The sequence below is a fragment of the Pseudophryne corroboree genome, unplaced genomic scaffold (assembly GCF_028390025.1).
Source record: "Pseudophryne corroboree isolate aPseCor3 unplaced genomic scaffold, aPseCor3.hap2 scaffold_965, whole genome shotgun sequence".
NCBI lineage: Eukaryota > Metazoa > Chordata > Amphibia > Anura > Myobatrachidae > Pseudophryne > Pseudophryne corroboree.
In genome coordinates, this window is record NW_026970545.1 from 128574 (window position 1) to 200662 (window position 72089).

Below are 72089 nucleotides of genomic sequence, written 5' to 3' on the forward strand. Positions count from 1 at the left end.
CAATTTTTGGTTAGTCAGATTCAGGAACTTACCCAGATGGTTCAGGATCTGTCCCTCCGGGTAAGCTCACAGGAAGATCTGTTACGGACTTCCCCGAGGGTCATCCCTGAACCAAAAATGCATCTGCCTGACCGTTTTTCTGGGGATAGAAAACAGTTTTTTAATTTTAAAGAGTCTTGTAAACTGTATTTTCGTTTAAGACCAGTTTCCTCAGGTACGGAGGCTCAGCGGGTTGGAATTATAATTTCTCTGCTTCAGGGGGATCCTCAGACCTGGGCTTTTGGTTTAAAGACAGACGATCCGGCCTTATCGTCTGTAGACGCCTTTTTGAAATCTTTAGGGCTATTGTATGACGACCCTGATAGAGAGGCGTCCGCAGAAAGTCAGTTGCGTGCTCTAAGACAGGGTAGGAATCCTGCAGAGAATTATTGTACAGAGTTTCGCCGTTGGTCGAACGACTGTGGCTGGAATGATCCTGCCCTGCGCAGTCAGTTTCGCCTCGGCTTATCTGAATCTATAAAAGACAGCCTCCTTCAGTATCCCGCTCCTGAGAACCTTGATAAACTCATGGAGCTTTCTATTAAAATAGATCGTAGGCTCAGAGAGCGGAGGACTGAGAAAGGGGCATCTGTAGTTTCTTTTCCCTGTGTTTCTTCCGTTCCGGTAGACATGGAGGAGCCTATGCAGATTGGTCTCTCCAAATTGTCTCCGGAAGAAAGAACCAGGAGGCAAAATTCTGGTCTATGTTTGTACTGCGGAGGTAAGGGACATTTTGCCCGTAGTTGCCCAAACAAGTCGGGAAACTTCCTGACCAAGTGAATAGTGAGGGGGTTCACTTTGGTCTACAGCTCATCTCCTCAAATAATTCACTATTGGTTCCTGCTAAAGTTTCTTATGACAGCCTCTGTTCCTCGGTCTCTGCTTTTGTGGACAGTGGAGCTGCAGGAAACTTTATGGACTTAACATGGGCCAAGGCCTTAGGTATTCCTCAGTTAACCTTAAGTAGGTGTATCACCATGCATGGTTTAGATGGGAGTCCCTTATCCAATGGGGTTATTTCTCTATGTACACCTCCTGTTTTGCTCTCGGTGGGAGCTCTACATTCTGAAAAGATTGAGTTTTTTCTTACCCATTGTCCAGCAGTTCCTGTGGTTCTGGGTCACCCTTGGCTGGCCTTTCATAATCCCATCATAGATTGGCAGTCTGGGGAGATCCTACAATGGAGTACCATCTGTGATAAAGAATGTATTACACTTCCTATCCGAGTAGCTGCTGCCAGGTCCGCACATATTCCTGGAGAATACCAAGATTTTTTGGATGTGTTTTCCAAGGGCAATGCGGATATTTTGCCTCCCCATAGGCCTTATGATTGTACCATTGAGTTAATTCCTGGTGCCACGTTGCCTAAAGGAAGGTTATATGCTTTGTCTGGTCCTGAAACTGTGGCCATGAATGAGTATGTGAAAGAAAGTCTTGAGAAAGGGTTTATCAGGCCATCTAAATCCCCTTTAAGTGCAGGTTTTTTCTTCGTAGAGAAGAAGGATGGTTCCCTCAGACCCTGCATTGACTTTCGAGCCCTGAATAAAATCTCAGTAAAGAATACTTACCCTCTGCCTCTGATCTCTGTCCTCTTTGATCAGCTACGTTCGGCTGTTATTTTTTCTAAGATTGACCTGAGAGGAGCATATAATCTCATTAGAATCAGATCAGGGGATGAGTGGAAAACGGCATTCAGTACTCAATCAGGTCACTATGAGTATCTGGTCATGCCATTCGGCCTATCTAACGCTCCGGCAGTCTTTCAGGATCTCATTAATGATGTGCTCCGTGAGTTTCTGGGAAGATTCGTTGTGGTCTATTTAGACGACATTTTGATTTATTCTGACTCTATAGAACAACATGTTACCCAGGTGCGTCAGGTACTTAAGAAATTACGTGAAAATCACTTGTATGCCAAACCGGAGAAGTGTGAATTTCACGTCACGGAGGTATCCTTTTTAGGGTACATTATTTCCCCTCGGGGATTCCGAATGGAACCTAAGAAGCTCCAAGTCATCCTGAGTTGGGCGCAACCCACCAACTTAAAAGCAATTCAGCGCTTTTTAGGGTTTGCAAACTACTATAGAAGGTTTATTCACTCTTTCTCTGACATAGTTGCTCCCATTGTGGCACTCACTAAGAAGGGAGCAGATCCTACCAATTGGTCATGTGAAGCTAAAGTATCTTTTCAGGCCTTGAAACAAGCCTTTGTCTCAGCCCCTGTCCTTAGACATCCCAACCCAGAATTGCCTTTCATCGTTGAGGTAGATGCCTCGGAGGTTGGTGTAGGGGCTATCCTTTCTCAGAAGGATCCAGATTCCCTTGAGTTACATCCTTGTGCCTTTATGTCCAGGAAATTCTCATCTGCTGAATCCAACTACGATGTTGGTAATCGGGAGTTGCTGGCTATTAAATGGGCTTTTGAGGAGTGGAGACATTGGCTTGAAGGAGCGACCCATACCATTTCTGTTTTGACGGATCACAAAAATCTTCAATACATTGAATCAGCTAAGCGACTGAATGCCCGACAGGCTCGTTGGGCTTTATTTTTCACTCGTTTCAAATTCATTATCACCTTCAGACCTGGTTCCAAGAATACCAAGGCAGATGCCCTCTCACGCAGTTTTCTTCCCGTTCAAGACAACAGTCCGGTTACTCTCATACTTCCGCCTTCAGTCATTCAGGCAGGTCTCACACAGGATGTTTTTTCTCAATTGAAGCTGCTTCAACATCAAGCTCCGGGAAATACTCCTGCTGGCCGTCTTTTTGTTCCTGAGTTTTTGAGAGCAACTGTTTTGGAGGAATTTCATGATAGCAAAGTTGCAGGGCATCTGGGAGTCGCTAAAACTTTTGAATTGGTATCCCGCTCAGTGTGGTGGCCTGGTCTTTCTAAAGACATTAAAGAGTTTGTTGTTTCGTGTCAGGTCTGTGCACAGCATAAAGTTCCCCGTTCTTTGCCTATTGGTCAACTTATGCCATTGAATGTTCCCCTTAGACCATGGTCGCATATCTCCATGGATTTTGTGGTGGATCTCCCTCTGTCAGCTGGATGCACAGTCATATGGGTGGTAGTGGACCGTTTTAGTAAGATGGCTCATTTTATTGGTCTTCCCCGATTGCCATCTGCCCAGGGATTGGCAGTCTTGTTCCTCCGTCATGTTTTCAGACTCCATGGGTTACCCACTGATATTGTTTCTGACAGGGGTCCACAATTCATTGCACAGTTTTGGAAGTCTTTTTGTGCTTCGTTAAAAATGAAATTATCATTAACCTCCGGTTATCATCCACAATCAAATGGACAGACTGAGCGAGTGAACCAATCCTTAAAACAATATTTGCGTTTGTACTCGGCCAAACTCCAAAATGACTGGTCTGAGTTTCTTCCATTGGCAGAGTTTGCTTATAATAATGCCTGTCATTCCTCCACCAATGTGTCTCCATTTTTTGCAGTTTTTGGTTTCCACCCCAGAGCTAATTCATTTTTCCAACATTCCTCTGTCTCCTCTCTGGCCCTGACCTCTCATCTTAAACTTATTTGGAAAAAAGTGCACATAGCTCTCAGAAAAGCAGCTTTCAGGGAAAAAGATTTTTCGGACAGGTTCCGGCGGCCGTGCACTTTTAGAGTAGGAGACAGGGTGTGGCTGTCGACTCGCAATATCAAACTTCGACAAACCTCAGCCAGATTGGGTCCTAGATTTATTGGACCATTTCTCATTATCAAAAAAGTCAATCCAGTTGCTTTCCGGTTACAGCTACCAAAAACGTTACGGATCGGAAATACCTTCCATTGCTCTTTGCTCAAACCATATGTTTCATCTAGCAGATTTCCTCGTAAAAAACCTCAGGGGAGATCACCAGTTAATGTACAGGGTCAGCAGGAGTTCGTGGTTGAGAAGGTTCTCGATTCCAAGTTGTCCCGGGGTCGGCTTTATTTTTTGGTGCATTGGAGAGGTTATGGTCCTGAGGAAAGGTCGTGGGTCCTAGATGAGGACCTTCATGCCCCAAGGCTCAAAAGGGCATTTTTTCAAGAATTTCCTCAGAAACCCGGATTTAGGGGTTCCTTGACCCCTCCTCAAGGGGGGGGTACTGTTAGGCGCCGAGGGTCCGCTCGTCAGTGCGGCCGGCGCCTAGCAACGGGGACGCCACTGTCGGATCGTGTTCCCCGTTGCTGGGTCTAAGTTTATATCATCACTGGTTTCCTGGCTGTGTAGCATGCAGCTGCACGGCATGTTGTAATTATCACTCATCTGTTTCCCTGGCCATGCAGCTTGTCAGCTGCATGGCATTTAATCCAATCAGCCTCCAAACAGCTGATTGGAAGACTCTCTGTTAAAAGCACTCCCAGGACTCTTCACAGACGCCGGTGATAGCTTCCTGTTTGCCTGATTCTGCTGCAGAGAGAGTTCCCAGTCCCGGTCTGTTCGTTTGTTCCTGTTCTCAGTGATCCTGTACTCGGAAGTTACCATCTGTTCCTGGAGTCTGATCGAGCACCTTTAACATCTGGTGGCGTTCGTGAGTCGCGGCGCAGCCGTGTGTTGCGGCTTGTCCGCTACTATTTATTATTGTGTTTATTTTGAGTTCTGGAGCTTTGCGGAGGATTCCGCTTCCACAAGATCCACTCTGGTGTCCAGCGGTGCCGGATAGGAGTGTCGGATCCGTGGATCTTTGGTTGTCCTTTTCCCTGGCGGCTAGTCCGCACATACCTTTTGATTTAGTTTAGTTAGCTTGTAACCCCTGGCTTGGTTGCTTAGTCAGAGGGCCCCTTGTTATCACCCTGTCTCGGACTTCCCCTTGTCTCCCATTAAGACCTGCGGGGGCATCGGGGTTGGGCAGACATAATCCGCCCTTCGAACGCGGCTGCCATGGGCTCAAGCAACCATAGTCTCGCAGGGGATTTCTGATAACACGGGCGAGACAACGGAGTTAGGGCGCCAGGGGTTACTAGGCTCTCCAGCTCCCACAACCTGTATTTCATTCCTGTACTCAGATCTCTGCCATAAGATCTTCTCCAGTCTGGAGTACAGGAATCGTAACACGGATAAAGAGACCACCTTTACCCACTCTACTACAGGGGACATCAGGCAGACCAGATCACTGACTACTATGCCCTGTGGTTGGGACTACGCCACTCCTGTAACACCATTGTGACTCTCTTTTTCTTATAACCAGCCTGGACTCTGCTTTTTTCTCTCCTGTTTCTTATCTACACATTTCTCTTTCCTCCTGTCTCCCTCCTTCTCTTATCTCTGACTTTCCTCTCCCGATTGTCTACCGGAGATGCTGTAGCCGGCACCATTATTTTACCTTGCCTCACAGTGATCAGATCTGTGTTACAGTAGAAAATTGAGATTTAGCAAGGTTCAATTCTCTGCTAGGATATAGTAACATTTAGGGATTATCTACTAATAGAACGCTCAGGAATATTCTGTTACTTTCCTTCTCGCACTGATACAATTGTTTGTATTGTGCAATTGATGTTTATTTTCACAGGAATATATCTTGGCCTCTGCTGCCACCTGATGCCTGCTCACAGTGGTACAGTATAACTCTACTGGTGTAATCCCTCTGCTGTAGAATACACGATGCAGAGCTCCTTACCCTGATTAACCTCTGTTATTGCTACCGTAGTCATTGTCGCTAATAATTGTACCATAAGATTTAGCGCAGAGGCCTGAAAATCATTACTACTTTAGCACATTGTGGACTTCTGCTGTGCCTTAGTTTGTTTAGTATGTAAATTGATGTGTTAATTATTATTATTTTTTTCGCTGAGTAGCTCTGACATATCTTCCAACTTGAGCTCTTACGTGAGGTGTTTTATTATCATATACCGTTGTGTGTTCACACCAAGGCCTGATAACCTTTCTGTTTAACGGTCTGACGACCGGGTGATGGACAAATTTGTCCATAAAACTCCAGCGGTTAGATCTTCGCAATCCTCAGTGAATACAAGAATGAGTAAAAATAAAAACAATACAGGGAAAATTAACCCCCCCTCTCCCCCGGGTGTGGGCAATCCCCAGGCACGGCCTCAAGAAACAGAGGCTCTGCCTGACCAGCCCTCTCTACTTCATATGGCACAGGAGATCTCGCGACTTCTCATGCCTCAAATTGACAAGAAACTTGAAAATATACCGTTAATTGACAAAAGATTGGAGCAGATACAGACACTACTAGATTCCACACTTACAAAGATTGATCAGAACACCTCACTGATAAACTCCTTAGAGCAAAGGGTTAGTGACGGGGAGGATCAGATGCATACACTCCAACGATCCACTGCCACCCAAGATTCATCTATTGCTGCTCTGCAGGCAAAAATAGATGATCTTGAGAACAGAGATAGGAGATCGAAATTGCGCTTCTGTCAGGAATCGGCGCTCTGCTACGTCTCACCTACCAGCGCGCTGGTGTGCAGGCCTCCGGAGGTCATGGCCCCAGTTACGGCTGCAGGTGTGTATGGACCGCAAGCGTCATCTTCCGCATTGCTGAGTACCCCTGAGTCCGGTCCTGTGTGCATTCTGCTGCGTGCCGGCGTCCTGCCTGTGAGGTTGTTGCCATGACTCCTGCACTCAGCTGATCCAGGTGTGCAATCCAGCACTGTGTCTCCACCCAGAGTTCAGTGACCAATCACTGCAGAGCCATGGGTATAACTCCCAGTCCGTGGCTCACTCACATTGCCTCAGACAACGAGTCACATACGGTGTGCCTTGTTCTCCGGACTCCTGCGTTCCTGTTCCCAGCGATTCCCCGTGGTTACCTCCTGTCGTCTCATCTCACTTCAGCTCTCCTGTTTTCTTCAGACTTCATCCACAGCCAGTTACCAGCTCATCAAGCAGTAAGAGACTCTCCTCAGGTGTTTCATTCATTACTACCTGTGCACTGCTAATTGCATACCATCTGTGTTTCTCTGCAAGTATATCATCTCATTGCATAGAGACTGTCTCCTGCTTGGGCCTAGTGAGGCCATAAGGACTTTGTTATACAGAGACTGTGTGTTTTTCAAGTCTTACCGGAGTTCTGTTTATTTCATTCACATTCAGCATCAAGTCACTATATATTTCTGTTGCAAGAGACTTTTCCGGTGTTTTGGATTCAATTACCAATCACTGTTACTTTATTGCCTGGTTTCAGTTTGTCATTCACTGCTATACCATCTACTCTGTGATACCTGTGTAATAAACATCTGCGCTTATGCGCCGGACTTTCATATTGCCTCCCCGCTTTATACATCGCACCAACACTGACCCACTAGCGCCCCCGTCGGGGACAGACAAACCCAGAGACCTGACAGTTTGTCTGAGGCCAATGGACCCGGACGGTGGTCAGAGTGTGGGGTCAGGGACACTCCAAGGCTTAGTGTCACGACTAGATGGTCAAGAGGCTGCGCAGCAGCAGATTATACAATTTCTGCAAGAAATGTCTTCTCGTTTAGATACTCTGCAACAGACATTTCCAACTTCAGTTTCTTCAGTGTCCTCATCAGTTTCTGCTCCTGTTCCTAGTTCCACAGTTTCTAGTTCTCCAGTTGCTCCTGTTCCAATGTCTCGCATCCATCTACCTACTCCAAGTAAATTTGATGGTAATGCTAAGATGTGTCGTGGATTTTTGAATCAATGCGAGGTTCATTTTGAATTGCAACCACAGAACTTTCCAACACCTAGAACAAAGGTTGCTTATATTGTTTCTCTTTTAGCCGGCTCTGCCCTGAACTGGGTCTCTCTGCTGTGGGAGCGAGCAGATGCTTTATTGAACAACTATACAGAGTTTGTTGCCACATTCCGACGCATCTTTGACGAACCTGGGCGTACGACCTCTGCCTCTTCAGACCTCCTTCAGATCCGCCAGGGAACACGTACTGTGGGTCAGTACGTTATCCAGTTCCAGACATTGGCATCAGAGGTAAAGTGGAACAACCAGGCATTGGTTGCCGCGTTCTGGCATGGTCTCTTTGACCGCATAAAGGATGAGTTGACTACCCGAGACTTACCAGAGCAACTGGAAGCTCTAATTTCCCTATGCGTCAAGTTGGATCTACGTTTACGCGAGCGAGCCTGTGAACGCTCTCGAGGTGATCTTCGCAAGCACCGAGCTATGCCTCCTGTACAGTCTCTACCTATTATTGCTGATGAACCCATGCAGGTAAACAAGTTTCGTTTAACACCTGAGGAGCGGTCCAGAAGATTAAAGGAAAGACTGTGTCTCTATTGTGCTGCTGCTGGTCATCTGATTGGTTCCTGTCCTGCTCGGTCGGGAAACGCCAGGTCCTAACTTGTAGTGGAGGAGTCAAGTTAGGGACCTTGAATAAAGCTCCTTCTTTTCAAGACCTTACATTACCTGTCACTTTGGAAATACCAGATGGACTCCAGTCTCTGTCCGCCTTAGTGGATTGTGGTGCTGCTGGGAATTTTATCACACAAGCTGCAGTGGATAGACTTCATCTCCCAGTGTCTAAACTGTGTCGTCCAGTATATCTCACTGCCGTGGACGGAAGCCGTATTCCTGAAGGTTCCATCATTCAGCAAACCAAGCCAGTGGTGCTGGGGGTAGGCTTCCTGCATTCCGAGCTTATTGAGTTCCTGGTTATACCTAAAGCTGGCTATGAGATTGTACTGGGTATGCCTTGGCTTCAATTACACAATCCGCAATTTGACTGGTCTACATTACAGTTAACAGCATGGAGTTCCTCTTGTCATCAGTCATGTCTGGCTCAAGTACTTCCAATCAAGTCTTCAAGTGTAAAGTCTCAGTCTGGCCTTCCGGAGGCCTATCAGGAATTCACTGACGTCTTCAGTGAGAAAGCAGCGGATGTCTTGCCTCCCCATCGAGAGTGGGATTGTCCCATTGATTTGGTTCCAGGAAGCAAGCCGCCTAGAGGGCGTACATACCCTCTTTCAGTTCCAGAGACCCAAGCAATTAGTGTATACATTAAAGAAAATTTACAGAAAGGGTTCATCCGTCCATCCTCTTCTCCAGCTGGTGCTGGATTCTTCTTCGTCAAGAAGAAAGATGGAGGACTTCGTCCCTGTATCGATTATCGGGGTTTAAATGACATCACGATTAAAAATAGCTACCCGTTACCTCTCATCACAGAGTTGTTCGACAGAGTTAGAGGTGCGTCCATCTTCACGAAACTGGATCTTCGCGGGGCTTATAATCTTATCAGGATTCGAAGTGGTGATGAGTGGAAAACCGCCTTCAATACTCGTGACGGCCACTATGAATATCTAGTGATGCCCTTCGGCTTGAGTAACGCCCCGGCCGTGTTTCAGAACTTTGTCAACGAAGTATTCAGAGATCTTCTGTATAAATGTGTGGTAGTATACCTCGATGACATCTTGATATTCTCTCGTGATTTGGTCTCTCATCGCCAACAAGTAAAAGAGGTTCTTCGACGTCTTCGACAGAATCATCTGTATGGCAAGCTGTCCAAATGCACATTTGAAGCTTCTTCAATATCTTTCTTGGGATACATTATTTCCGGAACAGATCTTCAAATGGACCCAGCTAAACTGGAAGCTATAGAGAGCTGGGCTCTTCCAACAACACTCAAGTCAGTTCAACGTTTCATAGGCTTTGCTAATTACTACAGAAAGTTTATTAAAGGCTTCTCTACGTTAATTGCTCCAATCACCTGCCTTACCCGGAAAGGGGGGAATCCTTCCCAATGGTCTGACGCTGCACTGTCTGCTTTTCATAAAATAAAACAAGCTTTTATTTCAGCTCCTGTGTTACAACAGCCGGATGTTAATAAGGCCTTCATCCTGGAAGTAGATGCCTCAACGGTTGGCATGGGCGCAGTCCTGTCCCAGGTGGGCGTTGATGGTAAGACTCACCCTTGTGGGGTTTTCTCCCGTAGGTTCTCACCCGCTGAAATTAACTATACCATCGGTGACCAGGAGCTGTTGGCAATCAAATTGGCCCTTGAAGAATGGAGGTATCTGCTGGAGGGTACGAGATTCCCTATTACCATCTACACGGATCACAAGAACCTTCTTTACCTGAAAGCTGCGCAGTGCCTGAATCCTCGGCAAGCAAGGTGGGCCCTATTCTTTTCCCGTTTTGACTTTAAGTTAATGTTTAGGCCTGGCTCACAAAACGTTAAAGCAGATGCTTTGTCTCGCTCTATGAACTCAAATGAGGAATCTTCAGAACAGGCTGCTCGACCAGTATTAAATCCTGTGGTTTTCGCAGCTACAGGGGTGTCGCAAGTTCCACCTCCAGGCAAGATGTTTGTCTCTCCAGAGCTTCATTCAAATCTCCTGTCCTGGGCTCATACGTCCAAATTTAATGATCACCCTGGGGTTCTCAAGACTTTCAAGTTCCTGTCCCAAAGGTATTGGTGGCCACGAATGAAAATAGATATTCAAGAATTTATAGCTTCATGTCCCAAATGTGCTCAGCATAAAGTTTCTCGTCAGGCTCCCGCAGGCCAATTGGTACCCAATTCCATACCCAGGCGCCCTTGGTCTCACTTATCGATGGATTTTATTTCAGATCTCCCTCCATCCAAAGGGTATGACACTATCTGGGTAGTAGTCGATAGGTTTTCAAAAATGGCGCACTTCATTCCACTCATGGGGTTACCCTCTGCTCCAAAATTGGCACAGTTGTTTTGTCACGAAATATTTAGGTTACATGGACTTCCAACAGAAATTATATCTGACCGAGGTGTACAGTTTGTGGCCAAGTTCTGGAGGGCTCTGTGTTCTGCGCTACAAGTAAAACTGAAATTCTCTACAGCCTATCACCCTCAAACAAATGGGCAGACAGAGAGGGTAAATCAAGAGCTTGAGACCTATTTGAGACTGTATATCTCTTCTTCACAGGATGACTGGGTAGAATTATTGCCCTGGGCAGAGTTTGCTCATAATTTTCGTTATCATACTTCTACAGATACAACTCCTTTTTTCGTAGTTTATGGACAGCATCCTAGAGTACCTGATTTCCAAGAGTTACCCGTCGTAGATGTGCCTGCGGCTGCTTCTGCTCTTCAGCGGTTCGCTCAAATTTGGAAGAAGATTCATTTATCTCTTAAAAAAGTTTCTCAACGGTATAAAATGTTTGCTGATAGAAAGAGACGAGCAGTTCCTAGTTTAAAACCGGGCGACAAAGTCTGGTTATCTGCCCGAAATCTCCGTCTCAGAGTTCCATCAATGAAATTTGCTCCACGGTTTATTGGGCCATTCCCGGTGGAAAGTGTTATTAATCCAGTGGCTTATAAATTAAAACTGCCTGCTTTTTTGAAAGTTCCCAACTCATTCCATATTTCTCTCCTCAGACCACTAATTCTCAATCGTTTCCAGAGAACGCTTCCAGCAGCTCCAAAGGTACAAACTCATCGGGGCGTGGAATACGAGGTGGAAAAGATCTTAGACTCCCGACATCGTTATGGTCATTTACAATACCTGATTGACTGGTCTGGATATGGTCCTGAAGAGAGGAGTTGGGTAAACGCCACGGATGTCCATGCTCCACGGTTGGTTCAAGCCTTCCACAGACTCTTCCCTGCCAAGCCTCGTGGGTGTTCGGTGCCCACCCATAAAGGAGGGGGTACTGTCAGGAATCGGCGCTCTGCTACGTCTCACCTACCAGCGCGCTGGTGTGCAGGCCTCCGGAGGTCATGGCCCCAGTTACGGCTGCAGGTGTGTATGGACCGCAAGCGTCATCTTCCGCATTGCTGAGTACCCCTGAGTCCGGTCCTGTGTGCATTCTGCTGCGTGCCGGCGTCCTGCCTGTGAGGTTGTTGCCATGACTCCTGCACTCAGCTGATCCAGGTGTGCAATCCAGCACTGTGTCTCCACCCAGAGTTCAGTGACCAATCACTGCAGAGCCATGGGTATAACTCCCAGTCCGTGGCTCACTCACATTGCCTCAGACAACGAGTCACATACGGTGTGCCTTGTTCTCCGGACTCCTGCGTTCCTGTTCCCAGCGATTCCCCGTGGTTACCTCCTGTCGTCTCATCTCACTTCAGCTCTCCTGTTTTCTTCAGACTTCATCCACAGCCAGTTACCAGCTCATCAAGCAGTAAGAGACTCTCCTCAAGTGTTTCATTCATTACTACCTGTGCACTGCTAATTGCATACCATCTGTGTTTCTCTGCAAGTATATCATCTCATTGCATAGAGACTGTCTCCTGCTTGGGCCTAGTGAGGCCATAAGGACTTTGTTATACAGAGACTGTGTGTTTTTCAAGTCTTACCGGAGTTCTGTTTATTTCATTCACATTCAGCATCAAGTCACTATATATTTCTGTTGCAAGAGACTTTTCCGGTGTTTTGGATTCAATTACCAATCACTGTTACTTTATTGCCTGGTTTCAGTTTGTCATTCACTGCTATACCATCTACTCTGTGATACCTGTGTAATAAACATCTGCGCTTATGTGCCGGACTTTCATATTGCCTCCCCGCTTTATACATCGCACCAACACTGACCCACTAGCGCCCCCGCCGGGGACAGACAAACCCAGAGACCTGACAGCTTCGTGGGCATCCCCGAATCAATCAGGGATGGGCAGTTAGCTGATTTTATACTGCATGACATGTTTTCAGCTCTAGATATCTCAGACCCCCCATTTCTAAAGCACATTGAAAGAGTGCATAGAATTGATCCCATTCGCCCAGATGTTGAGGTGAGGCCACGGCCTGTCATTGTAAGATTTCTAGATTTCCGCATGAAGGAACACGTTTTGCGCTCTTACCGGAAAATCCCGCAAACTGCTAGTGAATGGTAAACGTATTTTACTCTTTCAGGACTTCTCTGCCTCTGTGGCGCAAAAGAGGAGAGAGTTTTCTGATGTTTGCAGGATGCTTCACGAGAGCAATACTAAATTTGCGTTGATGTATCCAGCTAAGTTGAGGATACATGACAATGGCCGCACGCTACTATTTGCTGATCCTGCTACCGCCAAATCCCATGTCAAAAATATGTTAAATCCTGAGAACCCGTAACATAAATATTATTTACCACTCCACAGCATGTTTACTGCCTTGGGTGGGCTTATCCTTGACAGCCGGTAGACCGTGAGTCCCGTACCACACCATTCAGCTTGCCCTTCAATGCAGTATCTATTATTGTTGTGGTCCTCGACTGCGCGGTGGAATTCTAGTTGTTTTGGTATTCCGTGCCCTATATATTGAGTTGGTTTAATATACACAAGAATGAGGCCTTAGGTCTCATTATTTGCTGCTCAGCTTAATGTAATTTTACTTTACGTCAATTAATACAGTTATTACTGATGTGTTCCTCGCCAGTGCTACCGGAAGGTTTAGCACTTGCGCTGTTACTAGTTTGGTTTGGAAAATGTGAAAATTGTTGTGTGAAGCAATGTGTGTGTTTTTTGTTTTTCTTTTTGTTTTACCCGTGCTGTGCCTCCCTCACCAGATCCGTTAATGAGCTCTATGGTTCACTGTGGTTCAGATTGTCCCTCTCCGCTCGCTGGGACGGGGGAGGGCAACTGTGTGATGTAGTGTTTCTTCGGGATTGCCACCCTCGGGTGGGTGTAGGTTAACAGACTCATGACTGCCTTAGATACAAGAGCTTCCTCCTCAGATGATTTTTTTAAGATTCTGTCCTGGAACGTGGGCGGCCTCAACTCCCCGATTAAACGTAAACGGGTCCTTACGCATTTAAAACGGTTTAAACCACAAATTATATTTCTCCAAGAGACCCACTGGATGTCGGGCGCCTCCTCTGCTCTTCGGGCACCTTGGTTAGATGACTGTATTTCCGCTGATAATACACGGAAGACCAGGGGGGTTGCGATCCTATTTAGTAAGACGTTACAATACACTATTTTGGACTCTATTATTGACCCACAGGGGCGCTATTTAATTTTGGACGTGGAAATTTGGGGCACTAAATATACATTAGTGAATGTCTACGCACCCAATGTCGACACGGCTGCCTTCCTCCAGGAATTGAGCGCAACAATTTTCAGCCTGTCCTGGGGGGTGACTGGAACACTGTAGATGATCCTACTGTTGATAAATCTCCTGTCCTGCGCACTTCTCAATCTTTTTTTTGGTCACACCTTCAGACTTTAATGGTCTCCCTTCAGCTTACTGGCGTTTGGCGTCTCTTAAACCCCTCGGACAAATCGTTCACTTTTTTCTCTGGGGTTCATCGATCCTGGTCCAGGATTGACTCGATTTTAGTTGCGGATTCTCTTGTCACGCGAGTCACGCGTGCTGTTATCCATAACATTTTGATTTCGGATCATGCTCCGGTGACATTGATGCTAAAGAGAACTCTTCAGTCAGGGGGCTCCAGACACTGGAGGTTTCCGAGTTACCTTTATAATTGCGATGACTTTCGGAAGTTCTTGATAACTAATTGGGCCAACTTCTTAGACGATAACCTTGAGCATTGGGATAGCCCGAATATCCTCTGTGGTGCAGCGAAGGCTGTACTTCGGGGCCAGATTATTGAGTATGTCCATAGATTGAAAAAGAAAAATCTGGCGATTTATACTGCACTACATTCAGAGTTAGATGCTGCGCTACAGGATCACCATGCCCTACAAACTGAGGAATCTTTGCGGCTCTATTTCCAGGCAAAAAAACTATTGAATGACCACTTGCTGGTGCAAGCAAAGCGGGACGTGGTGTATTCTTCTCACAAGTATTACCAGTGGGGTAACAAGTCTGGTAGACTTTTGGCTAATATGGCTAGGAAGAAAACTTCTGGAAAATTCATAACTGCTGTTAGACATCGGGATACGGGGCAGCTCCTTACCTCTTCCCCTGCTGTAGTGAAGCATTTTGAATCTTATTTTGCCGACTTATATTCGGATCTCCCTTTTAATGAAGGTGCTCATACCGCACTTGTACCTGAATCAGCTTTGCCTCCTATAACAAGTGCGCAGTCGGATTCTCTGGTGAGTGCGATTACTGAGGAGGAGCTTGCCTCAGCTATGTCAAAACTCCACCTGCACAAATCCCAGAGCCCGGATGGCCTCTCCAATGAATTTTTTAAAATCCTTCAACCTCATATAACTCCGACTCTGCTAGAACTGTTTAACGGCCTGCTGCATCACCGTGCCCCTTTTCATCATTTCACAACAACCCATACCATTATGATCCCCAAGCCTGCTCAGGACCCTCAATTGGTGACTTCATACAGGCCCATTACATTGTTAAATACCGACATAAAATTATTCACCAAGATTTTGGCAGATCGACTGCAGACGATTCTCCCCCATGCTCTAACTACTCATCAACTAGGCTTTGTTCGTAATACACATTCGGTAAAGGGAATTCGGGCTGCTGTTGCTGCAGTCATAGCCTCTGCTCATTCGCCCCAATCCAGGAATATACTCCTCAGCCTGGACACTACCAAGGCCTTCGATACGGTACTTTGGCCCCATCTATTCAGGGTTTTGGAACGTAGACTCTTCCACCAAGACTTTGTTAATATTATTCGCTACTTATATGACTCTCCTTCCACTACCCTCTTAATAAACGGCTATACCAGTGATCCAGTGGTTATGCATCGTGGCACACGACAGGGCTGTGCCTTGTCACCCTTATTGTTCAATCTGGCCATTGATCCCCTCCATCGTTTGCTATTAACTGACTCTCAGTTTCATGGCATACAGATAGGTCGCAGGGAACTAAAGCTTACAGCATTCGCTGATGATCTACTGCTGTATGTTTCGGATCCGGAAACTTCCTTGACCCATATATTCAATCTACTGCAGGCATATGGTCATATTTCTGGCTTCAATGTAAACTGGTCGAAGTCAGTGGCACTGCGATTGGGGAGTGGTGCGTTTTTGAGAAACGGGGTGGGGGGTTTACCACTGACATGGAGCTCGGATCAACTCACCTATCTGGGGATTCAAATTTTGAGACAACCAGAGCGACTTTACACCCTAAATTTTACCTCGGCCATCAGAAAAATTGAGGCAGAACTTGATTCCTGGAAATCTCTGCCTTTATCGTACATGGGAAGAGCGAATTTAATAAAGATGATATCATTCCCTCGTCTGATGTACTTTATACAGGCCATACCACATGTCCTCCTACCCAAAGATGTTCAACGCATCAATTTTCTTTTTAGACGCTTTATTTGGCAGGGAAGAAAACCACGTATAGCATTGATTAAATTACAGCAAATCACGGAGAATGGGGGAATTAATTTTCCTAATGTTCTTTGGTATTCCCATGCCGCTCAACTTATTGTATTTGCATGACTGGGTGCACAATGACAACAACTACACGAACACTGACTTAGATAGAGAGTTTTTACAGGGGGGGGACCTGGTCGCATTCTTACATTTACATGCTCGAGAGGTGTCTGGGGAGTGGAGGAGGAATCCACTATTGTGGTCCATTAAAAAACTATGGACTGATACGTGTAATAAACTAGATCTGAACCCTCACAAATCACTATACCTTCCGTTCATGGCGAATCCGGACTTCCAGGAGGGTAGGGCGCATTATCCATATAACATCTGGCGGATGGGGGGTGTTTCCAAGGTAGCTCACTTGGTGGATTCGCAGGGCTTGAGGCCGCTCACGTTCCAGGAGGCCACTGCTAGACATCCAGTTATACTGGCCTATCCTGTGGCCTTTCTGCTAGCCCAACATTATGTTTCTACTGTTATTGGCTGTTTATCTCCTATGGATTGGCATAATCCGATAGATAAACTACTGCAACAAGCCCCTAGAGTTAGGAAAGCAATATCAATGGCATATGGGTACTTTCGGATTGTTCTAGACTACTCTACGGGACAGGGGGGTATCCGGTCCTGGACGGAATGTCTCCCGGGCATCGAGACGACTGACCTTACGGCCCATGTAAAAGCTTGTAAACTGTTTCCCTCTTCTAGGTATAAAGAAATGTCCCTCAATATTTTGCACAGGACTTATTTATCACCTCATAGACGATGTCTCATAGGGCTAGCTGACGCACATGCTTGTTGGAAGTGTGGTTCTCCCCAAGCAGACCTTTATTACTGCTTGTGGACATGCCCTCTGATTAGACAGTTCTGGATAAGGAATTACTTAACGACTAACCTAGTGAATTATTGGAGTTTATGCCCACAATGGGCGTTATTCGGTATATTCTCCCCAGACCTACGTCTCTCCCAGGGAAGTAGAAAGCTACTGCTAGCAGTTAGTATAGCAGCCAGGAAGGCTATTCTGCAAGTATGGATTGCTAAGGATCCACCTACACTTTCGTTGTTTAAAGCTAAATTATTTTATCTCTTTCGGATGGAATGGATAGGATGTTTGCTAGACAAAGATACTAAAATACAGAAATTCTTTGAAGTGTGGGAAAGTTATATAATGACCTTGTCGATAGCAGTCAGGACACAGCTCCATAACTCTTTCTCTAATACAGAATGGTTTTTGACTAGAACGTTTGCGGGGGATCCGCCGATTGTGCTATAGGACTGACTGCCATTCTCAGCTCGATAGACGACTTGGAGGAAGTGGGCACATGGGTACGGTATTTTTTCTTAAATATTTATAATTATTTTTTATTTATTTTTTTATTTATTTTTTATTTTCCTCACCTGCACACGTCTGGGTCAGCTGACTAGACCAGCTTTTAATCTGATGGTTACTGAAGCCCCGAGAGGCATGTTCTATATAAGTGTAATATTGTTGTTTGTACTGTGTTTAAAATGTCTCTGGACTGGGGACTAGGTTGTAATATTATTTACTACCCTTCCGTTTTTCCCTATCTGAGATAGGTTTGACCTACTGTGAAATTTCATGTATGTATTACATATATTGCTTCAATAAAAATATGTTTAAAAAAATGTCTAAGTTTCTAAATAGCGGGAAAATTGTGCAGAATGGCAAATACATATTGTGAGTCAGTATAAATGTTAACAATTCTGTTTTGCGCCAAGTAACATGCTCTCCCCAACGCTATGAGTTCTGCTTTATGGGCTGAGTGAGGTGGGTGAAGTGGGAGTGCTTCAATGTCATGTGTATCATCCACTATGGCGTATCCAGATGTCAGAATGCCCATGTCATTTTGGCGGTGGCAGCTACCATCAACATACAGACTCAAGTCTGCATTCTGTATCTCAGTGTCTCTTATATCTAGTCTTGGAGTGCATATAGTCTAAGTAAGCTTTTTGCAATCATGATCATCTATCTTCTCCCTATTTTGTGACTGTCCAGTCACACCTGGGAGGAAATTTGCTGGATTCAAAGTTGTGCAGCGCTGCAATTTTATGTTAGGGGGCATAGGAAGCGCAAGTTCCCATTTGGTTAACCTGGATGCTGTGATGTGCTTTGTGGCTGAGCCATTTAATAAAGCAGCAACTGTGTGCGGGACATTCAAGTAGAGTGTGTGCTAGAACAATGTCTGCTGTTTTGTCAACAAGTGTAGCTGCTGTAGCCACCGCACAAGCATTGTGGCAGGCCCCTAGCTACTGTATCCAGTTGTGTGCTATAATATCCCACTGGGCGGTGCCAGTCCCCATTTTTCTGAGTTAGTACTCCAGCAGCACATCCGTCGAGCTCTGTACAAAAGAGAAAAAATGGTTTAGTGTAACATGGGAAGCACAGAGCTGGGGTGGCAGTGAGGGTTTCCTTCAACTGATGAAATGCTAGTAGTGTGGTGTCAGTAGATAAAGACCACCTTTCTGTCAAAGTGATAGGTGACACACCCCCTTTCCCCTAGGCATGCCTCCTTTAATATTAAATGATAGTGTTTGATATCGCTTTTATATAAAATTTTATATAAAATTTATAGAGTTCGATATTAAACTGTATTAAAAGATAATGACTTTGAAAAGAGTGTCACGTAACACCAGTCGCAGAATGTCACGCAACGCAGCGCATCAAATCAAGCGGATGAAAGATGCATATTACACAGTGTTAAAACCAGGTAGTTTTAGCGGCATTGATAAATATTATGGGTCGGTTAAAAATAAATTTAAAAGATCTGACATAAGAATGTGGTTACAAGAACAAGACGCATACACGTTGCACAAGCCAGCAAGAAAAAACTATAAAAGGAACATGATTTGTGTATCGAGTATAAACCAACAGTGGCAATGCGATTTGGTTTCGCTGATAGATCTGTCAAAATACAACAATGGTGTTAAATACATATTAACAATCATCGATATATTCAGTAAGAGGGTGTGGGGTGAAAGTCTGACCGCTAAGAACGCTGCAACAGTCGCTAATGCTTTTGAAAAAATATTCCAGCGGGGTGCTGTGCCGATGAAGCTACAAACCGATAACGGTAAAGAGTTTCTAAACAGAAGCCTAAAAAAGGTGTTGGAAAAATACGGTATAAATCATTTCAGGACCAATAACGATGTGAAAGCGGCCTTTATAGAGCACTTTAATAGGACTTTAAAAACACGCATGTGGCGCTATTTCACGGCAAAGAATACCTACAGATATATAGATGTTTTACAAGACATCAATGTCATTTTGAGTCAACACATAGTCCTGTAGGTGGTGCTAATGTTCTTCTACAGAGATTAACACGTTGATTTAATAACCAGATGTTTTTGTTACAAGCATGGTATTCTGTAGTTCTAAGACTTTTGAATTTTTGTTGTTACGGTAGTCCGTAGATCTGTGGATTTTGAAATTGTGCTGTCATCATTAATCATGTGTGGTCATTAAAATCAATGTTTCTTAAATCAGTGCCATGTGTGATGCTTCCGTGCATCTAAGAAAATGGACACGGTCATTAGTCATTGTGCTTTTTAAAGCTGTACCATGTGTACCAAGCGTGACGTTTAAATTGTTGGAATGTGTGAACTATAACGTGCACTATAACACCGTAATGTTTTGAAAGTGTACAGCCTGGTACAGTCAATGTTTTCATCACAACCTGGTTTGTGATACAGCTTTATTGCGTATTCTGCGACTGGTGTTACGTGACACTCTTTTCAAAGCCATTATCTTTTAATACGGTTTAATATCAAACTCTATAAATTTTATATAAAATTTTATATAAAGCGATATCAAACACTATCATTTAATATTAAAGAGGGCTGTACCCAGTAGAAAGGGGGGGGGGGGGTGTCAACTGTCACTTTGACAGAAAGGTGGTCTTTCTCTACTCCTGTCCATAGTCCCTCAGACTTAACGTCTTCCTGGAAATACTTGTGGATGGAGCCCTTCATTCGCTTTGCCAGGATTCAAGGGTGGTCATTCTGTTGAAATCAGAGCACTACATTTTGGCCACCGTGCTCAATCCTAGGTTTAAAGCCTATGTTGTATCTCTCTTTTCGGACACAAGTCTGCAGAGGAGGAAAGACCTACTGGTGAGAAAATTGTCAGCTCAAGCGGAACGTGACCCATCAACAGCTCCTCCTTCATTTTCTCCAGCAACTGGGGCTGCGAGGAAAAGTATAATATTTCCGAGCCCACCTACTGGACACAAAAGCAACAATACAAGTAACACATTAACAGGAAATTGTTTCTGTCACCATAGCGACATTATCTGGAAATAAGATAATACACAGACATATAAAAAAACTAAACGGAAATCTTTTGTTTTAAACAACTTTATTTCATGTCTTTAATACACAGATTTTTCTCTATATTTTAAAGTTAAAAAATACTTTACTCGGCACAACATGGATAAAATATCCTTAAAGCACAGAAACAATTCAAGAAACATTATAGTATTGCAGGTAAGTGAAACAGATACATATCAGAAGAGCCAAAACCCTATGAGGGTCATTCAGGCCCAACTGCAGTAGTGGCCCGCAGCAGTTTACTGGTGGTGACAAAATGCACGTGCGCACCGGCCACGCAGACACACACATTGCGGTCGCATCCCTGAGGGGTGAACGCGGGCGGGCCAGGACCATTTTCCGGGGGGCTGCATGATGTCACATCTGCGTTCATCTCTGATTACCCCCTATAAGCTTCCAGAGTGCACCTCATATCATTTTTTCCAAGTTACTACAAATGATATGAGATTGGTAGCAGCACTACTTTCAGGATTATTACACAGAACACACATAAAGGCTGACACAGCAAATAACAGTAATACATACAAGGGATGAATTAGAAAAAAGGAAGAATAATCATTAAGTCTAATTATCAACTGGTTCTGTGCGGAACCCATACACCTCTTTACTGCCTCCAGCAGCCCCTGGTACTGTACTGTGACATCCGCCCTGTCTCATCCCAGTACTGACGCCACCTTGTCTCCCCCACTACTGCCACCCACCCTGTCTCCCCCTACTACTGCCACTGCCCCATCTCCCTCCACAAATGCCATCCACCTGGTCTCCCCCCACTACTGCCACCCACCCTGTCCTCCACCACTACTGCCACAGAACTGTTTCCCCCCACTACTGCCACCCTCCCTGTCTCCCCCCACAACTGCCACCCACCATCTCCCCCCACTACTGCCACCCGCCCTGTACTCCCCCACTACTGCCACTGCCCCGTTTCCCCTCTGACACCTTAGTGCTGCTTGGGGACAATATTACCCACAGACAGTGCCTCAGGCAGCCCCCGCTACAGAACTAGTTCCACCACCCTGTCTCACCTCTGACATCTCAGAACTTCTTGGTGATTCTTGGTACTGCTGGTAATAGTTCTTTATCTGCAGGTAGAAGTAAGCAAGCTGGGCAGTAATGAGGCAGAAGCTGCTTCTGGTACCACGGACCCTGGTCATGTAGGCCTGGGAGAGTCAGTAAGATTATGTAATAGTCACCATCTTACAGGCAGCCGGTGAAGGGAGCAGAGAATGGGTGTTATGTGGCAGGAACGGGCTGGTTAGGTAACAGCCTGGCTGCTGCATTCTGTACAAGCTACAAGCGGTGCAAGTCTTTTGCTGGGAGACCCAGGTAGAGGACATTGCAGTAGTCTATGTGTGATGATACAAGTGCATGTATGACTGTAGGTAGATCTTTTGAGGGAATTACGTGCTGGAGTCTGGATGTTTCTCAGATGAGGATCTGATTGTGGCAGATACCGATGTCTAAGTGTCACTCCACAATCCAGGACACCAAGATTCCGCACATGATCAGCATTTTGTAGCTCTGAATACCCAAGCATATGTCTCGTTGGTTTGCAAAGCTGAGCTGTAGCCCTGCCCTTTGTTGGTGAGCTTCTATCATAAGGACCTGTTTCACCAGGACTGAGTCACAGCCAACTGGCATCACCCATACCTGGAGCTCAGCTAGACAACCATTTAGGATTGGTACTAGATTCTCAGTACCCAGAGCAAAGACAGATCATCTGTATAGCAGTGGCAGATGAGGACATGACGTCTGATTATTTCACCCAGTGGTAGCATGTATATTGCAAAAAGCATTGGAGATAGGATAAGTACCTTGAAGAACAACACAGGGCAATGATAAGTATACTCCAGAAGAGTAAAATGGTTCCTCACCTGAGTGATGACTATTGTGAGCTACAAAAGCTGATTTATTTCTCAGGTTATAGAAATGGCTTCTCACCTGTGTGACTTCTGTGATGTCTAACAAGAACTGATTTGTGTGCAAAACATTTCCCACACTCAGAGCAAGAAAATGGCTTCTCACCTGTGTGACTTCTGTAATGTATAACAAGATGTGATTTGTGTGCAAAACATTTCCCACACTCAGAACATGGAAATTGCTTCTCACCTGTGTGACTTATGTTATGTCTAACAAGAGCTGATTTGTGTGCAAAACATTTCCCACACTCAGAACATGGAAATGGCTTCTCAGATGTGTGACTTCTCTGATGTATAACAAGATGTGATTTTTGTGTAAAACATTTCCCACACTCAGAACATGGAAATGGCTTCTCACCTGTGTGACATCTGTGGTGTATAACAAGATGTGATTTGTGTGCAAAACATTTCCCACACTCAGAACATGGAAATGGCTTCTCACCTATGTGAGTTCGCTGATGTGTGATAAGGTCTGATTTCTGTGTAAAATATTTTTCACACTCTGAACATATCAGTGGCCTCTCACCTGCCTTACCTGTGTGTGGGTTAATACGCTTGGTGTTCTGTGTAAAACATTTGGCATCTATAGAACAGGGAAACACTGTATCTACTGTCAGAGCTGTAACAGATGCACCAATATCAGAGTGATCAGGAGAACATTTCCCAGGATCAGAGGGACCAGCTGATAGAGATGGATGTATAATTGGGGTAATGGGGTTAGCTCCTGGAGAATCCTGTCTACTGTCATTATCTCTTATGTCACAATCCGGGGATAACATTAGATGTCCTTCTGAGATATTCCTGCTTGTGTGTCCATCTGCTGGAAATAAAACACATTATGGAAATGTAACATTTTCTGTAACAATATTAATCTTGTAAACAATAGGAGAAGACGACTCTCTGGGAGACTTAATTGTAAATGTGTGTGTATAATAAAACATAACTTTTACTGAAGGCTTTATAATATTGTGTCTCAGACGATCATTGTGTCCACCCTCCTGAGAACACTCACAATAACAAATGTAATATTATAAGACTTAGATATATCTCTCTCTTGTACTGGTAACTAACCATGAAGTATAAATGGAGATGTAGTCACTCGCCAAGTCCTATGTCAGCACCAATGTAAAACAATGGATGGGGAACATATCGTATGAATTGGAGATTCTAGATGAACAATAACATCAGTCATATGAGCTGATGGATCATAGAAATGTCTCCTAACGTTACTCCTGGAAGCATTGGTAAGGTAGCATTCCTTTATGTGTGTGCTCATACGCTGGTAAGCCTGTACATGTGTTACTCACCCTTATATAAGGTATATTGCTACAGCAGAGTAGGTGTGGAACAAGGTACTTTACATGCAATACACCATATAATACCCTGCAATCATCATCATCATCATCTGCTAGGTTATAATCTATTTTCTCTTACGTCCTAGAGGATGCTGGGGTCCATTTAGTACCATGGGGTATAGACGGGTCCTTTGGAAACCACTGGCACTTTAAGAGTTTAATAGTGTGGGCTGGCCCCTCCCTCTATGCCCCTCCTACCAGACTCAGTTTAGAAAATTTGCCCAGAGGAGCCGGTCACAGCTAGTGTAGCTCCTAGGAGTTTTTTTAGTTGTTTTTATTTTATATAGAGTTAGGTTACAGGAAGCCTCTCTCCTTTGTGGGACTTGGGGGGGGGGGGGGGGGGGGGAGGGGAATCAGGAATATGAACCAACTTCCTGAAGAGTTAATGGTTCTCTACTCCACTGACAGGACACTGAGCACCTGAGGGTGCTGATCGCAAGCCCCCGAGGCGACTGCTCACTCCCGCAGCACAGGCGCCACCACCTAACAGAGCCAGAAGAAAGAAAAGTGGTGAGTACAGCACCAGCATCCCGGGTAGCGGCAGGGTATGGCAGCACAAGGGTGGGAGCGTGTGCTCTGACAGGCTGCGCTCGAGGAAGGCTCAGCAACACACAGTGCATTTGATGGCATGGCGGTTGAGCGCTGGATCCTAGCAGAAAAAGGCATTCCGGATGAGGTCATTCCTACGCTGATAAAGGCTAGGAAGGACGTGACAGGGAAACATTATCACCATATATGGCAAAAATATGTTGCTTGGTGTGAGGCCAGGAAGGCCTCCACGGAATTCCGTCTGGGCCGTTTCCTTAACTTCCTGCAGTCAGGAGTGTATTTGGCCTGAAATTTGGGTTCCATTAAAGTCCAGTTTTCGGACCCTGTCTATTTTTCTTTCATAGAAACATAGAATTTGTCGGCAGATAAGAACCACTTGGCCCATCTAGTCTGCCCCCTTTTTTTTTTTTTTTTTATATTATTTTTTTTTTATCACTAACCTTATTTGATCCTTATTTTTTTGTAAGGATATCCTTATGTCTATCCCATGCATGTTTAAATTGCTCTACTGTCTTAGCCTCTACCACCTCTGATGGGAGGCTATTCCACTTGTCCACTACCCTTTCTGTGAAATAATTTTTCCGCAAATTTCCCCTGAACCTCCCCCCCTCCAGTCTCAGTGCATGTCCTCGTGTCCTATTGCTTCTCTTCATTTGGAGAATGTTTCCCTCCTGGACTTTGTTAAAACCCTTCATATATTTGAAAGTTTCTATCATGTCCCCCCTTTCCCTTCTCTGCTCCAAACTATACAAATTGAGATTTCTTAGTCTTTCTGGGTATGTTTTGTGATGTAGGCCATGCACCATTTTAGTTGCCCTCCTTTGTACAGTTTCTAATGTATTAATATCCTTTTGAAGATATGGCCTCCAGAACTGAATACAGTATTCTAGATGAGGCCGTACCAATGACCTATACAGTGGCATTATTACTTCTTTCTTTCTGCTGCTGATTCCTCTCCCAATGCAGCCAAGCATCTGACTAGCCTTCTTCATTGCCTTGTTACATTGCTTACCTGCTTTTAAGTCATCTGAAATAGTGACTCCTAGATCCCTTTCCTCCTCAGTAGTTTTCAGTATAGTGCCATTAATACTGTATTTAGCTTTAGGATTTTTGAGACCCAAGTGCATGATTTTGCATTTTTGGGCATTAAACTGTAATTTCCAGACTCTTGACCATTCCTCTAGTCTACCTAGATCCTCAATCATTTGTTTTACCCCACCTGGTGTGTCTACCCTGTTGCATACCTTTGTGTCATCTGCAAAAAGGCATACTTTCCCTTTAATGCCATTTGCAATGTCACCAATAAAGATATTAAAAAGCACTGGTCCAAGTACAGATCCCTGGGGTACTCCACTGGTAACATTTCCCTCCTGTGAATGCACTCCATTTACCACAACTCTCTGTTTTCTATCCTTCAACCAAGATCTTATCCATTCAATAATCCTAATATCCAATCCCAAACTTTCAAGTTTATTTAGCAGTCTGCGATGTGGAACTGTATCAAAAGCCTTACTAAAGTCTAGATAAGCTATATCCATGGCTCCACCTTTATCCATCACTTTAGTCACACAATCAAAAAAGTCAATAAGATTTGTTTGACATGATCTCCCCCCAGTGAATCCATGCTGTTTGGGATCCAGTAAATTGCCGGATTTGAGATGATCTACAACTCTTTCTTTTAAGAGTGTTTCCATCAATTTCCCTACTACTGATGTAAGACTCACTGGTCTGTAGTTGTTTGCCTCTTCCTTGCTTCCACTTTTGTGCAGTGGGACTATGTTTGCTCTTTTCCAGTCCCCTGGAATTTCTCCTGTAGCTAATGACTGGTTGAATAATTCTGTCAATGGTGCTACCAGCACCTCTTTAAGTTCTTTTAATATCCTTGGATGTATCCCATCTGGCCCCATAGATTTGTCCACTTTCAGCTTTGAGAGTTCTGTTAGGACCTTCTCCTCTGTAAATGTACTTGTTTCATTTTCCTGAATATCCCTGCAACTTAACTGTGGCCCCTTCCCCTCTCTTTCAGTAGTAAATACTGAGCAAAAATAATCATTAAGATGATCTGCTATTAAATTGTCTCCTTCAACAAGACTCCCAGTGTCCGTCTTTAGTTTTATAATTCCACCTTTTGTTTTTCTCTTTTCGCTTATATACCTAAAAAAAGTTTTGCCTCCTTTACCCACTGACTGGGCCATTTTCTCCTCAGCTTGTGCCTTTGCACATCTGATTACCTTCTTTGCCTCCTTCTGTCTAACAAGATATATTTTTTTGTCTTCATTATTTTGTGTCTGCTTATATTTCCTAAAAGCCATCTTTTTTGCTCTCACAATATTTGCTACTTCTTTTTCAAACCACACTGGCTTCCTTTTCCTTGTGTTTTTCCTAACAGTTTTGATACAAAGGTCTGTTGCCTTCAATATTGCACATTTGAATGTTTTCCACCTCTCCTGCACTGTTTCCAAGTTCCTCCACTCTGCCAAAGAATCGCTTACACATTTTCCCATCCCTACAAAATCAGCCTTCCTAAAATCCAACACCTTTGTTTTTGTATGGGACGAGTCAGTCTCTGTCTTAATGCTGTAAAAATACAAAGAAGTGCGCTAGCAACAGCCGCCTGTACTGGGAAGGTCAATTCCCTAGATATTGGAGCAAATACGGAAAAAAAATGTACTGGCGCTGGCTGAGATTCAATAGGAGATGAACGACTCAATACATAAAATTAAAAGAAATAACATTTAATCAACATTTAACAAGTAGAGGTTTTCCTACCCCTCAAATGTAAATCACAACCAGTTGGATGAATAAAATGTGCACTTTGTAGGATCCCACAATATTAACCCTTAAAATTGAGAAAGTCCACAGTTCCTGGCTAGGACGCTGTTCCACATTTGCCCACAAGTTCAATTAGGTAAGATGTAATATTACCAGACTGGATTCCAGATATAATCCCTTAGGTCTTTCTTGCAGTTAGGACCAAATAGCAGTAGGGATGGGTCCAGATCACGGAGTGAGCTTGTGTCGGAGTTTTTATCCTAGTGGATTCCAATGGGTCCAAATTTTGCCAGGAAGTGGATAAGGGTGCTGATGTTTGTAGTCCTACAGGCTAGGGCTCAACGCGTTTCGCTGGTCTGATGGATGCCAGCTTCATCAGGAATCCAGTCTGGTAATATTACATCTTACCTAATTGAACTTGTGGGCAAATGTGGAACAGCGTCCTAGCCAGGAACTGTGGACTTTCTCAATTTTAAGGGTTAATATTGTGGGATCCTACAAAGTGCACATTTTATTCATCCAACTGGTTGTGATTTACATTTGAGGGGTAGGAAAACCTCTACTTGTTAAATGTTTATTAAATGTTATTTCTTTTAATTTTATGTATTGAGTCGTTCATCTCCTATTGAATCTCAGCCAGCGCCAGTACATTTTTTTTCCGTATTCTGTCTTAATGCTGAACCATACTGCTTGATGATCACTGGATCCGAGGTTTTCACCCACTTTTACGTCTGATAATCTGTCTCCATTTGTAAGTATTAAGTCTAATATTGCGTCTTTCCGAGTGGGCTCCCTCACCAATTGGTGGAGGGATGCTCCCTGAAGGGAATTTAAAAAGTTCCTACTTCTAGTGGAACTAGCAACAGACACCTCCCAGTTTACATCAGGAAGATTAAAGTCTCCCATGATTATTACCTCTCCTTTTAATGCCATTTTAGTTATGTCCTGCAATAGGTTCTTGTCAAGTTCCTCTTCCTGACCTGGTGGCCTGTATATCACGCCAATACGAATAATCAACTTTTCCCCTGTTTCTATGGTCACCCAAAGGGCCTCAGTTTTTTCTTCAATACTTTGTATTAATGTAGTATTTATGGCATTTTTTACATACATTGCTACCCCTCCTCCAATTTTTCCAATTCTGTCCTTCCTAAACAAAGTATATCCCGGTATAGCTATGTCCCAGTCATGATTTTCATTGTACCATGACTCTGTAATTGCCACAATGTCTAGATCATCCCTTGTCATTATTGCAGTTAGTTCTGGGATTTTATTTCCTAAGCTCCTAGCATTTGCACACATAGCTTTTAGAGTTTTGTTTGTGCTTTTTCTGTTCCTAGCTATGTTCTTCTCTCTGCCTATTTTTATTTGGTTTTGATCTGAATTATTTTCTGTTGCTGTGGATATGCTTCCTATTCCCTTTGCCTGCAGAAACAATACCTCTGTGTTGGGGGAGCAGATTTCTTTATTCCTATTTGGTTCACTGCCCCCCTTTGTTAGTTTAAATAGCTCTTGATGAAGCATCCAAACTGTTCAGTTAGTATTCTCGTTCCCCTTGAAGATGGGTGCAGGCCGTCACTTTTGTATAAGCTCCTATCTTGCCAGATGGTGTGACGATGGCCTATAAATCCAAATCTCTCCTCATTGCACCATGTCCTTAGCCAAACATTGAAGTTTCTGATGCAATGAGTTCTGTCTTCCCCTCTGTGTACTGGCAATACTTCTGAAAAAGATACAGTGGTTGCCACCTGCTTCAGAGCAGTCCCTAACTTCCTAAATTCATCTTTTACAGCCATGAGTTCTGCATTTGCCAGGTCATTTGTCCCTAGGTGGGCAATGACATCCACCTCCCCATCTTTTCTTGCTGCCTTCACAATTCTTAGCATGCGCTCTTTATCCCTTGGAGCTGTGGCTCCAGGTAAGCACCTTACTTGTTTCAAAAAGAACTGGCTTCTCTGCCTAAAGTTCAGACATTTGTAAAGGGAGTGCTGCATATTCAGCCACCTTTTGTGCCACCAGTGGCACCTTGGGATCTTAACATGGTATTGAGTTTCCGAAAGTCACATTGGTTTGAACCACTGAAAACCGTGGAGTTAAAATTTCTCACGTGGAAAGTGGTCATGCTGTTAGCCTTGGTTTCGGCTAGGTGTGTCAGAATAAGCGGCTTTGTCACATACAAGCCCCTATCTGGGTTTCCATATGGACAGGGCGGAATTGCGAACCCGTCCACAATTCCTGCCAATAGTGGTGTCATCTTTTCATATGACCAACCTATTGTGGTGCCTGCGGCTACTCGTGACTTGGAGGACTCCAAGTTTATGGACGTAGTCCGGGCTTTGAAGATTTATGTTTCCAGAACGGCTGGAGTCAGGAAGACTGACTCGCTGTTTATACTGTATGCACCCAACAAGCTGGGTGCTCCTGCTTCAAAGCAAACCATTGCTCGCTGGGTCTGTAACACGATTCAGCAGGCTCATTCTGCGGTAGGATTGCCGCATCCAAAATCGGTAAAAGCCCATTCCACAAGGAAGGTGGGCTCTTCTTGGGCGGCTGCCCAAGGGGTCTCTGCGTTACAACTTTGCCGAGCTGCTACTTGGTCGGGTTCAAACACGTTTACAAAATTCTACAAGTTTGATACCATGGCTAAGGAGGACCTTGAGTTTGCCCATTTGGTGCTGCTGAGTCATCCGCACTCTCCCGCCCGTTTGGGAGCTTTGGTATAATCCCCATGGTCCTTACGGAGTCCCCAGCATCCACTAGGACGTTAGAGAAAATAAGAATTTACTCACCGGTAATTCTATTTCTCGTAGTCCGTAGTGGATGCTGGGTGCCCGTCCCAAGTGCAGACTTTCTGCAATACGTGTATATTGTTATTGCCTAATACAGGGTTTTTGCTTTGAGCCATCCGTTGTGTGAGGCTCAGTTTATGTTCATACTGTTACCTGGTTAAGTTTATCACAAGTTGTACGGTGTGATTGGTGTGGCTGGTATGAGTCTTACCCTGGGGTTCAAATCCTTTCCTTGTAATGTCAGCTCTTCCGGGCACAGTTTCCCTAACTGAGGTCTGGAGCGGCATAGAGGGAGGAGCCAGTGCACACCAGGTAGTTCCTAATCTTTCTTTTAGAGTGCACAGTCTCCTGCGGAGCCCGTCTATTCCCCGTCTGGTCCCACAGCTAACAGGCGCTAGTCTCCCTGTTATAACTAAAATCCTCAGGCCAGTATAAACAATTAGTGCGGGAAGCCGCTCAACAGTACAAGGGGTGGGGATTCCTCTCAGAGCGGATCCAGCACTCACCAGCGCCATTTTCTCCCTGCAGATCATAGGAACTAGGACACTGACAGGGAGCGCTGCCCTCCCTATAAAGGTAAGTCAGCGCCTGGCTTTTATCATAATAACTGTCTACAGGGGCGCTGTGTGGCTGGCTCCTTATACTCTGTGACTCTCTGAAGGTACTCTGGGGGAAACGGTGTCTGACATTTTCCTGTGTGTGTGTAAGTGTGTGTGTGTGTGAGTGTGTGTGTGTGTATATCCACATTACCATGTCTAAGGACTCTGTGTCCTGTGCTGCAGGGTGTGTATCTTCTCCTGAGGAGTCTATTCCATGTACTCAGGACTGCAATGTGCTGTCTCAGCCTTCTGAATCCGAACCCCCATGGGTGGAGTCTTTAAGAGGAATGATATCCCAGATTTCAACAAGGATGTCACATACTGAGAAAGAGACGCAGTTTTTGAGACAATCTGTAGTGGGTTTGAACTATTCAGCTCCCACTACTTCATCTAAAACCCCACCTACATACCCCAAAAAACACGTACACTTGCCCAGATAATGCAAGCCGACACTGATACTGACTCTGATACAGGGGACGGTGATGGGGATATGCAGGGGGGATGCATCCCTTGCTAAAGGGGTGCAGCTAATGATTGAAGCCATTAGGGGATGTTTTGCATATTTCTGAGAAGGTTCCGGAACAAGTAGAGGAATCTTATTTTACAGTAAATAAGAAATCCTCGCTTACCTTCCCTGTTTCTAATGAGTTAAACTCCTTGTTTGAAAAATCCTGGGAAAACCCAGAGAAAAAATTCCAGATCTCTAAAAGAATTCTCATTGCTTTCCCTTTCCCTGAAGAGGATAGGAAGAAGTGGGAAAACCCAACTATAGTAGATGCTTCTCAATCTAGGCTGTCTAAAAAGGTGGTTTTACCTGTCCCTGGTTCAACCGCCTTAAAGGAGCCGGCTGACCGCAAGATTGAGAATACGCTCAAATCACTATAGACTGCTACAGGCGTGGCTTTAGGGCCCACTATTGCTTGTGCGTGGATTTCTAAAGCCATAGTAAAGTGGTCAGGCAACTTACTAGAGGACTTAGACACTATAGATAGGAGTGACATTGACTTGTTTTTACGTCACATACAGGATTCTGCAGGTTTCATGGTGGAGGCAATGAAGGACATTGGCCTGCTACTTCCATGGCTGTCTCGGCACGCCGAGGACTCTGGCTACGTCAATGGACTGCGGATGCAGAATCCAAGGAAAGTGTGGAGAACCTGCCATTCACAGGTCAGCCACTATTTGAGGACGCATTGGATGTGTGGATATCCACGGTGACTGCGGGTAAGCAGACATTTCTTCCCTCCACAGCAGCCCTGGTTAAGAAATCTTATCCTACACCTACACTGCAGTCCTTTTGGACCGCAAAATTAAAAAAATCCAAACCCCCCTCCCACCATCTTTAGAGGAGATCGGGAAAGATAAAAAAAAAACCTCACCAACAGGTTCCCAGGAACAGAAACCAGGTTTTGCTTCCTTCAAATCTTCAGCATGACGGTGGACCTCCCAGCGTGGAGATCAGGCAGGTGGGAGCAAGACTAAAAGATTTCAGTCACGTCTGGGCGTCATCATGCCTATACCCCTGGGTAAAAGATATTGTTGCCATGGGGTACAGACTGGAGTTTCAGGAACTCCTACCTCACAGATTCTTCAAATCAGGCTTACCAGCATCGTTGACAGAAAGTGCTATTCTACAGGAAGCTATTCAAAAATTAGTACGAACAAATGTCATTGTTCCCGTTCCACCTCACCCAAAAACCAAGGGTTATTACTCAAACCTGTTTGTGGTACTGAAACCGGACAGTTCGGTAAGGCCTATATTGAACCTGAAGTTGTTGAACCCCTACTTGAGGGTTTTCCAATTCAAGATGGAGTCTCTGAGAGCGGTGATCTCAGGTCTGGAGGATATCAAGGATGCGTACCTTCACATTCCGACCTGGCCACCTCACCAGGCCTATCTACGGTTTGCACTACAGGACTGTCACTATCAGTTCCAGACGTTGCCATACGGCCTCTCCACATCACTGAGGGTGTTCACCAAGGTCATGGCGGAGATGATGCTCCTCCTACGCAAACAGGGAGTGAACATAATTCTATATCTGGATGATCTGCTGATAGAGGCATCTTCCAAGGAGAAGCTGTTGCAGAGTATTGAACTCTCACCTCAACTACTCTGGGATCATAGTAACATAGTAACATAGTATCTGAGGTTGAAAAAAGACAATTGTCCATCGAGTTCAACCTATTTGTGGTGTCCTATGCATGATGATTTCACTAAAATTTCTGACTGATGCTGCTGTCAGCCATTGCATTTTATCCCTATTTATAGTAACTATAATGCATGACTATGCACCATACCCCTGGATATCCTTTTCCAATAGGAATTTATCTAACCCATTCTTAAAGGTGTTGACAGATTCCACCATTACAACTCCCTCGGGCAGGGAATTCCAAACACGTATTGTCCTTACCGTGAAAAAGCCTTTACGCCGTATTGTGCGGAATCTCCTCTCCTCTAACCTGAGCGAGTGTCCACGAGTCCTCTGTGTTGATCTAACCAAAAACAGGTCCCGCGCAAGCTCTGTGTTTTGTCCCCTTATATATTTGTAGATGTTGATCATATCCCCTCTTAGTCTCCGCTTTTCCAATGTAAACATGCCGTCTTTCAAGCCTTTCCTTGTATTCCATCGTCTCCATGCCCTTAATTAGTTTGGTTGCCCTCCTCTGTACCTTTTCAAGCTCCAGGATATCCTTTTTGTAGTACGGTGCCCAGAACTGTACACAGTATTCAAGGTGTGGCCTCACTAGTGATTTATATAACGGGAGTATAATACTCTCGTCCCTAGCATCAATACCCCGTTTTATGCATGCTAATATCTTATTAGCCTTCTTTGCTGCAGTCCTACTTTGGATACTACTTCTTAGCTTGCTATCTATGAGGACACCTAAGTCCTTTTCCAGTACAGAATCCCCTAATTTTACCCTATTTAGTAGGTAGGTGTAATATTTGTTCTTGTTACCACAGTTCATTACCTTACACTTGTCTGTGTTGAAGCGCATTCTCCATTTGGCTGCCCATGCTTCTAATTTAACTAAGTCGTTCTGAAGAGACTCGGCATCCGCCTTACACAATTTGGTATCATCTGCAAAAATTGACACCATGCTCTCTAGACCTTCTGTTAGGTCGTTAATGAAAATATTGAACAATAGCGGTCCTAATACTGAGCCTTGCGGCACACCACTTAGCACTTCAGTCCAAGTTGAAAAAGATCCATTAACCACAATGCGCTGCTTCCTATTATCTAACCAGTTTTTGACCCAAGTGCATATTGTGCTTCCTAGCCCTGATTCTTGTAGCTTGTATATAAGTCTCATGTGTGGTACAGTATCGAACGCTTTGGCAAAGTCTAAAAAGATTACATCCACGTCTTTACCCTGATCTAGGTTTGCGCTTACTGTTTCATAAAAGCCAAGCAAGTTGGTTTGACAGGATCTGTCCTTCATAAACCCATGTTGATTCCTTTTAATGACCTTATTGGTTTCAAGGAACTTCTGAATACTATCTCTTAGAATACCTTCCAATACTTTCCCCACTATAGATGTAAGACTAACTAGTCTATAATTACCTGGTTCAGCTTTACTTCCCTTTTTGAATATAGGCACTACTTCCGCTATACGCCAATCTTTGGGAACCATACTGTTATGATTCACCTGCCTCTAATTGTTTGGCAGGTGAATCACAAGGAGAGAATCACTACTGGAGGTACTGGCAGGTGCAATGTGACATAGAAATGGTTAACCAATGTTACACTGGGGAATACTGTAATAACTTGAGTGCGTTGTAGCAGAATTAAGGATTAGCAGAATATGGACTGTCCCTTTAATAATGGAATGTGCAGCACACTTACACTGATTATGGACAGCAGGTGAGAAATATAACAGGTAAGAGCCAGGACTTGATTACAGGACTAGAATGTATAACAATCACTGTTGCCGGAAATGAATGTCCACAGAAGTGCAGGAATATTTAGTATTTATTATAGCAGTGGTATAATGAGGTATGGCAGAGGAATCACAGTACAATCCAGGTTACAATGTGAGCTAAGAATAAATGGGTTTGCAGACTGAGAATTGCAGCAGAGTAATGAGACAGTTGAATAAAGAATCAGAGTATTATAATCCACGGAACTGATTGCAGGATTTGTATAACAAAGCAAAACAGCATGCAGGCACAGAGGAAGTCCATAGTACATGTAACACGAATAGTGAATACTAGAGGATCCAGAGATCACAGTAAAAAGTCCATGATACTTAACTAAACGGTTCAGGCATGAACATGAGCTGACAAGGATGATTGTGGCAGGATAACTTGAACAGGCAGACCAGATTTCTCGGTATGAACAGGAGCAAGAATGGAGACACCAGGCAATGCAGGTAGTTCTGGCTGGAAAGCAGAATAATATCACCGGCGTCTGAGAACTCAGCTAGCTGGCCTTTAACAGCCACACTAACCAATGAACAAGGCCAGGCTGGGAGTGTTCACTGGTAATTACAAACCCTGTGCACCTGCTGAGCTACATGTACACAGAGCCAAGGAACAGAACACATATGGATGAGCTGACACCAGATAAGTACTGAACAGGATCCTAACACATACCTGATATAACTGAATCCTTAAAGATCAAAAATAGCGGTTTTGCCAGTTCATAGTGAAGCTCCATTAGAACCCTTGGGTGAATACCATCGGGTCCTGGTGATTTATTAATCTTTAAAATGTTTTAATCGGTCACAGACTACTTCCTCGCTTAAATAAGGACCTATCAGGGGGATATTCTCATTATTGAGATTGTGTGTCAGTCTCTGAATTGGGTCCTCTCTAATGAATACTGTTGAAAAAAACTCATTTAGTGTGTCCGCTATGTCATTATCATTTTTGCTTAAGACTCCCAACTTGTCTTTTAAAGGGTCTATACTCTCCTTCTTTAATCTCTTGCTATTAATATATTTAAAGATTTTTTTGGGATTTGCTTTGCTTTCCTTTGCTACTAGTTTTTCAGTTTCTACTTTAGCTGCTCTTATTTCCTTTTTGCAAATTTTGTTACATTCCTTACAGTGCTGAAATGACTCTGCTTCCCCGTCAGATTTGTATTTTTTTAAATAGTCGCCTTTTCTTGCCCATAAGTTCCTTAATCTTTTTGTTAAGCCACATCGGTTTATGATTTTTTTTTTTTGCTGCTCATAGGAATAAATTTGAGTGTATTTTTAGCTAGCAGGAATTTTAGTACCTCCCATTTCGCCATAGTATTTTTTCCTAAAAACAAACTTCCCATTCAATATCCCTGAAAAATACCCTCATCTTTTCAAAATTTGCTTTGCTAAAGTTTAGAGTAGTTGGATGGGGCTCTGGACGCTGCAGCCAAAGTGAAGTAAAATGAAAATAAAGTCATTAAACACCACACCAGGTGGTGGGACCTAGAAGGGATTAGTGAGGGTAGGGACTCTCAAGGAAAATTGGAGTGGGATCCCACAGGTACCAAACTGGGTAAAGAGCAGCTTTTAGGAAGGAAATAGGTAAGCCAGACCCTGTGGTTGACCCTTCTTTGCCTCATGTGGGGTGGATCCTTGGACTCTCCAGTTCCTGGCGAGTCTGTGGATTCTTCTTGCCCACTACCTGGTGGTTCTGTGGTCATCTCAGGCCATGAATCTCTCAGATGCCAGGCCTCCAGATAAACATGAAATGGTCATGCAGGTGGTCCTGGGCTCTGTGAAGGAGGTGGAACAAGCAAAGGAAAGTTGTGTCCCTTCTGAAGGGGCAATGGTGGACATGGTGAAGGGAAGGTTTTGTGGGCGAAGAGGGACTTATGCCATATATCTCAGAAGTATGGGTCCTCAGCCTATATGATGTGCCACCATTAATGTGGCTTCTGTCTTGTCCAACCAAGCTTGATTTATGGGCTTTGTCATTTTTTTTTTAAGCAGGCTTAAGGCTGATTTTTTTTATTTATTTCTGCAGTAGACTAGAATAAGCCCAGACAGTCCCACTTCCATTATACCACTGAAATGTGACAGTGACCACCGTGCCATCACGTACCTGTATGCTTACACGAAACAGAATGATTGAACACGTATAAGGTTTCTTTACATCTTCTGGTGTCCACTCCGAGATTAAACATTATGGCGTAATTACTCAGACGGTAATATAAAACAGAATAAAAAAATAAGATTTTAAACCTACAGGCAAATCTTTTTCTCCTAGTCCGTAGAGGATGCTGGGGACTCCGTAAGGACCATGGGGTATAGACGGGCTCTGCAGGAGATATGGGCACTCTAAAGAACTTTTAGTATGGGTGTGCACTGGCTCCTTCCTCTATGCCCCTCCTCCAGACCTCAGTTAGAGAAACTGTGCCCAGAGGAGATGGACAATACGAGAAAAGGATTTTGTAAATCTAAGGGCAAGATTCATACCAGCCCACACCAATCATACCATATAACTTAGAATATACGCAACCAGTTAACAGTATGAACGAAAAAAACAGTATGTCAAAGACCGATTCCAACTGTAACATAACCCTTATGTAAGCAACCACTATATACAAGTCTTGCAGATTCAGTCCGCACTGGGACGGGCGCCCAGCATCCTCTACGGACTAGAAGAAAAAGATTTACCGGTAGGTTTAAAATCTTATTTTCTCTTACGTCCTAGAGGATGCTGGGGTCTCCGTAAGGACCATGGGGTTTATACCAAAGCTCCAAACCGGGCAGTAGAGTGCGGACGACTCTGCAGCACCGATTGAGCAAACACTAGGTCCTCATCAGCCAGGGTATCAAACTTGTAGAATTTAGCAAAAGTGTTTGAACCCGACCAAGTAGCAGCTCGGCACAACTGCAATGCCGAGACACCTTGGGCAGGCGCGCCAATCTTGTTGGCTGCATACAGGACAAACAGAGCCTCTGTTTTCCTAACCCTAACCATCCTGGCTATGTAAATTTTAAAGGCCATGACCACATCCAGGGACTTGGAGTCCTCCAAGTCAGGCGTAGCCACAGGCACCACAATAGGTTGGTTCAAATGAAACGAAGACACCACCTTAGGCAGAAATTAAGGACGAGTCCTCAACTCTGCCCTATCCACATGAAAAATCAAGTAGGGGCTCTTGTGAGACAAGGCCGCCAACTCCGACACCCGGCTTGCAGATGCCAAGGCTAATAACATAACCACCTTCCAAGTGAAAAACTTTAATTCCACCGTTTGAAGAGGTTCAAACCAGTGCGACTTAAGGAACTGTAACACCACGTTAAGGTCCCATGGCGCCACTGGTGGCACAAAAGGAGGCTAGATGTGCAGCACTCCCTCCACGAAAGTTTGGACTTCTGGGAGAGAAGCCAATTATTTTTGAAAAAATACAGATAGGGCCGAAATCTGCACCTTAATGGAGCCTAATTTTAGGCCCAAATTTACTCCTGTCTGTAGGAAGTGGAGAAAATGGCCCAGATGGAAATCTTCCGTAGGAGCATTCTTGGTTTAACACCAAGATACATACTTTCTCCAGATATGGTGATAATGGTTCGCCGTTACCTCCTTCCTAGCCTTTATCAGAGTAGGGATAACTTCCTCCAGAATACCTCTCTGCGCTAGGATTCGGTGTTCAACCGCCATGCCGTCAAACGCAACCGCGGTAAGTCTTGGAACATGCAAGGCTCCTGTTGTAACAGGTCTTCCCTGAAAGGAAGAGGCCACGGATCTTCCTGAGCATTTCCTGAAGATCCGAATACCAGGCCCTTCGAGGCCAATCTGGAACCACGAGTATTGCTTGCACTCTGATTCTCAACACTTTTGAGATAAGAGGAAGAGGAGGGAACACATAGACCGACTGAAACACCCATGGTGTCACTAGGGCTTCTACCGCTACTGCCTGAGGGTCCCTTGACCTGTTACAATACCTCCGAAGCTTTTTGTTGAGGCGTGACGCCATCATATCTGTTTGAGGAAGTCCCCAAAGACTTGCAATCTCTGCAAAGACCTCTTGATGAAGTCCCCACTCTCCTGGATGGAGATCGTGTCTGCTGAGGAAGTCTGCTTCCCAGTTGTCCACTCCCGGTATGAAGACTGCTGACAGAACACTTACATGGTTTTCTGCCCAGCGCAGAATTCTTGTGGCTTCCGCCATTGCCGCTCTGCTCCTTGTCCCGCCTTGGCGGTTTACATGAGCCACTGCTGTGATGTTGTCTGATTGAATCAGAACCGGTAGGTCGCGAAGAAGACACTTTGCTTGCCGTAGGCCATTTTATATGGCCCTTTATTCTGTAGATGGGACCCCAACCATTTGTCGAGATGGTCCCACTGAAACATCCTCGTATGGAACCTGCTGAAGGGAATGGCCTTGTAGGCTGCCACCATCTTTCCCAGAACTCTTTGTTCTTAGCAGGTCCCTGACCATGTTCTGGATGTACTGGGCTTTTTCTATTGGTAGAAAAACCCTTTTCTGTTCCGTGTCCAGAATCATGCCTAGGAAGGATAGTCGAGTTGTTGGAAGCAACAGTGACTTTGGCAGATTGAGAATCCAACCGTGTTGATGTAACACTCTCAGGGAGAGGGACACGTTTTTCAGCAATTGATCCCTTGATCTCACCTTTATCAGGAAATCGTCCAAGTACGGGATAATTGTGACACCCTGCTTGCGCAGGAGCACCATCATTTCTGCCATTACCTTGGTGAAAATCCTCGGGGCCGTGGAAAGCCCAAACGGCAACGTCTGAAACTGGTAATGACAGTCCTGTACTTCGAAACGTAGGTATTCTTGATGAAGAGGAAATATGGGGACATGAAGGTAGGCATCCTTCACGTCCAGCGACACCATAAAATCCCTTGCTTCCAGACTGGATATCACCGTCCGGAGTGATTCCATCTTGAATTTGAAATTTTTCAAGTATAGGTTTAGTGACTTTAGGTTCAAAATTGGTCTCACCAAACAATCCGGCTTCGGGACCACAAACATTGTTGATGTGTAGACAAGCCTCCTGGCTTGACCATATCCCCTGAAAATTTCTTCCTTTTGTGACTGCTCCCCATCCTCGGAAGCTCGCGTCCGTGGTCACCAGAAACCAGTCTTGAATGCCGAACCTGCGACCCTCTAGAACAGGCATGTCCAAACTGCGGCCGAAAGGACTGCATCTGATATTGTGGGGTTTTCTTGTGCTGTGGGGGAACAAAAGACAAAAAATTTAGATTTACCCACGGTAGCTGTGGAAACCAGGTCCACTAGACCATCCCCAAACAAAACCTCACCCTTGCAAGGTAAAACCTCCATATGCTTTTTTGAGTCGGCATCACCTGACCATTGGCGGGTCCACAGAGCTCGCCTTGCCGTTGGCCCTGGAACCAAGCAGCCCCACGTCTCTTTGAGCGTCTCTCATATACAAGACTGCGTCCTTAATGTGGCCGAAAGTCAGGACAACAGTATCCTTGTCCAGGGTATCCATGTCAGCCAACAAGATATCTGTCCATGCTGCAACAGCGCTACAGACCCATGCCGATGCTATTGCCGGCCTGAGTAAAGCCCCTGTATGTGCAAATAGATTTTAAGGTAGTCTCCCGTCTACGATCAGCAGGATCCTTAAGGGCCGTGGTGTCTGGAGATGGTAGCGCCACTTTCCTAGACAGATGCGTTAATGCCTTGTCCGCCCTGGGCAAGGATTCCCAACGTACCCTGTCCTTTGCAGGGAAAGGATACGCCATAAGGATCCTTTTGTCTGGAGTTTCCCAAGCATTTTCAAATAATTCATTCAGTTCATGAGATGGAGGAAACGTTACCTCAGGTTTCTTCCCCTTAAACATGTGTACCCTTGTGTCAGGAACAGAGGGGTCATCTGTAATATGCAAAACATCTTTTATTGCCACAATCATATAATGAATACTCTTGGTCACCTTAGGGTGTAACCTTGCCTCATCATAGTCGACACTGGAATCAGAATCCATGTCGGTATCAGTGTCTACTATTTGTGATAAGGGACGCTTTTGAGACCCTGACGGGCCCTGTGACTCAGCCAAATCCGCGGATTGACTCCCTGCTGTTTCCTTGGACTCAGCTTTGTCCATTCTCTTATGTAATAAGGTCACATTAGCATTTAAAATATTCCACATATCATACCAAACATGTGTCGGCATTGCTGACGGAGACACCACAATCTTCTGCTCCACCTCCTCCTTGGATGAGCCTTCCGCTTCAGACATGTCGACACACGCACACACACAGGGATTTATCTATAAGAGGACAGGTCCCCAACAAGGCCCTTTGGAGAGACAGAGAGAGACAGTATGCCAGCACACACCCAGCGCCAACTGACACTGGAAACAATTCCCAGATATAGCGCTTTTATATTATGTCAATCGTGTAATACACTCACTGCGCCAAAATGTGCCCCCTCTTTTTCAGCCCTGTATCACCGTTCTGCAGGGGAGAGTCCGGGGAGACAGCTTCTCTTCAGCACACTATGGAGAAAATGGCGCTGGTTAGTGCTGTGCAACCAAGCTCCGCCCCCTCTAGTGGCAGGCTTCGGTCCCGCTCAAATTTACAATTAATGGCGCGGGATGAACATATTCACTGACTCCACAGCCTATATGTGTCTAATATGCCAAAAAAAGAAGTATATATTGCTGCCCAGGACACCCCTCCTGCGCCCTGCACCCATCAGTGCCGGCCGTGTGTGTAACATGTGGAAGCAATGGCATGCAGCGCTACCGCTGCGCGCTTACCTCAGTGAAGATCAGAAGTCTTCTGCCGCCTGAGGTCTTCTTTTTTCTTATACTCGCCCGGCTTCTATATTCCGGCTCTGCGAGGAGGACGGCGGTGCGGCTCTGAGATGAACGGCAGGGGGAGACCTGCATTCCGATCCCTCTGGAGCTAATGGTATCCAGTAGCCTAAGAAGCAGAGCCTATCACTTAAGTAGGTCTGCTTCTCTCTCCTCAGTCCCACGATGCAGGGAGCCTGTTGCCAGCAGTGCTGCCTGAAAATAAAAAACCTTTTATCAGAGAAACTCAGTGGAGCTCCTGTAATGCACCAATTCTCCTCTGGGCACAGAATCTGAGGTCTGGAGGAGGGGCATAGAGGGAGGAGCCAGTGCACACGCATACTAAAAGTTCTTTATAGTGCCCATATCGCCTGCGGAGCCCGTCTAAACCCCATGGTCCTTACGGAGTCCCCAGTATCCTCTAGGACTTAAGAGAAATAAAAGCTATACAGCAATAATTAGATGCAAACAAAAGCTTTTATTATGAAATCATACAGAGGAGTATCCGCACCATATAGATGTAACATACAACAAACCACCGCAGATGGAACCCGGGTGACTCTAATGCACATGGTAATGTACAGGGTATATATGGATAGGAACTTGTATCTGAAAACACTCGACACTCCTTATCAAGATGAGTGACTGCAACAAGTTAGGCAAACGAGAAGTGAAAACACGTTCCAATGGGCGCCATATTGTCGTGCAGCAATACAGATTGTGCAAACTGGTATTAGACATTCACATTTACACAAAGCACAAGATACAAAATAAAACAGCAGAAAAAAGACCTAAGCATTTGGGATGTATTATTTAGGAAGTAAATAGAGGTACATTAATGAAAAGCGTGAATAAGTCATCAGCCTGTTTGTGAAAGTCGTAGAGTGGAGGTCTCTTGGACTGTGCAAGGCAGTGAGTTCCATGGTCAGGCCTGCAAAGCTAAACGTTCAACCGTTAAATGAATGACAGAAGATTCTTGGTACTGCTGGTAACAGTCCTTCATCTGTAGAAGCCAGCAGGGCAGTAAGGAGGCAGAAGCTGCTTCTAGTACCTTGGACCATGTAATGCTGGGCTGCCATCATTCACCCGTGGTGCTCAGCTAGACAACCATTTATTGGTATTAGGTTCTCAGTACATGGAGCAAAAAGCAGGTCATCTGCATAGCAGTGGCAGACCAGGCCATGATGTCTGATTATATCACCTAGTGGTAGCATGTATATTTTATAAAGCATAGGAGATAGGATTGACCCTTGAGGAGCATTGCACGACAGTGATGATTATACTCCAGAAGATTTAAATGGTCCCGTACTTCGGTAATGTCTAATATGTTCAACAAGAGCGGATTTATTTATCTCTCAGCATGAAAATGGCTTCTCACCTGTGAAATCGCTGATGTTTAACAAGAACTGATTTCCATGCAAAACATTTCAGAAGTACGGCTTTTCACCTGTGTGACTTCTCTGATGTGTAACAAGATCTGATTTCTGTGTAAAACATTTCCTACACTCAGAACAGGAATATGGCTTCTCACCTGTGTGACTTCTCTGATGTGTAACAAGATTTGATTTATATGCAAAACATTTCCCACACTCAGAACAGGAAAATGTCTTCTCACCTGTGTGACTCCTCTGATGTGTAACAAGATTTGATTTATATGCAAAACATTTCCCACACTCAAAACAGGAATATGGCTTCTCGCCTGTGTGACTTTTCTGATGTGTAACAAGATATGATTTTGATGCAAAACATTTCCCACACTGAGAACAGGAATATGGCTTCTCACCTGTGTGACTCCTCTTATGTGTATCAAGATTTGATTTCCATGCAAAACATTTCCCACACTCAGAACAGACGTACGGCTTCTCACCTGTGTGACTTCTCTGATGTATAACAAGATCTGATTTCCGTGAAAAACATTTCCTACACTCAGCACAGGTATATGGCTTCTCACCTGTGTGACTTCTCTGATGTGTAACAAAAGCTGATGTCTGTGCAAAACATTTCCCACACTCAGAACAGGAATATGGCTTCTCACCTGTGTGACTTCTCTGATGTGTAACAAGTTCTGATTTCCGTGGAAAACATTTCCTACACTCAGAACAGGAATATGGCTTCTCACCTGTGTGACTTCTCTGATGTGTAACAAGTTCTGATTTCCGTGGAAAACATTTCCTACACTCAGAACAGGAATATGGCTTCTCACCTGTGTGACTTCTCTGATGTGTAACAAGATCTGATTTCTGTGTAAAACATTTCCCACACTCAGAACAGGAATATGGCTTCTCACCTGTGTGACTTCTCTGATGTATAACAAGATTTGATTTATATGCACAACATTTCCCACACTGAGAACAGGAATATGGCTTCTCACCTGTGTGACTTCTCTGATGTGTAACAAGTTCTGATTTCCGTGGAAAACATTTCCTACACTCAGAACAAGAAAATGGCTTTTCACCTGTGTGACTTCTCTGATGTATATCAAGAGCTGATTTGTGTGTAAAACATTTCCCACACTCAGAACATATCAGTGGCCTCTCACTTGTCTTAGCTGGATGATGGGTAATAAGCTTTGTGTTCTGTGTAAAACATTTGGCATCTATAGAACAGGGAAACACTGTATCTACTCTCAGAGCTGTAACAGATGCACCAATATCAGAGTGATCAGGAGAACATTTCCCATGATCAGGGGGATCAGCTGATAGAGCTGGATGTATAATTGGGGTAATGGGGTTATCTCCTGGAGAATCAGGTCTACTGTCATTATCTTTTATGTCACAATCCGGGGATACCATTTGATGTCCTTCTGTGATATTCCTGCTTGTGTGTCCATCTGCTGGAAATAAAAATACATTAAAATATAAAATGAGTAGACAAGACCCAGGGTGTTTCAGGTCACAATATATAATTCTACAACTGACATTTTTTTACCTGTAATCATTAAAAAACAAAAAAGCTAGGATACTTAGGCTGGAGCTTGATCATTTGGGATTACTAGGAGGTGACACGGACGCTTGCGTTGGATTACTAGAAGTGACACGGACGCTTGTGTGGGATGACTAGAGGTGACATGGACGCTCATGTGGGATTACTAGAGGTGACATGGACGCTCATGTGGGATTACTAGAGGTGACATGGACGCTCATGTGGGATTACTAGAGGTGACATGGACGCTCATGTGGGATGACTAGAGGTGACATGGACGCTCATGTGGGATGACTAGAGGTGACATGGACGCTCATGTGGGATGACTAGAGGTGACATGGACGCTCATGTGGGATTACTAGAGGTGACATGGACGCTCATGTGGGATTACTAGAGGTGACATGGACGCTCATGTGGGATTACTAGAGGTGACATGGACAGTCATGTGGGATTACTAGAGGTGACATGGACAATCATGTGGGATTACTAGAGGTGACATGGACAGTCATGTGGGAATACTAGAGGTGACATGGACAGTCATGTGGGATTACAAGAGGTGACACGGACAATCATGTGGGATTACAAGAGGTGACACGGACAATCATGCGGGATTACTAGAGGTGACACGGACGCTCATGTTGGATTACTAGAGGTGAAATGGACGCTCATGTGGGATTACTAGAGGTGACATGGACGCTCATGTGGGATTACTAGAGGTGACATGGACGTTCATGTGGGATTACTAGAGGTGACATGGACGTTCATGTGGGATTACTAGAGGTGACATGGACGCTCATGTGGGATTACTAGAGGTGACATGGGCTTTGCAATAATAAAACAGCAAAGAAGAGAAAGTGCTGTCCTGTTTGCGCACTAATAAATAATATATAACCTTTATTAAGTACAGTAAAGTATGTAAGATAAATCAGTGATATATAAAACACAAAGGTAAATGTATAAAAGTGAATAAAGTAATTAAAAAACAAGTGTATTTGTAGTTAAACAGCGGCATGTATATTATATTGGGTGTTAATTGATTCAGTGCTGGTAATCCTGTTCAGTAAGAATATATTAATATATTACACCCATACGAGGACGGGCTAAATTACATTCAATTATATTGTGGCAGAGTTTCCTCCAGCGGTAATCTCAATGTAACATCATACTGTATGTATAAAAACTTTATGGGGGGGGGGATTCAGTTCATTGCAAAAAATTCCCTATCCATTTAGCCGCAAATAGTGGTGAAAATCCTCCATAGGTTTTACTGCAAGTTTTTTTATTTTGCGCACAAATGTCTGCGCACTGAGCAGTTGTGCAGTGTTAGGAGGAACTCGTATAAAAAGGCTTTTTAAAGGTTTCCTACTGTATTGTGTTTCTGACCTATAGTTTCTTACTATATTGTCGTATTGACCTAGTTTCCTAATGTATTATCTTACTGACCTATAGTTTCCTTCCATATTGTCTTACTTACCTAGAGTTTTCTTCTGTATTCTTTTACTGACCTAGTTTCCTACTGTATTTTCCTACTGACCTATAGTTTCCTACTGTATTGTCTTACTGACCTATACTTTCCTACTGTATTGTCTTACTGACCTTCAGTTTCCTACTATTGTCTTACTGACCATCAGTTTGCTACTGTATTGTCTTACTGACCTTCAGATTCCTACTGTATTGTCTTACTGACCTATAGTTTCTTACTGTATTGTCTTACTTACCTAGTTTCCTTTTGTATTCTTTTACTGACCTAGTTTCCTACTGTATTGTCTTACTGGCCTATAGTTTCCTACTGTCTTGTCTTACTGACCTATACTTTCCTACTGTATTGTCTTACTGACCTTCAGTTTCCTACTGTATTGTCTTACTGACCTATAGTTTCCTACTGTATCGCCTTACTGACCTTCAGTTTCCTACTGTATTGTCTTACTGACCTATAGTTTCTTACTGTATTGTCTTACTGACCTATAGTTTCTTACTGTATTGTCTTACTTACCTAGTTTCCTTTTGTATTCTTTTACTGACCTAGTTTCCTACTGTATTGTCTTACTGACCTATAGTTTCCTACTGTATTGAATTACTGACCTATAGTTTCCTACTGTATTGTCTTACTGACCTATAGTTTCCTTTTGTATTGTCTTACTGACCTATAGTTTTCAGGAGAAAAAAGAAGAAAGATTCGAAATGCCCTATGGTGGTGCACACAATCTTATATATATATATTTTTTTTTTTAAATCTTTTTTTATTGCGGCAACAAAGAAGTGATACAAACATACCACAATAGTTACAATGTTGATTTGATACGTCCAGTTGCAAAATGTGGACAGAGCAGATATCGTACATTGATGCAAATTCTCGTTATAGTGGAAACAGTCATACAAATAGGTAAATCTGAGTATAACATTAAGTGTTCAAGGTGTACATCTCTTGGTGTCGAGGAAAACGTATTGTATATCAGTATAAATCAGGAATCGTCAACAGCAATGTCCCAAAAATAATTTCTGAACATACAAACACAAATAATACTGCGAGTCCTGAACCTCAACAACGGCCAATATGCAAGAGTAGGTGTCCCCCTCCCCCTCCCTACGCCAAGGCTATCGGAGGATCATGGGTTATCAGCCTGGTAAGATACCATGTGGTGTCTTTAAGACTATAATGAATCTGATTTCTAGTGGTAAGTGGGAGCGTATCTATGTACGACTCCCAGAGTGAAAAAAAACGCTCCACTTCCCTTTCCTTATGCAGGAGTGTCTCCATCCAGTCCATTCGAAACAGAAAGTATAGTTTATTAAAAAAACAATGGCAACTGAGGGGGTGAATTATCAAGCCAACTCTGCAATATAGTTTTTTTTACCCGCTGCGCTTATGGCCAGTAGTAATTTCTTACTACCCGGGGTTATTCGAAGCATAGGATTAACCATTCCAAAAATTGCCCACTCCGGGGTAAATGGGACATAATTTGTAAATTTTAATTCAGCATATCTGCGTATTAAGTGCCAGAAATATTTTATGATAGGGCAAGCCCACAGGCAATGGTAGTTATCCGCCCCCTCCCGATGACACCTGGGACAGTTATGAGTCGCACAGGTTCCTATATGAAATCCACGTAGCGGGGAAAGATATGCATTATGGAATATGTTTAAGAATAGCTCAGTATACATGCTAGAAGGGAGAGTTCTGCGAGAATACAGAAGGGCCTTTTCCAAATCTTGGATTGTTAGTTCAGGGAAGTGGGACAACCACCCCGACACTCCTCCCGACACTTTAGTATGATCCATAATATCTGAGAAAAGTATAATGGATCGGGATAGCTTTACGTTGAGGGACTGTATTTTTCAAGAGGACGTCTAGGGGGCTATCCCAATCTTTGTCAGAAAAATTCTGTAGGACGTGGCTTACATAAAAGCGTGTCTGCAGGAAGGCCAGAGGATATGGCCTAACCATGGCATATTTAGTAGACAGTTCTGTAAAGGTGAGAGGGCGTTTCTCCCCCGACACTAGAGACCCAATATTCTCTATTCCCGCGAGTCTCCATAGGGTGAAGGGATGAGCAGCCATGCCGTCTAGGAATTGAGGATTTTTGACCAGGGGCAGATGTAAAGAATAGAAACCATTGAGTCCAGCCTTGTGACGCAGGATGTGCCAAAGCCTCCGCGTTGTCCAAAGCAAAGGATTCAATTTGATATGTTCCTCCACTTCCTGATCATGTTGATGTAACAACCTTATTAATGCAGTGTCCCTCAAAAATTCCTGTTCCAGAGAGACATCAGTATAAATCGATGTCCCCTGTAGCCAGTCTCTTAAATGTCGCAAGAGAGCTGAGTGATTATACCCAGTGACATAAGGGAAGTTGATGCCGCCATTCGTTTTTGGTTGATATAACTTCCGTAAGGCTATGTGTGCGCGCCCTCCCTTCCATATAAATTTCCTAATCAAAGCGTTCAAGTGAACCGTATCTGCTTTAGTCAAAAGTACTGGAAGGTTTTGTAGTGGGTATAATATTCTAGGTATTGCTACCATTTTTAAGAGATCTGCTCGCCCCAGGAAAGAGGGTGGCAGGCGTTCCCAACGTCTCACATCTTCCATAAGTGTATGTATTACCTTTTTAATATTAAATTGGTATAAATTGACCGGATTTCGGGGTAAAATTATTCCCAAGTAAGGGATAAATGTTCTGGCCCATTGCAGAGACAAATGGGAGGCCCAGCGAGGTTGAGTTAGTGTACCCCTAAGGAGCATTGCCACAGACTTGTCCATGTTAAGTTGCAGGCCGGATATAGAACCATATAAATGAATTGTGTGTAATATTTGATATATTTGATATAGGGAGTGTTCCGGGTTGGATACATACAACAAAATATAATACCCTGAAAGGCGTGCCATTGCTGAAGAGTGCGTAGTAAGGGATCCAGTGCTATGTTGAATAGGAGGGGTGATAATGGGCAACCTTGACGGGTGCCTCTTTCTAGTGTAAAGCTTGGGCTTAAAAGGCCGTTAACCAGTAGGGAAGTATTCGGATCGTGGTAGATATATTTTATAAAATTTACAAAACTATCATCAAAGCCTCTCTTTTCTAACACAGTATAGAGGTGCGACCAGAGTATAGCGTCAAAGGCCCTATGGATGTCTAAGCTGACCAATATATTTTGAGTGGGTGCCAGGCGTTGAGCCGCCACAACAGCCGCTATAGCCGTACTAATGGCTCTAACTGCATGACGTCCCTGTACGAATCCCATTTGATGGTCCGAGAGGATTGATGGCAGTATAGCCTGAAGGCGCGTTGCCATGATTTTGGCCACCAATTTGTAATCGACATTTAACAGGCTTATAGGTCTGTAAGACGTCAACAAACTCAGATCCTTGTCTGGCTTAGGGAGTAGGGTCATTAAAGCATCATTGAAAGAGGAGTAGGGAGCTCCCTTTTCGTGTATAGACCTAAATAATTCTAGCAAGGTCGGGGCAATGTGGGCTTGTAAAATTCAGTAATAGTCGCCCGACAGACCATCATGTCCCGGAGACTTTCCATGAGGAAGGTTAGATATGGTTTTATTGATTTCATCCATAGTTATTGGGCCAGCAAGTGCTTCTCTCTGATCAGACATCAATTTAGGAAGCACTGATTTCGAAAGGATAGTCATCTGGTCGGCCAAATTAATAGGGGTTGAGCGAAAATAAGATTTAACTTACCGGTAAATCTATTTCTCGTAGTCCGTAGTGGATGCTGGGGACTCCGTAAGGACCATGGGGAAGACGGGCTCCGCAGGAGACATGGGCACCTCAAGAAAGAATTTAGATTCTGGTGTGCTCTGGCTCCTCCCTCTACGTCCCTCCTCCAGACCTCAGTTAGAGAAACTGAGAAACTGTGCCCGGAAGAGCTGATAGTACAAGGAAAGGATTTTGGGAATGCAGGGTAAGACTCATACCTGCCACACCAATCACACCGTATAACTTGTGATAACTTTACCCAGTTAACAGTATGAACAATCACAGAGCATCAGATAAACTCTGATGCAACTATAACATAACCCTTATTTAAGTAATAAATATATGCAAGCATTGCAGAAGAAGTCCGCACTTGGGATGGGTGCCCAGGATCCACTACGGACTACGAGAAATAGATTTACCGGTAAGTAAAATCTTATTTTCTCTAACATCCTGGTGGATGCTGGGGACTCCGTAAGGACCATGGGGATTATACTAAAGCTCCCAAACGGGCGGGAGAGTGCGGATGACTCTGCAGCACAGAATGAGCAAACACAGGGTCCTCCTCAGCCAGGGTATCAAACTTGTAGAATTTTGCAAAGGTGTTTGAACCTGACCAAGTAGCCACTCGGCAAAGCTGTAATGCCGGGACTCCTCGGGCAGCCGCCCAAGAATGGGCCTTAACTGATTTAGGCAGCGGCAACCCAGCCGCAGAATGAGCCTGCTGAATCGTGTTACAGATCCAGCGAGCAATAGTTTGCTTTGAAGCAGGCGCCCCAAGCTTGTTGGAAGCATACAGGATAAACAAAGATTCTGTTTTCCTGACCTTAGCTGTTCTGGCTACATAAACCTTTAAAGCCCTGACCACATCTAGTGACTCGGAATCCTCCAAGTCAGTAGTAGCCACAGGCACCACAATAGGTTGGTTAATATGAAAGGATGAAACCACTTTCGGCAGGAAATTGTGGGCGGGTCCGCAATTCTGCTCTATCCGCATGGAAAACCAGATAAGGGCTTTTATGTGACAAAGCCGCCAATTCTGACACACTCCTAGCCGAAGCCAAGGCTAATAGCATGACCACCTTCCACGTGAGATATTTTACATCCACCGTTTTGAGTGGTTCAAGCCAGTGTGATTTCAGGAAACTCAACACCACGTTAAGATCCCAAGGTGCCACTGGAGGCACAAAAGGGGGCTGAATATGCAGCACTCCCTTTACAAATGTCTGAACTTCAGGCAGAGAAGCCAGTTCTTTTTGAAAGAAAATGGATAAGGCCGTAATCTGAACCTTAATGGAACCCAATTTAAGGCCCAAAGTCACTCCCGACTGTAGGAAGTGAAGGAAACGGCCTAGCTGGAATTCCTCCGTAGTGGCATTCCTGGCCTCACACCAAGCCACATATTTTCGCCATATACGGTGATAATGTTGAGCAGTCACATCCTTCCTAGCCTCTATCAGCGTAGGAATGACCTCATCCGGAATGCCTTTTTCTGCTAGGATCCGGCGTTCAACCGCCATGCCGTCAAACGCAGCCGTGGTAAGTCTTGGAACAGCAGTTTCCCTACTGACCGCATTAAGGTGGCATACCTAATTTCTCTACTCAGTGGTGCCGCTCTAGACTGGGCCTCACCTATATGGGAAAGGTCTGATACCCTGTTGTCATCCTATGCTAACTTCGTGGCAACGTTCAGATGAATTTTCGATGAGCCAGGTCGAGTGACATCAGCTTCTTCAGAGATCCTTCGACTGCGTCAGGGGACGCGAACTGTCAGTCAGTATTTGGTGCATTCCAGACCTTGGCATCTGAGGTCTCCTGGAATGATGACGCTCTTTATGCAGCCTTCTGGGGAGGGCTATCAGAGCGTATCAAAGATGAGCTCGCTGCTAGAGACTTGCCTTTAACATTAAACAAGCTAATTTCCCTCTGCACTAAGGTCGATTTACGATTCCGTGAAAGGGCTGTTGAACGAGGAAGATCCACATTTCCCAGGATTCCTACTGTTTCCATTCCTCGTCAGCCATCTCCGTCTAGGGAGGAACCTATGCAGATAGGTCGCTCTCGTTTATCTCAGGCAGAGCGTAGTAGACGTCTTGCTGAGCGTCTCCGTTTGTATTGTGCTGAATCTTCTCATGTTATCAAGTCCTGTCCCAAGCGTCCGGGACAACCTCAAGTCCTAGCCCACCAAAGAGAAGACCAGCTAGGAGTGACGAATTTCTCTCCATTTCCAAGTAACTGCAATCTCTCCGTTTCTCTGCAGGTGGCTCAGCGTACTAAGAATCTCACTGCCTTATTGGATTCTGGAGCAGCCGGAAACTTTATTACAGAGAGGTTCGTTAAGCAGTGGTCTCTACCCACTGAAAGACTGTCATCACTGATATCTCTAACTGCCGTGGACGGCAGTAGGATTCCTGATGCGGTGATTACCTCCAAGACTCTACCTATCCGTCTGAAGGTAGGGGATCAGCATACAGAATTGATTTCTTTCCAGGTTATCCCAGGGCCACCCATCCTGTGGTCCTAGGCCTTCCATGGCTACGTCTGCATAATCCTCAAGTGGATTGGAAGTCGACCCGTATCCTGGCATGGGGTCCTTCCTGCTCAGAGACCTGTCTCCAAAAAGAGGTTCCAGTTCGCATATCCTCCTACAAGTCTTCTGATGTCCCATCTCCTTCGTGCCAAGTCTCCAAACTACAGTTTTGTCCAGGGTCACCGAATCACAAGGCTGATGCCATTTCCCGCTTCCCGGGAGCAAGAAAATGAGTCTGAGTCTACTGTCAAGCATTGTATTGTTGATCCAGTGGCGTTCTCCGCAGTGAGGATGGACTCTATGGCCCCACCAGGGAAAAATTTAGTGAAGCCGGCTTTCAGGAGGAAGCTCTTGCATCGTGCACATTCCTCTCGCTTTGCCGGACACGCGGGCATACGCAAGACCTTAAAATTCGTTTCCAGGTCAAATTGGTGGCCGACCCTAAAAAAGGACATTGCTGAACTTGGGGCCTCCTGCCCAAAATCTGCCCAGCACAAAGTATCCCGCCAGTCACCCACTAGGCAACTGGTTTCCTTGTCTGTTCCTCATCGTCCGTGGGTTCATTCCTCAATGGATTCTGTCATGGATTCCCCACTTCCAAGTTGGCACAAGTATTCATCCAGAAGTTCCATTCCAGATGGCCAGGTAAATTTAAGAAGTGTCCTGGGGCCACTCCTAAAAGGGGGGGTACTGTCACGATCCGAGTACTGAGATACTATCTCCCTTCTGCTTGTACGCCCTCCGCCGCCATTACTACTATGTTTCCACATTGTGTTCCAAACCAGGTTTTCCATCTTACTTCCAGCATGGGCGCAGCCATGTTGAATGCAATCACATGTTCCAGTTCCTCCAATCTACTGGCTCTGAAATCTGCATAATTGCCCAGCCAATGCCTGCATAGCTGCAGGTATAAGTATCCTGTGTCTGGACCAGATAGATGTCAGTGCTTCCATTGTCATCAGTGATTCCAGCCTGCAAGCTTCACTACAGACTTTCTCCTGCAAATCCATTCTGTGGTTCAGCCTGACTTCCCTGGTGATTACACTCTGCCTGTGTAACCCGACACTCCAGTGTTAACCCTCTACAGTCTCCTTTGATTCCTGTGTTTGAACTTTGGCTTTTCGGCAACCATCCTTCATTCCCCAGTTACCAGCGCACTCCAGCTTCATTTACCATCTTCCAGCAAACCCCAGCTTCATTTATTGTTTACAGGACTTTTCTCCATATTCCAGGTTACTGGTCTCCACCAATTGTGCACCTAAGTATCTTTCTAATATTCTTTTGCACATTATTTGACTTTTTATTTAATAAAAGCACTTAAGGAATTCCCAGTTGTCGTGCTCACGCCCTTGGGCATTCTTTGCTACTGTCAATACGCATGTCCAGGAGTCACATAGCTCCTCCTAAATTTAAGTTCCCGTCAGCCCCTACAACTGAGGCTCCCAGTCACGGTCTCCAGGCCTCAGTTGTGACACTGTGGTGGCGTTGTTCGACTGTACTTGAACAGGGCGGTTCTGAATTAAATGCTGGGCCAGGTTCAACGCATTGAAGACCGCCCACAATTCCAGAATGTTGATCGAGAGGAGAGATTCCTCCTTGGTCCACCGACCCTGAAGGGAGTGTTGCTCCAGCACCGCGCCCCAACCTCTTAGACTGGCATCTGTCGTCAACAAGACCCAGTTGGATATCCAGAAGGGACGACCCCTGCACAATTGTTGGTCCCGGAGCCACCAGTGTAGCGACAGACGGACCTTCGGAGTCAAGAGGATCATTTGAGATCTGATCCGGTGAGCCAGGCCGTCCCACTTGGCCAGAATCAGCCTCTGGAGGGGGCGAGAATGGAATGGAGCATACTCCACCATGTCGAATGCTGATACCATTAGGCACAGCACCTGCATTGCTGACGAGAAAGGAAGCAACGAATCCCGTCCTGAATCTTCAGGACTTTCTCCTGAGACAACAACCACCTCTGGTTGTGAGTGTCCAACAATGCTACCAGGTGCACCATGCTCTGAGCAGGGACTAGGGAGGATTTCTTACAGTTGATGAGCCACCCGTGCGCTTGTAGAAACCGGACCGTCATTGTTAGGCGCCGGGGGCCGCTCGTCGGTGCGGCCCGGCACCTAGCAACCAGGGACGCCGTGCGCGTACAGCCGCCGGCTCCCTGGCAACGCTAGACGCCGGGCGCACGGAGCCGCACGGACCCTAGCAACAGGGACGCCACTGGCGGACCGCGTTCCCCGTTGCTGGGTCCATGTAAATTAGTAGGGCACATGTTTCCTGGCCGTGCAGCAAGGCAGCTGCACGGCATTTAGTCCAATCAGCCTCTTAACAGCTGATTGGAGGACTCCCTGTTTAATACACTCCCAGGGCTTCTCACAGACGACGGTAATAGCTTCCTGCATGCTGTATCTGTTTGCTGAGAGTGTTTCCAGTCCTGCTGTACCCGGTCGTTCCTGTCCTCAGTTGTCCTGTACTCGGAAGTCGTCATCTGTTCCTGGAGTCCTGACTGAGCACCTTTAAACATCCAGTGGTGTTCGTGAGTCGCGGCGTAGCAGTGTGTTGCGGCTTGGCCGCTTTATTACTTATTATTTGTGTTTCGGAGCTTTTGCGGAGGATTCCGCTCCCACAGATCCACTCTGGTATCCAGCGGTGCTGGGTAGGAGTAACGGACTAGTGGATTTTGGTTGTCCTTTTATTTGGCGGTTTTTCCGCGCATACTTCTGGTTTGGTTATTTTGCTTGTTGCCCCTGGCCTGTTGTCAGTCAGAGGTCCTCTTGTCATCATCCTGCCTCGGATTTCCCTTTGTCTCTCACTAAGACCGGGGGGCACCGGAGTTGGGCAGACATAAATCCGCCTTTCAAACGTGGCTGCCAGGGGCTCAAGAAACCATAGTCTCGCAAGGGATTTCCGATAGCACGGGTGAGACAATAGAGTTAGGGCGCCAGGGGCAACTAGTCTTTCCAGCTCCCGTAACCAGCTTTCCCTTCCAGTACTCTGGCCATTGCCATGAGATCTCCTCCGGTCAGGAGTACTGGAATCATAACATTATTACCGGCCAGACCAAAACTTAAAATTAAACAGGGTTTAATTTTTTCCTTATTCAGTTTTGTAACAGTTATCGGCCTCATGAATCCCACAGGTTTAGGGCCAAATCCTGGTCAGCTCCTAGTTAGCCAGATTCAAGAACTTACTCAGATGGTTCAGGATCTTTCCCTTCGGGTGAAGTCGCAGGAAGATCTTTTACGAACTTCCTCGAGGGTAGTCCCTGAACCAAAAATGCACTTGCCTGACCGTTTTTCTGGTGATAGGAAGGAGTTTTTTAATTTTAAAGAATCCCGTAAACTTTATTTTCGTTTAAGACCGATCTCTTCAGGTACTGAATCTCAGCGGGTCGGAATTATTATTTATTTGCTCCAGGGGGATCCTCAGACCTGGGCATTCGGTTTAAAAGCAGAGGATCCGGCGTTGTTGTCAGTAGACGCCTTTTTTGGGTCTTTAGGGCTTTTGTATGATGACCCTGATAGAGAGGCATCCGCTGAGAGTCAGTTACGCGCTCTCAGACAGGGTAGAAATCCTGCAGAGGTTTTTTGTACAGAGTTTCGCCGTTGGTCGAACGACTGTGGCTGGAATGACCCAGCCCTGCGCAGTCAGTTTCGCCTCGGCTTATCAGAGTCTATAAAAGACAGTCTCATTCAGTATCCCGCTCCTGAGTTTCTCGATAAACTCATGGAGCTTTCTATTAAGATTGATCGTCGTCTCAGAGAGCGGAGGGCTGAAAAAGGAGCATCTGTCAGGTCTACTCCATGTGTATTTTCCATTCCTGAGGACGTAGAGGAGCCCATGCAGATGGGTCTCTCCCGGCTGTCTCCAGAAGAAAGAGCCAGAAGGCAAAACTCTGGTCTTTGTTTGTACTGTGGGGGTAAGGGATATTTTGCCCGTAATTGTCCGAACAAGTCAGGAAAACGCCTCGACCAAGCGAATTGTGAGGGGGTTCACTTTGGTCTGCAGCTTATCTCCTCGAATAACTCCCTTTTAGTCCCAGCTAAAGTTTCCTTTGGCAGCCTCAGTTCTTCGGTGTCGGCTTTTGTTGACAGTGGAGCTGCAGGGAACTTTATGGACTTAACGTGGGCCAAGGCCTTAGGTATTCCTCAGTTAGCCTTGGGTAGGTGTATCACCATGCATGGTTTAGATGGGAGTCCCTTGTCCAATGGGGTTATTTCCCTCTGTACACCCCCTGTACTACTTACGGTAGGAGCTCTTCATTCCTGAAAAGATCGAGTTTTTCCTTACCCATTGCCCAGCATTTCCAGTGGTTCTGGGTCACCCTTGGCTGGCCTTTCATAATCCCATCATTGATTGGCAGTCGGGGGAGATTTCACAATGGGGTACCATCTGTAATAAGGAATGTATTACGTTTCCCGTCAGAATAGCTGCTGCCATTCCCGAATTCATTCCCGTGGAATACCAGGACTTTGTTGATGTGTTTTCCAAGGGCAATGCGGACATTCTGCCTCCCCATCGGCCTTATGATTGTGCTATTGAGCTAATTCCTGGTGCCACATTGCCAAAGGGAAGGTTATATGCATTATCCGGGCCAGAGACTGCGGCCATGAATGAGTATGTTAAGGAGAGCCTAGGGAAAGGATTTATCAGGCCATCTAAATCCCCTTTAAGTGCAGGCTTCTTCTTTGTGGAGAAAAAAGATGGATCACTCAGACCGTGCATTGACTTTAGAGCCCTGAATAAGATCTCAGTTAAAAATACGTATCCTCTGCCGCTGATTTCTGTCCTCTTTGATCAGCTGCGTTCGGCTGTGATTTTTTTCTAAAATTGACCTGAGGGGAGCGTATAACCTCATCCGAATCAAGTCTGGAGATGAGTGGAAGACGGCTTTCAGTACTCAGTCGGGTCACTACGAGTATCTGGTGATGCCGTTCGGTTTGTCTAATGCTCCGGCAGTTTTCCAGGATCTCATTAACGATGTGCTCCGTGATTTTCTAGGAAGATTCGTGGTCGTTTACTTAGACGACATCCTGATCTATTCTGACTCAATTGAACAACATGTTACCCAGGTGCGTCAGGTTCTTCAAAAATTACGTGAAAATCATCTATATGCCAAGCTGGAGAAGTGTGAGTTTCATGTCACGGAGGTATCCTTTTTAGTGTACATTATTTCCCCTCGGGGATTCTGCATGGAACCTAAGAAGCTCCAAGCCATCCTTAGTTGGGCGCAACCCACCAACTTAAAAGCAATTCAGCGCTTTTTAGGGTTTGCGAATTATTATAGAAGATTTATTCATTCTTTTTCCGACCTGGTTGCTCCCATTGTGGCACTGACTAAGAAGGGAGCGGATCCTACCAACTGGTCACGTGAAGCTGAGTTATCCTTTCAGGCCTTGAAACAAGCTTTTGTCTCAGCTCCAGTCCTCAGACATCCCAACCCAGAATTGCCCTTCATTGTTGAGGTTGATGCCTCGGAGGTTGGAGTGGGGGCTATCCTATCTCAGAAGGATCCGGACTCTCTGGAACTACATCCTTGTGCCTTTATGTCCAGGAAATTCTCATCCGCTGAATCCAACTACGATGTTGGTAACCGGGAGTTACTGGCTATTAAATGGGCTTTCGAGGAGTGGAGGCATTGGCTTGAGGGAGCAACACATACCATTTCAGTATTGACTGGCCACAAAAATCTTCAGTACATCGAATCAGCTAAACGGCTGAATGCCCGGCAGGCTCGTTGGGCTTTATTTTTTACTCGTTTCAAGTTTATTATCACCTTCAGGCCAGGTTCCAAGAATACCAAGGCGGATGCCCTGTCACGCAGTTTTCTTCCAGTCCATAATAATAGTCCTGTTACTCCCATACTTCCGTCTTCAGTCATTTGGGCAGGCCTCACACAAGATTTATTTACCCAGTTAAAGCAGCTTCAACATCAAGCTCCTGGAAATACTCCTGCTGGTCGTCTTTATGTTCCTGAGTTTCTGAGAGCTACTGTTTTGACTGAGTTTCATGATAGCAAAGTTGCCGGGCAGCCGGGGATCTCTAAGACTTTGGAATTAGTCTCCCGCTCAGTATGGTGGCCTGGTCTTTCTAAAGACATTAAGGAGTTTGTTTTTTCTTGTCAGGTCTGTGCACAGCATAAGGTTCCCCGTTCCTTGCCTATCGGGCAACTTATGCCCTTAAATGTTCCTCTCAGGCCATGGTCTCATATTTCCATGGATTTTGTGGTAGACCTCCCTCTGTCAGCCGGACTCCGAGTCATATGGGTGGTGGTGGACCGTTTTAGCAAGATGGCCCATTTCATTGCTCTTCCCCGACTGCCATCTGCCCAGGGATTGGTTGTTTTGTTTCTCCGCCATGTTTTCAGACTTCATGGGTTGCCCACTGATATTGTTTCTGATCGGGGTCCACAATTCATTGCACAATTCTGGAAGTCTTTTTGTGCCTCATTAAAGATGAAATTGTCTTTAACATCCGGCTACCATCCCCAATCCAACGGGCAGACCGAGCGAGTTAATCAATCATTAAAACAGTATTTGCGTTTGTACTCAGCCAAACTCCAGAATGATTGGTCCGAGTTTCTTCCTTTGGCGGAGTTTGCGTACAATATTTCTTGTCATTCCTCCACTAATGTGTCTCCATTTTTTTCAGTTTTTGGTTTTCACCCCAGAGCTAATTCTTTTTTTCAACATTCTTCTGTTTCCTCGCTAACCTTAACCTCTCATGTCAGAGTCATTTGGAAAAAAGTGCACCTTGCTCTCAGAAAAGCGGCATTTCGAGAGAAAAAAAATTCTGACAGGCTCCGACGTACTTGCACTTTTAAGGTGGGAGACAGGGTATGGTTGTCGACTCGTAACATTAGACTTCGACAAACCTCAGCTAGATTGGGCCCCAAATTTATTGGACCATTCCGGTCAGGAGTACTGGAATCATAACACTACACTCCACTGTTTATTATTGTTAGTTAATATAGTGAGTGCAAGACACATTTATGTATGTAGTAAGGCTACTGGGAGACCTTAGATGGAGCAATATTGGATCTGGCCATTACATTCCCTAAAGTCATAACCTCAGAATTGCACAGAGCAGGAACTATTATTCACAAGTAATTAGGAATGTGTTCATCATGAATAAGTCCACAATTACTGTCTGAAGGTTACACAATTATTTCAGGTCTACACAACTGATATTTGAGGATAAAGCCTTTAACAGAAAACACCCCTGAAGAAGTCACTATTGAAGAAACGCGTTGGGTGATTTAGAGTGAATTGGAGTGGATAAGAACAAGCCCGCCCATGCAAGGGTAACAACAAGTGCAAAATGCTTGTTCTAGATTCAAATTTCATTTTATTTCTAAATCTTATACGAATTGTATTTGGTGAGCTCAGGTCTACTGTATAGCAGGAAATATTTCATACCTGCATAATCTAACAAAATGCACATAAATTAGGCACTCCACAAAAAACAATACTAATTATATTATATACACACATTTATATATAATCACTAATAATAAACTTCTGCTTGTTACTTTTCATAACATTATAGTGTTGTGTGTAATAACTCTCTACATGTGATATTTGTCATGGATAGCCTTGTGTTAGAGTCTCCCAACTGAGAACAGGGCTGATGGCGGAGGAGGGTGTAGGATAAGAGATTGCTGTAGTGACTGAGCAAGGAGAATATATGACTTCTGTAATAAGTGTTTATTACTCACATGTGCTGATATCTGTAGGGATCTCCTCCTCCTTACACTGCTGATCACCCCTCACATACGTCTCTTCTTCTCCCTCTATATCTTCTGCCTTCATATCAGTCACATACGTCTCATCTTCTCCCTCTGTATCTTCTGCCTTCATATCAGTCATATACGTCTCTTCTTCTCCCTCTATATCTTCTGCCTTTATATCAGTCACATACGTCTCTTCTTCTCCCTCTATATCTTCTGCCTTTATATCAGTCACATACGTCTCTTCTTCTCCCTCTATATCTTCTGCCTTTATATCAGACAGACGTTCTTCCTAAATTACCCACAAAATAGGATTTTAATACCCACCGGTAAATCCTTTTCTCTTAGTCCGTAGAGGATGCTGGGGTCACATCAAGAACCATGGGGTATAGATGGGATCCAAAGGAGACATGGGCACTTTAAGACTTTCAAAGAGGTGTGAACGGACTCCTCTCTCTATGCCCCTCCTCCAGACTCCAGTTATAGGAACTGTGCCCAGAGAGACGGACATTTCAAGGAAAAGGATTTATTGTTAAACTAAGGTGAGATACATACCAGCTCACACCTCAAGCACGCCGTGCAACATGGCATTTAACACAACGCAAGTCAACGGCATGAACATCATCAGCAACAGACCGACTATAAACGTAACACAACATGTGTGTAACCACAACTAAAAACTGCAGATACAGTACGCACTGGGACGGGCGCCCAGCATCCTCTACGGACTAAGAGAAAAGGATTTACCGGTAGGTATTAAAATCCTATTTTCTCATACGTCCTAGAGGATGCTGGGGTCACATCAAGAACCATGGGGTTATACCAAAGCACTAGAACGGGCGGGAGAGTGCGGATGACTCTGCAGCACCGAATGACCAAACATGAGGTCCTCATTAGCCAGGGTATCAAACTTGTAGAACTTCGCAAAGGTGTTTGAACCTGACCAAGTAGCTGCTCAGCAAAGTTGCAATGCCGAGACCCCCCGGGCAGCCGCCCAGGACGAGCCCACCTTTCTGGTAGAATGGGCCTTTACCGATTTCGGTAACGGCAATCCAGCCATAGAATGAGCCTGCTGAATCGTAGGACAGATCCAGCGCGCAATAGTCTGCTTGGAAGCAGGAGCCCCAATTTTATTGTGAGCATACAGGACAAACAGAGCCTCCGTTTTCCTAAACTGAGCCATTCTGGCGACATATATTTTCAAAGCTCTTACTACATCGAGAAACTAGAAACTTTGATTCCAGCAAGGCGTCAGTAGCCACTGGCACCAAAATAGGTTGGTTCAAGTGTAACGTCGAAACCACTTTCGGCAGAAACTGCTGTCGAGTCCTCAATGCTGCTCTATCTTCATGAAAGATCAAATAAGGGGTCTTGTGAGACAAGGCTGCCAATTCAGACACCCACCTTGCGGATGCCAAGGCCAACAGCATGACCAGTTTCCAAGTAAGACATTTTAACTCTACCTTCTGCAAAGGTTCAAACCAATGAGATTGCAGGAATTGCAACACCACGTTAAGATCCCACGGTGCCACAGGGGGCACAAAGGGAGGTTGGATGTGCAACACTCCTTTCACGAAGGTCTGAACTTCTGGAAGAGAGGCCAATTGTTTGGTATCCGGACTCCAGGTCGACAGCACAAAGGTCGACACACTTTAGGTCGACGCCAATTGGTCGACACACCTTAGGTCGACATGGACAAAAGGTCGACATGGCCAAAAGGTCGACAGGAACAAGGTCGACATGGAAAAAGGGCGACATGAGTTTTTCACGATTTTTTTCATTTTTTTAACCTTTTCATACTTAACGATCCACGTGGACTACGATTGTAACGGTAAAGTGTGCCGAGCGAAGCGGTAGCGGAGCGAAGGCACCATGCCCGAAGCATGGCGAGCGAAGCGAGCCATGCGAGGGGACGCGGTGCACTAATTGGGGTTCCTGGTCACTCTACGAAGAAAACGACACCCAAAAAACATTAAAAACTCATGTCGACCTTTTTCCATGTCGACCTTGTTCCTGTCGACCTTTTGGCCATGTCGACCTTTTGTCCATGTCGACCTAAGGTGTGTCGACCAATTGGCGTCGACCTAAAGTGTGTCGACCTTTGTGCTGTCGACCCCGAGTCCCAGACCCCAATTGTTTTTGGAAGAAAACCGATAAGGCTGAAATTTGAACTTTAATTGAGCACACTTAAGGCCGCATCCATACCGACTTGTAGAAAATGGAGAAAACGTACTAGCTGAAAGTCTTCCGTAGGAACCTTCCTGGATTCACACCAAGACACGTATTTTCTCCAAATACGGTGGTCATGTTTAGACGTCACTCCCTTCCTGGCCTGAATAAGAGTGGGGATAAGTTCCTCTGGAATACCCTTCCGGGCTAGGATCCAGCGTTCAACCTCCAAGCCGTCAAACGGAGTCGCGGTAAGTCTTGGAACACGTACCTGCTGTAACTGATCCTCCCCCAGAGGAAGAGGCCAGGGATCTCCTACGAGTAATTCCAGAAGATCCGGATACCAAACCCTTCTTGGCCAGTCTGGAACAATGAGGATCGCTCGAACCTTTGTTCTTCTTATGCTCTTTATCACTTTTGGAATGAGTGGAAGCGGAAGAAACACGAACACCAACTGAAACACCCACGGTGTCACTAGGGCATCCACTGCTATTGCTTGAGGGTCTCTTGACCTGGAACAATATCTCTGAAGTTTCTTGTTGAGGCGAGACACCATCATGTCTATTTGAGGAATTCCCTTAAAGACTTGTCACTTCTGCAAAGACCTCTTGATGAAGACCCCACTCTCCTGGATGGAGATTGTGTCTGCTGAGGAAGTCTGCTTCCCAGTTGTCCACTCCTGGAATGAAGATCGCTGACAGAGCGCTTGTATGCCTTTCCGCCCAACGGAGCACCTTTGTGGCCTCTGCTATTGCCGCTCTGCACTTTGTTCCATCCTGGCGGTTTATGTACGCTACTGCTGTTATGTTGTCCGACTGAATCAAGACGGGCCGATTACGAAGATGTTCGCTTGCAGAAGGCCATTGTGAATGGCCCTTAACTCCAGAACGTTTATGTGTAGACACATTTCCAGGCTTGACCATCTTCCCTGGAAGCTTTCCCCCTGCGTGACTGCTCCCCAGCCTCGGAGACTCGCATCCGTGGTCACGAAGATCCAGTCCTGGATCCCGAACCTGCGTACCTCTAGGGGGTGAGAGCTGTGCAGCCACCACAGGAGTGAGATTCTGGTCTTGGAAGACAGGGTAATCCTTCAGTGCATGTGCAAATGGGACCCGGACCACTTGTCCAACAGGTCCCACTGTAACACTCTGGCATGGAATCTGCCAAACTGAATGGCCTCGTAGGCTGCCACCATCTTTCCCAGCAACCGAGTGCATCGATACTCTTGCTGGTTTCAGCAATTGTTTGACCAGACATTGAAGTTCCAGAGCCTTTTCCACTGGAAGAAAGACTCTCTGTAATTCTGTGTCCAGAATCATTCCCAAAAACGACAGCCGTCTCGTCGGAACCAACTGTGATTTTGGCACGTTTAGGAGCCAACCATGTTGCTGCAGAATTGTCAGGGAGAGAATAATGTTCTGCATCAATTGGTTCCTGGATCTCGCCTTTATCAGGAGATCGTCCAAGTACGGGATAATCGTGACTCCTTGTTTGCGTAGGAGAACCATCATTTCGGCCATTACTTTGGTGAAAACCCTCGAAGCCGTGGACAGACCAAATGGCAACGTCTGAAATTGGTAATGACAATCCCGAACTGCGAACCTCAGGTAAGCCTGATGTGGGAAATAAATGGGAACATGCAAGTAGGCATCCTTTAGGTCTACCAACACAATAAAATCCCCTTCCTCCAGACTGGAGATCACTGGCCGGAGAGATTCCATCTTGAATTTGAATTTTTTTAGGTAGAAATTGAGGGATTTGAGGTTCAGGATTGGTCTGACTGAGCCATCTGGCTTAGGGACCACGAACAGGCTCGAATAAAAGCCTTCTCTCTGTTGCGACGGGGGAACCCTGACTATGACTTGATTGTGACACAATTTTTGTATTGCGGCGCATACCACCTCCCTGTCTAGAAGAGAAGCTGGTAAGGCTGATTTGAAAAATCGCTGAGGGGGGACGTCTTGAAACTCCAGTTTGTACCCTTAGGACACTATTTCTAAAACCCATGAGCCCAGAACTGACTGAAGAGCCTGAGACATGCTTCCACTGGTGCAGACTTCCGCAGAGGAGTCCCAGCGTCATGTGGTGGACTTGGCAGAAGCCGGGGAGGACTTCTGCTCCTGGGAACCAGCCACGGCCGGTGATCGTTTGCCTTTTCTGTATTTATTGGGCCGAAAGGACTGCATCTGATAGTGGTGTGCTTTCTTTTGTGGTGCAGGCACATAAGGTAAAAATTATGATTTACCCGTGGTAGCCGTAGATACCAAATCAGCGAAGCCGTCACCAAACAACACACCACCATTATACGGTGGAGACTCCATAGCTTTCTTAGAGTCAGCATCAGCATTCCATTGATGAATCCACAATGCTCTCCTAGTTGAGACTGCCATGGCATTGGCTCGTGATCCCAAGAGGCCAATATCTCTCGCAGCTTCTTTTAGGTAGACTGCAGCGTCCCTGATATGACCTAGTGTCAAAAGAATGCTATCCCTATCCAGGGTATCCAATTCAGACGACAGGTTATCTGCCCATTTTTCGATAGCACTGCTCACCCACACAGATGCAATGGCTGGTCTGAGTAGCGTACCCGTGGTGACATAAATGGATTTCAATGTATTTTCCTGCCTACGATCCGCAGGATCCTTTAGGGCTGCCGTGTCAGGGGACGGGAGAGCCACCTATTTGGACAGCAATGACAGAGCTTTGTCCACAATGGGGGGTGACTCCCATTTTTCCCTATCCCCAGAGGGAAACGGATGCGCCATTACAATCCTTTTGGGAATCTGAAACTTTCTGTCAGGACTTTTCCAAACCTTTTCACAAAGCATGTTCAGTTCATGAGAGGGAGGAAATGTTACCTCAGGTTTCTTTCCTTTATACATACAGACCCTAGCATCAGGAACAGTAGGGTCCTCAGTGATATGTAACACGTCTTTTATTGCCACAATCATGTACTGAATGCTCTTTGCCAGTTTTGGTTCTAATCTGGCATCACTATAGTCGACACTTGAGTCAGTGTCCGTGTCGGTATCCCTGTCTGTCAGCTGGGCAAATGAACGTTTTTGTGACCCCGAGGGGGTCTGGACTTGAAACAACACATCCTCTACGGATTTCTTCCAAGCCTGGTTCTGGGACTCAGATTTATCCAATCTTTTATTTATCATTTAAAGCACTCAAAACATTCACCCAATCAGGTGTCGGCGGCGCCGATAGGGTCACTCCCACAGCCGTTTGTGTCCCTAACATAGTCTCCTCCTGGGAAGAGCACTCCACCTCAGACATACCGACACACGTGCACCCACCACCCACAGACACACCGGGCATATAGGGGACAGACCCACAGTAAAGCCTGTCAGAGAGCCACAGAGGGAGATATTGCCAGCTCACACCCCAGAGTCCAAACCCGGTCTGAAAATACTACAGAAAATGTCACAGACCTGCAGCGCTTTTATAAATTACATACAATGCATCAAAATCACTGTGCCCCCCCCCTCCCCGCTTTGCACCCTGTTACTTGTACAGCAGTGTGAGGATGGACCAGCGTCTCTGCAGCCTGTGTACAGAAAATGGCGCCGGGCTGTGTGCTGTGAGGGCTAAGCCCCTCCACCATAATGGCGCGCTTCAGACCCGCTCTTTTTTAAACTTTTTTATACTGGTGGGGGTCCGGACAGTGCCCTGGCACTATGTCCGCTCCTGCCAGTCAGTTATTTTGTGGTTAAATTGCTGCCCCCCCCCCCCCTCCCCGCTCCCTGCACCCTGTAGTGCCTCTGAGTGTGGGAGCATGGCGCGCAGCGCGGCTGCTGTGCTGTACCTCAAAGCCGTCACTGAAGTCTTCTGATCTTCTTCTACTCGCCTGTCTTCTGACTTCTGGCTCTGCAAGGGGGGTGACGGCGGGCTCTGGGAATGAGCATCTAGGCGTACCTAGCGATCAGACCCTCAGGAGCTAATGGTGTCCTGTAGCCAAAGAAGCAGAGCCTTGAAACTCACAGAAGTAGATCTGACTTCTCTCCCCTCAGTCCCACAAAGCAGGGAGACTGCTGCCAGCAGCCCCCCTGAAAATAAAAAAACCTAACATAAAGTCTTTTCCGGAGAAACTCTGTAGAGCTCCTCAGTGTGCATCCAGTCTGCCTGGGCACAGATTCTAAACTGGAGTCTGGAGGAGGGGCATAGAGGGAGGAGCCAGTTCACACACCTTTGAAAGTCTTAAAGTGCCCATGTTTCCTGTGGATCCCGTCTATACCCCAAGGTTCTTGATGTGACCCCAGCATCCTCTTGGACGTATGAGAAAATAATACAATGGTATTTGCATAGTGTTAGCTTAAACTAAGGGTGAAACAGTATAATATCAGTGTATAATACACACAGCTGCTCTACAGATCATATAGTGACAGTCACTTTGGTATATTGGCGAGACCCTAAATCCCACCTACCTGATCCTCCTGTGGGATCCTGTGATTCTCCTCTGTACAGTCCTGGGAATACAGAGGACGGGGACATCTCTCTGGGGTATCTCTGTTACTGGGCCCATCTGTAGGAGACACACAGTGACTGAGTACAGTGTATATATGTGATTATCAGGTGATGTGTGTATATAGGGGCCCCCATACCTGCTCTCCCCTGTACAATACATGACAGTCTCCTCTTACCCAGTGATGTGAGGGGCCGGTGATTCTCCATCATCACGTCCTTGTACAGACCCCTGTGTTCCTCTATATACTCCCCCTCCTGCATGGAGACATAGACAGTGACATCCTGACACCTTATAGGAACCTGACACACACAGTGATACAGTCATCACCCAGACACATCCCCTGGTGTTCCTGTATAATGCCCCATTCCCAGCAGTCACCTCTCCAGTCATCACCCAGACACGTCCCCTGGTGTTACTGTATAATGTCCCATTCCCAGCAGTCACCTCTCCAGTCATCACCCAGACACTTCCCCCAGTGTTACTGTATAATGCCCCATTCCCAGCAGTCACCTCTCCAGTCATCACCCAGACATGTCCCCCGGTGTTACTGTATAATGTCCCATTCCCAGCAGTCACCTCTCCAGTCATAACCCAAACACATCCCATGGTGTTACTGTATAATGTCCCATTCCCAGCAGTCACCTCTCCAGTCATCACCCAGACACATCCCCTGGTGTTACTGTATAATGCCCCATTCCCAGCAGTCACCTCTCCAGTCATAACCCAAACACATCCCATGGTGTTACTGTATAATGTCCCATTCCCAGCAGTCACCTCTCCAGTCATCACCCAGACATGTCCCCTGGTGTTACTGTATAATGTCCCATTCCCAGCAGTCACCTATCCAGTCATCACCCAGACACATCCCCTGGTGTTACTGTATAATGTCCCATTCCCAGCAGTCACCTCTCCATTCATCACCCAGACACATCCCCTGGTGTTACTGTATAATGCCCCATTCCCAGCAGTCACCTCTCCAGTCATAACCCAAACACATCCCATGGTGTTACTGTATAATGTCCCATTCCCAGCAGTCACCTCTCCAGTCATCACCCAGACATGTCCCCTGGTGTTACTGTATAATGTCCCATTCCCAGCATTCACCTCTCCAGTCATCAACCAGACACATCCCCTGGTGTTACTGTATAATGTCCCATTCCCAGCAGTCACCTCTCCAGTCATCACCCAGACACATCCCCTGGTGTTACTGTATAATGCCCCATTCCCAGCAGTCACCTCTCCAGTCATCACCCAGACACATCCCCTGGTGTTACTGTATAATGTCCCATTCCCAGCAGTCACCTCTCCAGTCATCACCCAGACGCATACCCTGGTGTTACTGTATAATGTCCCATTCTCAGCAGTCACCTCTCCAGTCATCACCCAGACACATCCCCTGGTGTTACTGTATAATGCCCCATTCCCAGAAGTCACCTCTCCAGTCATCACCCAGACACATCCCCCGGTGTTACTGTATAATGCCCCATTCCCAGCAGTCACCTCTCCAGTCATCACCCAGACACATTCCCCGGTGTTACTGTATAATGCCCCATTCCCAGCAGTCACCTCTCCAGTCATCACCCAGACACGTCCCCTGGTGTTACTGTATAATGTCCCATTCCCAGCAGTCACCTCTCCAGTCATCCCCCAGACACATCCCCTGGTGTTACTGTATAATGTCAAGGGGTCAGCTTTCAGGGGGTAGCTTGCGTGGAATGTAATAAGCGTGGAAGTAAGAAGTGTGTTATCTGAACAGTTAAATAAACAGTTGAACAAACATTGAGCACCATCAAGGAAAGGTAACTTACTTAAACAACTTATTCCTACACCACTTAACCCAAAATGATCTCACAAACGACCACAGCATGTTCATCAAACTACTGTTTCTTATTTCAATTCATGGAATTCTCACCAAATGTAACACATTCTACACTCACCCTAAAACTCACCCCTCTGTGCACATTACAGCTTCTATTCTCCACTCCCCTCTTCTAACCACTCATGAGCTTTATACTTACTTCTCTGCAAGTACTTTGACAACCACAATTGGCCACCAGAATAAACACTCGCAAACATCCACCAATATTTATCTCACTCTTCTGCTTTTATTAGCTGGTGCCATATCACCAAATCCAGGCCCCAACCACCTGTCCCCCTCACACACAGCTATCTCAAAACAACATAGAACTCCATCTAACCTCATAAATATCACGTGTCTCCCATCCCCCTCCAAGTCACTAAAATGTGGCTTATGGAATGCACACTCTGTTTGTAACAAATTACCATCCATCCATAACCTCTTCATATCTCACAACTTTAATCTGCTGGCTATAACAGAAACATGGCTCACACAATCAGACACGGCCTCCCCTGCAGCACTGTCACACGGTGGTTTCCACTTCACACACACCCCCAGGCCTGGTAATAGTAAAGGTGGTGGGGTTGGAATCTTACTGTTCCAATTTTTCACATACACTGTTCTACCTCAGGTTCCATCACTCGCATTCACATCATTTGAAGTTCACTCTATCAGGATTTTCACCTCTTCTCTCTGCGTGTTGCAGCTATCTATCGCCCTCCTGGGCAACTCGAACAACATCATTATGGGCGATTTCAATATAGCTCTTGACAGTCCACAATCTGTTCATGCCTCCAAACTCCTCTCTCTAACCTCCTCTCTTGGCCTGACCAAATGGTCTGACTCCTCTACTCATCAGAAGGGCCACTGCTTTGATCTTGTGTTCACCAGACTCTGCTCAGTTTCTGAATTCATTAACACTCCTTTCCCTTTCTCTGATCACCTTCACAATCTCTTCTATTACTCTAACTTCTATGACACTAAAACCTAGCAAGCCTCCTCTAACCCGCAGAAATACTAACAATATACATTTTCAACAACTTTCCACTTCTCTGCAACAACTGCTCTCACCAATCCCTACATTTACCACACCTGACACTGCTGTATTCCACCTGCACAAGACCCTAGAGAGGCTCCAGCTACCCATCACACTCTTGATGAAGTGGCTCCAGCTACCCATCACACTCTACATAGGCTTAGATGCCAACCATGGCACTCTAAATCAACAAGACACCTACAAAAACTGTCACGTAAAGTAGAACGTCGGTGGCGTAAATCTCAGAATCCTCAGATATAAGACCACCTACCACTCCTATCATCAGGCTCTGGACACTGCCAAACAAACATACTTCCAATCTCTCATATCTTATCATGCCACCAACCCCAAGCAACTTTTTAATGCATTTAAATCACTTCTTTACCCTCCCTCACCTCCCCCACTAGATACTATCAGTGCCTACAACAGCACAAACCAGTCAAGGTGGTTACTCCATATACCGGCCCTGTTTAAACGTTACCAAACAATCCATCTCAAGCCCCGCATGGGAGTCAGGAAGCTAATCCCCCTACAGCTTATATCATCCACCACGGGACTCTCACCATACGGCCTTATACAGCGGCCTTATCGATCTCGCCGCAACAGCGGTTCACATGCCGACATTACCAACAGCGCCCATATCCCTGGGCCAATCAGCCAAACGGTAAAGCTGTAGTGGCAGCACAAACAAGGTACGAGTCACTTCAAGTCCCGTATAAGAGACGGGAATCCAAACTGTCCCCAGTCTGAAAAATTGACTGTGGTTTATATATCCACCACGGGATCTTCACTATTTAGCGGCAATTCCATCCCCGCTGTGGACACGGTCCACACGCCGCTTCTATCAACAGTGTTAACATCTTGGGACCATTACCCATACAATCCAGCTATAGTGGAAGAGGTGATGTAATCCTGGAGGAGAATATACATCAAGCGCATAACGGATTTTCCACCACTGGACTTGACGGTTCTCTTCTCATCAGTTCCGCGCCGGCACCCACCTGGACTTGGCATATAAACGTTTTTTTATCTTCCAGCAGTTGTTTTTAAGCCACAACCAATATTTTCTTTCCGGGGACGCCCGGTTGGATATATTGGTCATATTGCCACAGAACAATTACATTAATATATGTATTTGGTTTCTAGCTGCTTTTTATATGAATGTGTAACTACTGTTAATTAATTATACAAGTGTTATGAAATTGCTACACAATTGTACAAGAATAGTTAATATTTAATAGCAATATAATAAGATTTTACTTACCGATAAATCTATTTCTCGTAGTCCGTAGTGGATGCTGGGACTCCGTAAGGACCATGGGGATATAGCGGCTCCGCAGGAGACAGGGCACAATAATAAAAGCTTTAGGATCAGGTGGTGTGCACTGGCTCCTCCCCCTATGACCCTCCTCCAAGCCTCAGTTAGGATACTGTGCCCGGACGAGCGTGCATAATAAGGAAGGATATTGAATCCCGGGTAAGACTCATACCAGCCACACCAATCACACCGTACAACCTGTGATCTGAACCCAGTTAACAGTATGATAACAACGAAGGAGCCTCTGAAAAGATGGCTCACAACAAGAATAACCCGATTTTTGTAACAATAACTATGTACAAGTATTGCAGACAATCCGCACTTGGGATGGGCGCCCAGCATCCACTACGGACTACGAGAAATAGATTTATCGGTAAGCAAAATCTTATTTTCTCTGACGTCCTAGTGGATGCTGGGACTCCGTAAGGACCATGGGGATTCTACCAAAGCTCCCAAATGGGCGGGAGAGTGCGGATGACCCTGCAGCACCGAATGAGAGACTCCATGTCCTCCTCAGCCAGGGTATCAAATTTTTAGAATTTAGCAAACGTGTTTGCCCCTGACCAAGTAACTGCTCAGCAAAGTTGTAAAGCCGAGACCCCTCAGGCAGTCGCCCAAGATGAGCCCACTTCCTTGTGGAATGGGCTTTTACTGATTTTGGCTGTGGCAAGCCTGCCACAGAATGTGCAAGCTGAATTGTACTACAAATCCAGCGAGAAATCGTCTGCTTAGAAGCAGGAGCACCCATCTTGTTGGATGCATACAGGCTAAACAGCGAGTCAGATTTTCTGACTCCAGCCGTCCTGGAAACATATATTTTCAGGGCCCTGACAACGTCAAGTAACTTGGAGTCCTCCAAGTCCCTAGTAGCCGCAGGTACCACAATAGGTTGGTTCATGTGAAAAACAGAAAACACCTTAAGGAGAAATTGAGGACGAGTCCTCAATTCTGCCCTGTCAGAATGAAAAATTAAGTAAGGGCTTTTATATGATAAAGCCGCCCATTCTGACACACGCCTGGCTGAAGCCAGGGCTAATAGCATCTTCACCTTCCATGTGAATATTTTAAGTCCACAGTGGTGAGTGGATCAAACCAATGTGACTTTAGGAAACTCAAAACAACATTGAGATCCCAAGGTGCCACTGGGGGCACAAAAGGAGGCTGTATATGTAGTACCTCTTCTACAAACGTCTGAACTTCAGGCACTGAAGCCAGTTCTTTCTGGAAGAAATTCGACAGGGTCGAAATTTGAACCTTAATGGACCCTAATTTTAGGCCCATAGACAGTCCTGTTTTCAGGAAATGTAGGAAACGACCCAGTTGGAATTCCTCTGTAGGGACCTTCTTGGCCTCACACCACGCAACATATTTTCGCCAAATGCGGTGAAAATGTTTTTCGGTTACATCCTTCCTGGCTTCGACCAGGGTAGGGATGACTTCATCTGGAATGCCCTTTCAGGATCCGGCGTTCAACTGCCATGCCGTCAAACGCAGCCGCGGTAAGTCTTGGAACAGACAAGGCCCCTGCTGGAGCAGGTCCTTTCTTAAAGGTAGAGGCCACGGTTCTTCCGTGAGCATCTCTTGAAGTTCCGGGTACCAAGTCCTTCTTGACCCATCCGGAAC

At 45.3% G+C, this 72089-nt stretch overlaps 1 protein-coding gene across 1 annotated transcript; it reads right to left on the reverse strand.

The window, feature by feature from the left end:
• Positions 1 to 22439: 22439 nt before the first annotated feature.
• Positions 22440 to 49252, reverse strand: LOC135048412 (oocyte zinc finger protein XlCOF7.1-like). Its single transcript, XM_063955539.1, has 3 exons — positions 49153 to 49252; positions 42675 to 43601; positions 22440 to 22963 (listed from the first exon to the last, which is right to left on the reverse strand). Exons 1-3 carry the CDS (start codon positions 49250 to 49252, stop codon positions 22440 to 22442), a joined length of 1551 nt encoding a protein of 516 aa, XP_063811609.1.
• Positions 49253 to 72089: the final 22837 nt, after the last annotated feature.

Bases quoted from the DNA above. Each gene is read 5' to 3' on its own strand.
- LOC135048412 (XM_063955539.1), bottom strand. From the start codon at position 49,252: ATGTCTGATCAGAGAGAAGCACTTGCTGGCCCAATAACTATGGATGAA. The intron at 43,602-49,152 runs GTCTGTCGGGCG...AGAGAAGTCACA, and splicing joins AAAGTCTCCGGGACATGATG to CAGGTGAGAAGCCATATTCC. The intron at 22,964-42,674 runs GTGAAAAGCCGT...CAGGTAAGGCAG, and splicing joins ACATCAGAGAAGTCACACAG to GTGAGAGGCCACTGATATGT.